The sequence below is a fragment of the Poromitra crassiceps genome (assembly GCF_964638095.1).
Source record: "Poromitra crassiceps genome assembly, chromosome: 3".
In the NCBI taxonomy this organism is placed as follows: Eukaryota; Metazoa; Chordata; class Actinopteri; order Beryciformes; family Melamphaidae; genus Poromitra; species Poromitra crassiceps.
The window spans coordinates 93,428,964-93,501,052 of NC_139625.1; the positions used below are offsets into that span (position 1 = coordinate 93,428,964).

A 72,089-nucleotide genomic window follows, 5' to 3' on the forward strand; every position below is an offset into this window, starting at 1 on the left:
CCGTGCGGTGCTGGGACTGTGTTGTTGTTTGAATCAAACGAGTTGATCTGATTCAACCTGTCAGATCAGATTCCTCACATCCTCCCACTGACATGAGACTGTCAACAGGATTTATTACAGCCATGTGATCTGTTGGAAATGAAAAGGTAAAGGAAGGTAAAGTGAGGTCAGGTGAGGTAAATTAAATTGAGGTAAGGCAAGTCAAGTTTATTTGTACATTTCATACACAGAGGCGATCAAAGTGCTGTACATATGGATAAAAGGAAGACAGCAGAGTGTTACAAGGTAACAGTATGAGATCCAAAAGGTCACAATGCAAAATTATGAACATATTTTTTGTGAGTGAGATCATTCACTGTTGTGACTGGACTCTGTAAGTGTGTTTTATAGCCTACCGATTTCCAACCATTTGTCAAGAGTAAATAAATAAATCCAAATTAACAGGGCACCTGTTATATAATAATTTGGTACCCATTACGACAGGCAGGAAGAGCCGCCCTGTGTTCTGATGGTCTTTGTGAACCACAGTGTTTTCCTTCCGCCATTTTACCCTTTTGACCGGTGTGTCAGGTCAGGTGACAATACCATTATTTGGTTTTAGTTGTTTGTTTGTTTGTTTGTTTTGTAGCTTTCTGGGTTGCTATCTAATAATAGTAGTAGCTAGATACTCGCGTCATGTTTTCTGAACAGAATACAAGGATTGAGCGGGAGCGCAGCTGCACTTTGGTTCCCGGCGGATGTCGTGGTGTGTTCCGCCCATGGAACCGCGCAGACTAGCAAGGGTCACTTTCATCAGTGGATTTCAATCAGATTCACATCAGATTTGTTGTAATGTGACCTCTGTGAACAGACATGTGACCCGTATCAGACTTCAGGAGACTTTTACACTGAATGATATTTTTCATCATTTTCTAACATTTTATAGACCAAACAACTAATCGATTAACCGAGAAAATAATCGACAGAAGAGTCGATTATGAAAATAATGGTTAGTTGCAGCCCTAATGGAAAGAAATGGCTGAACAGAGCCACAGAGGAATGTGGCAGCAGTGTCAGAGAAAAGATAAGAGCAAAGTTCAAAGAAGCTAAAGTCTCAAACCAACGTTGTGGTCGGATCACCTGCCTGTTTTACAAAGAGCTGACGCTGTTTTGGGTGATAAACCCAGTTGTCAGCCGCATGCGGGTCACTTCACACTGGAATCTCATATTGGCCACTTTTAAAAAGATCATGTGAACAGCCACACAAAAATCAGATCTGAGCAAAAAATCTGATTTGAGCACTAAAGAGGACATGACACATTTGATCATAATAACTATATTGCATTTCACCTCAGACAAGACAGGACACTGCTTTCAAGTCTGACATTTATCTAGATTTGCTAGAAAGATGAACAACATTTCAGCTTTTCACCAACTAAGTGTACAGTGCAGTACAGTACAGTATAATACAGTGCAGTACAGTGCAATACAGTGCAGTACAGTACAGTATAATACAGTACAGTACAGTGCAGTGCAGTACAGTACAGTGCAGTACAGTGCAGTACAGTACAGTATAATACAGTGCAGTACAGTACAGTACAGTGCAGTATAGTGCAGTACAGTGCAGTACAGTACAGTACAGTACAGTACAGTGCAGTACAGTTCAGTGCAGTGCAGGACAGTACAGTACAGTACAGTGCAGTACAGTACAGTACAGTGCAGTACAGTATAGTGCAGTGCAGTACAGTACAGTACAATACAGTACAGTTCAGTACAGTGCAGTACAGTACAATACAGTACAGTTCAGTACAGTGCAGTACAGTACAGTACAATACAGTGCAGTACAGTGCAGTGCAGTACAATAAAGTGCAGTTCAGTACAATGCAGTACAATACAGTACAGGTCAGTACAGTGCAGTACAGTACAGTACAATACAGTGCAGTAGAGTACAGTACAGTACAATACAGTACAGTACAGTACAATACAGTGCAGTACAGTACAATACAGTGCAGTACAGTGCAGTGCAGTACAATACAGTGCAGTTCAGTACAGTGCAGTACAGTACAGTGCAGTACAATACAGTGCAGTTCAGTACAGTGCAGTACAATACAGTACAGTACAGTACAATACAGTGCAGTACAGTGCAGTGCAGTACAGTATAGTACAGTACAGTGCAGTACAGTACAGTGCAGTACAGTACAGTACAGTACAGTGCAGTACAGTTCAGTACAGTGGAGTACAGTACAGTACAGTGCAGTACAGTACAGTGCAATACAGTACAGTGCAGTTCAGTACAGTACAGTGCAGTATAGTGCAGTACAGTACAGTACAGTACAGTGCAGTGCAGTACAGTACAGTACAGTGCAGTACAGTACAGTACAGTACAGTATAGTGCAGTGCAGTACAGTACAGTACAATACAGTACAGTTCAGTACAGTGCAGTACAGTACAGTACAATACAGTACAGTTCAGTACAGTGCAGTACAGTACAGTACAATACAGTGCAGTACAGTGCAGTGCAGTACAATAAAGTGCAGTTCAGTACAATGCAGTACAATACAGTACAGGTCAGTACAGTGCAGTACAGTACAGTACAATACAGTGCAGTAGAGTACACTACAGTACAGTACAGTACAGTACAGTACAATACAGTGCAGTACAGTACAATACAGTGCAGTACAGTGCAGTGCAGTACAATACAGTGCAGTTCAGTACAGTGCAGTACAGTACAGTGCAGTACAATACAGTGCAGTTCAGTACAGTGCAGTACAGTGCAGTACAATACAGTACAGTACAGTACAGTACAATACAGTGCAGTACAGTGCAGTGCAGTACAATACAGTGCAGTTCAGTACAGTGCAGTACAGTACAGTGCAGTACAGTACAGTGTGGTGCAGTGCAGTACAGTATAGTACAGTACAGTACAGTACAATACAGCACAGTACAGTGCAGTACAGTGCAGTACAGTACAGTGCAGTACAGTCCAATACAGTACAGTACAGTGCAGTGCAGTGCAGTACAGTGCAGTACTGTACAGTACAGTGCAGTGCAGTACAGTCCAGTCCAGTGCAGTACAGTTCAGTACAGTACAGTACAGTACAGTACAGTACAGTACAATACAGTACAGTGCAGTGCAGTACAGTATAGTACAGTACAGTACAGTGCAGTGCTGTACAGTACAGTGCAGCACAGTACAGTGCAGTACAGTGCAGTACAGTATAGTACAGTACAGTGCAGTACAGTACAGTGCAGTACAGTACAGTGCAGTACAGTGCAGTACAGTTCAGTACAGTGCAGTACAGTACAGTACAGTACAGTGCAATACAGTACAGTGCAGTTCAGTACAGAACAGTGCAGTACAATACAGTACAGTACAATACAGTGCAGTACAGTACAGTGCAGTACAGTACAGTACAGTGCAGTACAATACAGCACAGTACAGTACAGTACAGTACAGTGCAGTACAGTACAGTGCCGTGCAGCATAGTACAGTACAATACAGTGCAGTGGAGTGCAGTACCATACAGTACAGTACAGTACAGTACAGTACAGTAGTGGAGTACAGGCTAGTTATTATTATTTTTATTTTTTACAGGCTAGTTAAGTGTTGGTAGTAGCCTAAGTATTTTGAATCCTAACAGGCTCACAGCATAATACTGTTGTGTTTCTGACTTGTGGTTGTTTTTATGAATCAAAATGTTATTAACTTCAAATATAATCAAATGAATTGTGTGTCATTTAAGGTAGAGCCTGGATGATATGGATGGATATTTTGTTACCGATTTTAGAGGAGGGGGAAATCACTGTTGTTTAATAAAGAATACAAGGCTCTCAGACAAAAAGAACGAGACCAATAATAAGATAAGGCAATTTAGATAACAGTTCATTTTACTGCTCATATATTATTTTACATACAAAAAACATTAATTTGAAAAGTAAAGAACTACAGTTGCAATGCAGGCAGTGGAGTATAAAGTAGGCTAGAATATGTCCCTCTGACATGCAGTACAGTACAGTAGCCAGTACAGTAGCCTACAGTACAGTAGCCTACAGTACAGTAGCCAGTACAGTAGCCTACAGTACAGTACAGTAGTCTACAGTACAGTAGTCTACAGTACAGTAGTCTACAGTACACTAGCCTACAGTACAGTAGCCTACAGTACAGTACAGTAGCCTACATTACAGTACAGTAGCCTACACTACAGTAGCCTACAGTACAGCAGCCTACTTGAGTAAATGTAACGTTACATCACATTCCACCACTGCTACCCAGCTGCATGTCTCTCCTCTATTCTCTACTCAGCTATCATCATATTTCAATAGATTGAACTCCAATGAGAAACGTGTTTCCTTCTTCTTGATGATCAAAACATGGTGTTTACCAGTATTTCCCTGTTAATGTGACGTTAATGTCAACAATTACAAACAGTAACAGCTGGTTCAATGCTGCCAGTCAACAGTCAGTAACAGCGGTGGTGTTGCACTGCATGTGTTGTTTGAGGTGTTGGTTGAGCTTCACTGACACATTGGGAAGTACTAAAGTCTGAAATATACTAACGCGTCCTCCTCGACTTGGGGCCTTGCTGGCTGCAGCTGGTCCTATATACTCGAACGTCAGCTTGACGAGGGGGCGCAACAAAATGAGTAGATTGTGTGATTTCACTGGGATTCCAATGACTAGAAGTTAGCCCAAGGAGAGAATGTAGTCTGTATTGTAATGTGTCTGTATTGTAATGTTTCTGTTGTAATATATTGTATTTGTGATTTAATTGTTGTATTGATGATGGAGTATTTCTATCTTGTAATTTATTGATTATTTTGATTTTTATTGTTTGGACCCCAATATTTTAATATTGTGTCAATAAAGTAACTAACTAACTAACTAGTGCATATACTTGGTAATAGCTTTCACTCTCTCCTGTTAGGGGGCACGGTGGCGCAGTGGTATAGCGCTGTTGCCTCACAGCTAGAAGGTCCTGGGTTCGATTCCCACCTGGGATGCTGTGGATGCTGAGGGTGTGTCCCCCCCATGTCCTGACAGTGCCTACACTGCCCAGGTGGGCTATCTCGTCAAAAGGGCCTTTCTGTGTGGAGTTTGCCTTTTCTCCCCGTGCTCCCATACAAGATTGGTATGGACCCCTATTAAAAACATGCAGAAGATTGTCATCTGACCAGTGACCATGTTTGAAGTTGGTCCCCGGGGGCTGTACACAAGAAAGCTGCCCACTGCTGCTTACAACATGAGGGAGTGAATGTGAGTGAGATGAGAGAGTGCAGCTGGGCTGTTGGGCACGCTCTGCTGGACAAAGTATGTCATTACACTAGTTCTAAATCACACCAGCAACTTGTGTGCTCTGTGTATATATTTTTTCATATCAGCAAACATTAATGCCGATACCGATATGATGTTTAACACCAAATGAGGCCAATATCAGTACGGATATATCGATATCGGGCTTTAAATTAAAGGTCGTTCAACTTTATTCTTGGAAAAAGGAAAAAAAGACGTATCATGGTCCATCCTTTTTTCATCATTATCTCGCCTCACAAAAAGTGTACCAGGCAGCACCTTTTCTATGCAGGGTTTATGCAATCAGGAAAAGTCAGGAAAAATCATGGAAATTTAAAATACAATTTTAACCTCTTCTAAAGCCACCTATTTCTGAAGAAAATGGTGAAAACGACATACCCAAACTAAAATGCTTACTGTGGCTGAACCGCTAGGGTTACAGACAACTGCCTGACCTTTTCTGAAAGGTAAGACTTTGAAGTTTCTGTTCCACGTGTCAGAATGACTCTATGTGTTACTGACCCTGAGTAACATCAGCTCAAACACAGTGGTTGATTCTCGCCTAGAATAAAAAACACTTTTAGAGTGTAAACAGTTACCTGTGGTTGTTGTATTTATGGCTAGAAACCCAATGGAGACATAGCCACAGGCCTTACCACATCCCAACTCAAAGAAGATGAAAAAATACCAAAACATGAATATTTGGCAGTGGTTTTTGTAGGGAGATACCTAGGCGGATTTCCAAAAAGCCATTATAAAAAGCCATTTGAAAAAGCCAAATAATCTGAAATGTTGTCTTTGTCTTTGTACAAAGACAGCTATAACTTCTGCTGTGTTGATCTGATCTGAAAAAGGAAGACATGGTTCGATGCGCAAGATTCAGCCGGTTAATTTGGTATGTAGCATGAACAACATTGTTCAGAATTACAGTAACTACCTAATTAATCACATAAATGACAGATGAACAGCAAAAAATCAGAAACGTAACACGGTGCCATGCAGAGGCCCTGGAAAAGTGATGGGGGAAAAAATACAATCTTGATACAATCATATCAAGTGGTGGACCAGACGTTTGTTTAGTCTTATAGGCTACTTTGAAGCTGCAACACTCAATTTGTGTTTCAAAATAAAGTACCAGTAGTTTAAAAAAAAGAATTGTGTAGGTAAATAGGTCATTAAAAATGATCAATAATTATTGATATCGGCTGATATGAAATATTGTATATCGATAAATGTTTTGGCTATATCGCCCAGCCCGATTAATTACCTAATTAAAAAATGTGTCTTGGTTAGGTCACCCGCAGGGGTGCTCTTTACGCTTCCTGAGAGATTCAGTGTGATGGAATGTAAAATGACATCGCTGTGGCCTAACAATTCTGCTCACTCACTCAGACACTTTGCATTCTTATTATAGGATTATTATAGGATGGTGGACACACATGAAGGGAGGGAGGGAGAGGGAGAGAGAGAGAGAGAGAGAGAGAGGGAGGGAGGGAGAGAGAGAGAGAGAGAGAAAGAGAGAATGAGCAGAGCGTTTTTGTGCCCTCTCTCCTGCTTCGCTACCCCTGACCAGCCAATGAGAGTGATTTCGCTACCCCTGACCAGCCAATGAGAGTGATTTCGCTACCCCTAACCAGCCAATGAGAGTGATTTCGCTACCCCTGACCGGCCAATGAGAGTGATTTCACTACCTCTGACTAGCCAATCAGAGATTTATCTTACCAAAGCCGCCAACAAGCTGCCGTCAAAGTACAAACCAGTAGGCGGCAATACTGCAACACTGAAGTCACGCGTGGTGAAAGCAGCGGAGAGGATCATTGGGGCCCCCCTCCCCTCTCTCCAGGACATCTATGACACCCGCCTGGTCCGCAAGGCACTCAGCGCTGTGCGCGACCCCACCCACCCCTCACACTGCTTCTTCAGCCTCCTGCCGTCTGGGAGGAGGATGAGAAGCCTTCGGGCAGACAGGACTAGCAGGCTGGGGAACAGCTTCATCCACCAGGCCGTCAGGAAGCTGAATTCCCTTCCAGCCCTCCCCTCCCTTTCTGTGCCTCATACCCCCACAGTCTCTGGACAATGACCAGGATATCTGATCACTCATGCACTTTCAAAATGACTTTTAGAATGACTTTTAAATTGACTTTTTTAAATAGGTCATAGAATCAACTCAATTTGCACTGCGGCAGTTTTGCACTATTTACTTGTCTACATTTTATACTTATAGGTATTAGGCATGATGATTAAGTCGTTGCTTTTTTTATCGTGTATAGGTGGGCTTTATGCTTTTTATATGTATTCTAATGTATTTCTTTGCACCGTGGATATGACATGAGCAATGCAATTTCAATCCTTGCATGTCATGTATATACAGTGGAATTGACAATAAAATTGACCTTGACCTTGGCTGTTTACTAGTTTCTACTACTACAAGATTTGTACTGTACTGTCTATGCCAGTGCATGTCAAAAGTCCAGCCCGGGGGCCAATTGCGGCCCACGGAGCGATTTTAAGTGGCCCTCAGCTTGTCTCTCAAAATCTACTATATGTGGCCCTCCACACAGTATTGGTTAATCAAGCAAGTTCAATTTGAATTTTTTACTTTCACCTAACAATGAGAGCACTATCATACAGTTTGTAGACAAGCACTAAGTAGGAACAACACAGCCAGAACTAATGTTTTCAGATGGTAAACACAATTCTTAGAGTACAATTCTATTGTTTGTGATTTTTTATATATTTTTTATAACCTACCCCATATGATGCAAGAAGCAGCTGGCCCCCTGTTATTTTCACATGATCTAATCTGGCCCCCATTCAAAAAAGTTTGGACACCCCTGGTATGCTATTTTCACTGCTGTTATATTCATTAAAGACAGTTGATTTAACAAAAACACAGATAAAACATCACGTGCTTCTTAGCAGACATTCCAAGATTCAGGGAAAACCTCAATAGAATATTCACATTAAAAAAAAAGATGTTGGGTAACAGCTGTACAGCCCAGAATAGTTGACTTCACACCAGAAACATGCAAGTTGGAAAACCCAACAAAGGGGAGAGGCACCTTGTATTAAACTTGAATTTTGGGGGTTGTGTTCTTTATCTCACGCTTTGCTATCTTTGCTTTCATAAAGACACTGTTATGCTGTACAAGAAGTACCACAGATTGAATGGAATAACAATTGCCACCATTTTCCGTCACTCCATCCGTGCCGGTACCCCATCTAGCCACAGCCCAGGTAAGCCTGCCCCCGCGGTTGCTACATGACCCACGTGATCCTGGGCAGAGTTTGCCCTTGTTTTCTCTTCCTATGGCCACTCCTGGGCTCTGTAGTTTTCAGTACAATAGTGTAGATTATCAAATATTTATCCATGACAATCCTCTTACTTTGTGTCTGAGGGTCCAGGTCCAGTACTGAAGTCTTCGCCTATGCCTTTAGACCAGTCACTCTTCATAGACAGACAGCTGGGTACTGGAGACTCTGCTCTCTGCCTGTGGTACTGACCTCTGGAAACAGAAATGTTTTATACATATTCATAGACAGACAACAATGCAGATAACATTGTATATTGTCACTTTTTCTGTCCATCTGTCCATCTGGAGTCCCCCCCCCCCCCCCCCCCCCACTCATATTTATTTTCCACATATCCTGTCATAGTGGCAACTCAAGGCTTTCTGCCTAGATTGTGCATTGGTTAGTCTGATCAAGACCACACTGACTGCACCAAATCAAATCTGGCCTGAGACTGGTTCCTCTGATACTGGATGTGATGTTATGAAAGAGCATAAGAGTATGAAGGGCTGGAGCAATTCTATATCTCATGACTTCATACCTCTTCTAAAGAGTCATGATAACAACAAATTCATCTGTTTCCAATTGTTACCTTTGCTCAGTAGAGTGCTGCTGTCCATCTTTGAATGCAGGATGTAGACTGCTCACTCTTCATGGACGCACGGCTGGGTTCAGAGGGGTCTGCTGCCTCCTGCTGGATCCTGATAGAAACTGGATTGACAAAAGGACAGTTTTAGCCTGAAGAGAAAGACGGGCCGGTTGTTCAAAAGGTTTCATCCGGATAAAACTGATCCGCATTTGGAAATCCTATTTTTTGCTATATATATATATATATATATATATAAAGATATATATTCCTGGATAGCAAAAACAAACAAACAGATGAAACCTTTTGAACAACCGGGCCCAAGATCACGTAATTGTGAAACTGTTGCACTATAAGTTATAAATCACAAAGACTACATACACTTTACATTACATTACATACACTGTTGCCTAAGTGACGTCACTTTCTCTACCGGCAAAGCTGAAGACCGGCGACATGCCACAAGCTTCCACGAGCTATGTAGTTTTTATGTGAAACTAACCCCTACGTTTCAGTTTGACAACAAACTTTATTCTCCGTTCACTGCCATTCATATTTTTTTCAGTGTTGGTACAGGGAGAAAGCAGGAAGTGACGTTTCACTTTGGCTCTCTATAGATAGATTCCTAGGCTCTGCTAATTCCTATCGCCCGCCCTGCTGCTCGACCGCTGTGTGGGCTTACTTGCTTTATGACATCACTGATGATGTCCCAACTTCGCATCACTGATGACATCACAATTGCTGTTATGACATCACTGATGATGTCACCATGACTATAACATCCTCAGTAGAACAAAAATTTAAACAAAGAGAACAAACATTGCCCACAGGCTCCCTTCATAGTGACGTCATAAGAGCACGGTCTGCGCTGGAGGAGACAACTTCCCAGTGTGCAGTCTGCGCACGCATTCATACACTGATTTCACTCACTGAAATCTCTTTTATATGGTTATATTATAGTTTATAGCTTTATTGGCACTTTTCTACACCTCCACAATCGAGTTCATCCTCACCTTCTCCATCAGCGTCTGGCTGCTGCTGCTGCCTGCAAGGACATCTCCAGAATGCAGCACATCATCATCCACTGTGCTGAAGAGGAGCCTACACACTGCCAGGATGCTAAAGCGCTCTCACAAAATGATGGCTGACCCCACCCATCCAGAACGTAAACCTTTCAGGGTCCTCCCCCATGGCAGAAGACTGATGTGTGGCAGTACCGGAAAGTCTCGTCACAGGGACAGCTTCTACCCAACTGCCATCCGCCTCTTCAATGAGACCTGAAAGCCCCCACAAATCAGGACTTTTGTCACTCACTCCTCCTGAGCACAACCGGCTGGGGTCCCCCCATGGACATTATCCCACTGACACCATCCTATTGCCACTACTGCTACAATACATATGAAATCATTGGTATGGGAGAATTATTCATCATGTGATTTTTTTTTTTTTACATTCATCATCAGTGAGTTAGTTCGTCATCTTACCTCTTAGCTGTGGTCCAGCTGTCATGTTCTCCAGACAGACAGAGTGGTTTAGAGGGAGGGAGCCCCTCCTCTCTCTCCTCAGACTGACTCACACCTTTTACATAAACACACCCAACATGCTGTGAGCTGGACTGATTCATTACAACAAGGTTTCCATTACAGGATCAACCACTTCATTCCTGACTGTCAAATTATCAAATATAAACTGAGTGATAGGAAGGTAATGAACGTGTGTCAGTGTTGTCCGTTTATATTATGCTCCCCGCTCAACTAAATCCATTACAAAGGTTCCTACCTGAATATTTCAATATTTAGCTTCTTTGACCTTTCGAGTGCAAATTAACACTTAGTGTGATGAAGGACTTGCCATTCCCTGTTGGGATCTATGAAGAGAATCGTATCCTTTAAGTGTTTTGACTGTTTTCTATCTCAGTTTTATATTGCTTGAATATATGTGTTTTAGTTCTCTCCAGTGCCTTTACTGCTAAGTCCCGCCTCCTGCAGATTTCTATTGGGCGAGTGGGAGAATGGTCTCTAGACCATAGATATATATAAAGGCTAGATGGCTTAAGGCGGAGTCAGCAGCGTCGTTGAACGGCCGTCATCTTGCTACAGTGCCTTTCTGGTACGTTCTATGGTAGCTGGTGACCTGCACAGACAAAAATACTCATAACTCGCTGAAATCTTGACGGATTTACAAACGGTTTGGTTTATTACAAGCATATTCCGTTCCCGAGATAGACCAAAAAAAAAAAACTAAAACTAAAAACACTATTTTTTTGATGAGCTCCAAATTACACCAAAATTAAACCGAAGCATCTATGCCATGAGAGGGATTCAGGCACAAAGTTTCATGCAGTTTCATCCATTTCCCTAGGAGTTATGATCATTGATGTTGCCATACTAACCCAACAACAGATGCTCATAACTCCTAGTAGCTCCCTGTAGCAAGATGGCCGCCATGCGACGACGTCGCTCTCCATTGGCCGGCAGCGCGGGTAAGCTATCTAGCCTTTATATATATCTATGCTCTAGACGGTCAGACTGTCAATCAATCCTCCGCGCAGTCTTCAGTTGCTACGGAGAGCTTCATGCAGACACAAGTCTGTCAGATGCGACCTGTTTAATTAGTGAGCTGCTGCGATCTGTTTAGTTGATTTATAGCCGGTTGCTGGGCAGTTTGGACAGTGGAGGAGTGGTGGACCAGAGTGTGTGCGTCCATTGAGAGGCAAGTTTCTGTTCTGTTGCATGTTTAGAAGTTGTTTGGTGACGGTGGGATTTGCAGTGCATGTGGAATGTGGCTGTTGGGCATGTGAGGTGTAGGCCGCGATGGCGCCACTAGGGGGGCCGTTCTGCACATTTATCCACCAGATATACCGGTATATTCATTTGCCATTCTTAATGTTGTTTCCATGATGTTTATTGTACAGTAGTAATGTTAAAGGATGCAATATATTCTATATATTTAGTAATGTTATTTATATGTGGAAATTATGTACTTAATGATACATATTGGATTATAGGCTGCAGTTCTGTGTAGTGTTGTCACGGTACCAATAATTCAGTAGTCGGTACCGGTACTAGTGAATTTCCACGGTACTCGGTACCAATTTCGGTACCACGGTAAAAAAAACAGACTGATATTTCTTGAACATATTCTCCTTTATTAAAGTATGCAACCATTTCCAATTAACAAATGGCATGTAGCCTTCAACTTTAAAACAAAACAATGTGCTTCTGCTTACTTCTTCTTACATTCAACTCTGTATGGCAGTGAGTACAGACAGTGGCATGTAGCCCTCAAGTATTTAATTTTATTATTATATTAAATATTATAATTTAATTTATTTCACAGAATTGCTGGAATCCTTTTTTTTCAACGGTGTATATTGGTATTTGATCGATGCATAGGAATTCTGCCAATGTCCTATCACACTTTCTTGCTTCATGTGAGTTCTTGTCATATTTCCTCTGCTTTTCAAAAACATCAGGAATTGTCTGATGGGTGGTCTTTTGGGCTCCGCGACTTGTGCCTTCCTCTTCATCTTCATCTCTCGCATACTGTTAAATGGAAAGTAACGTCAGTGAGATTTACTAAAATAAAGAGATGATAAAGACAACTGCACATACACACATGTAGAGTGCAAGCAATTTTATGTAGCTAGTTTTAATTCACGGACATGTTTCACCCGAAAGAAGCTTGTATTTATTTTGATGCCATGTAACTATGGCTAAGTTCGGCTATTAGCCGTGTCCCATAATGATTCCATTACAAACATTGCATTGCACACGCACTACACTATGCTAGCTAACACTGTACCAGGTATTAGCCGGGTCCCATAATGATTCCATTACGAAACACGTTAACGTTATTACGTTAACGTTAGCCAAACGTTTTTTTGGTTACACAATGCATTGCCAGCTATCTCAAAAACTAATGTGACAGGATAAGGTCTGTTTGATATGTTGTTAAACGTGTTATTTTACACCGTTTGAAAGAATTAACCCACCTTGGATTGAACAGGTCTGGGTGCTTGGCGAGATTGGATGTGTTACCCTGTTTGGTTTGGAACTCCCTTTCACACTTTTTGCAGATGGGGCTTTGGGGACTGATATTTCCAAATGCGACTCTTTGCATTCTTCTTCTCAACAAGTTGAGTTGTTGTTGGAATAGGAGCAGCCGCTCCTGCTGCAGCTGCAGCCGTGTAGCCATTCTCTTCGCCGCCTGTGCGCACTGCTCGTGTCAACAAGCTGTGAATGACTGTTTGCGATTACGTGTGGACGTTCGGGGACACCGTAGTCGCGGAAGTGCGCAGGGCTGTATGCGCAGTATGTATGTGTGTTGCTCAGGCAGACAGGCTAACGTTAGCTGGCGGCTGGGTCCATGAAGCCAAGCCATGGTGGCAAACTAAATAGTAAATTCGGTACCCTCGGTACCATGAAAAACAGGTACCGTTCAGTACCGTAGCAATGTAGTACCATCCAAGTACCGAAGTACCGAGTACCGTGACAACACTAGTTCTGTGTGCATTGTAATTACGCCAACTCCACATATTAATATTCACTATGTCCTTTATTTTCTGTGATTACAGAAGCACACATACACCATCCCTGTTGTGTAATAAACCCACTGGAAATATCAGCCCGGCCTCCCTGCATTCTTACCGATGCACCACAGTGGTCACACTATTCCTAACCAGCTAGAATAAATACAGTCCTACTAATCCATCGTAACTTAGTAAGAAATATATCCATGACGCCACTGGACAGGTTGTAAAGTTAAACGTCATCAAAACTATTTACTTAGAGAATAAATCAAGCTATTTGCAAGGGTCAAATGTGTGTTAAAAAAAAGTGGTAGCTATTGGCCGTTAGGCGTAGTATGAGAGCTAATTCTCGCTGTGGGAAAAGTTGAGTGGTGTGGTTATTTGACCTCACTGGGCTACCGTACTTGTATGACGCATCTTTCACGGCAGCATAGAGAGCCGCAGTAACGAGTCCGGAAATCATCGATGCTAACAGCCCTGGTTCTTCACAGTTTTCGCCTATGGGAGTTTTGAATGGGTTTTTGGCGCGATGCTTCTAATAATCTCTCTGGGCAACGCAAGCTTAATCAAACGCGAACCAGAGACCTTATTTGAAGCATCGCGCCAAAAACCCATTCAAAAATCCCATAGACAGAAACAGTGAAGAACCAGGAAGTTCGGGACTTCCGCATTCAGCCTACAAAAATACGTCATCCCTGCGGCTCTCTATTCCATCATTCCCTAGGCTCTGATAGGGCTCTGATCATTCCATGCAGCATTCAAGCCCCGGGATTGGCCAGGCGCCCATGCTCACGTGAGCCAATAGAGACGCTGCATGAAAACCTAGTGTGGAAAACCTATAGTCCGTGTTATTACGAAACCCACCGCGGTTCTGGCAAAACCACGCCCTGTGCCCGGCCCGGCTACACAGCAGACAAGTGGCGGGATTTGCCAAGAGCGAGTCTTTTTTTCTTCTTTTGACAGCTCGGATCTCCCACACCACAAACACTGCACGGCACGCAGCCCAGCGATTTCATGAACCAACTGAATTGCTCTTGATAGCGGACATTGAAATTAATTATGGTCACATACCTTCCTTAGCAGGGCCGATGTCAGCCGTGGGCAGAGGTGGGCATTGCCCACCCAGACATGAGTCTTGCCCACCCAATTAAAAGTTAGGAAAATATGTTTATTTTCACCCCCAGCCAATGGAAAAATTGCACAGAAAATACCAGTAGCGATTCTAGTGTCTGATTGGGTGGGCACTGAGCTTCAGCCCGCCTCCAGGCGCCTCACCTCTTTGTCTTGCCTTTGAACCTGGGCGGTCGCAAATCCTCCCCTCTCCTGCCTGCACCTTTTTCCCTCTGCCTGCAACACCACGCTAGCCGGAGCAAACTTGCATTTGTCTATTCAAAATGACAAACATGGATTTATTGGATTTATTCTGGTCTCTCAACGCAAATCAACTCAACTTTGAGGAATGCGAGGTCCGGGGAACCCCCACCCTCTGCCCAGACGGACCTTTCTCCGCGGGGTACGGGAAGACAGCAGCGATTGACCCAAGGCTGTGACGTCATGAAAATTGAGATGGGCGGTCAGTGAATTTGAACTGTGAAATATGGATTATACCTGGATTATAGCACGGAAATTTCCACTGATCTGCATAAGGAATGAACTAATGTTGGGATCCAGAGACATGAGACCTGTTCTGTTTGGTCTGCGTGACCTGATAGGAATGCAGGCAACCAAAACATTTTCATCCTAATCTGGACTTGGAGCTGCCAAGGACGCAGCAGAAATTCCTCCCCTGATATTTTCGAATGCAACTGCGCTCATCCACCCTCCACCCTCCCCCCGACACCTGGTAGACTAAGACTCTGTTTTCGCTCACCATCCGGGAAGACGACTCCCCCTATCAGGCTCACTAGCACACACAAGGACAATTGGACATTCCTGACCACATATTTACAGACTCTCAAACACACACACGCACACACTGTTACGGCCACCTTTGAAAAGGCTCGCTTGGAGACCAATAACATATAAAGAAGGAATCAAAGAACAAGTTTTCAAAAAAGAGAGTCTTTATTTTTCTTCAACTCAAAATTTTAGCTCTATAACAAAACCAAAATAACAAAGGGGTCAGGTGGGACAGCCAAACAAAGCAAAAGAGCGGGCACACACTGGCCGACACACGGCCGGCGGACCAGGCACCACCCTAAACTACATAAAGAAAAGAAGTCGCACACTCAAAATCTCCTCTGCTGTGTTTTAATGGTTACACCAACATGTTTCGGCGAAAGTGCCTTCGTCAGGGTGCAGTACAACATAAGGAGGTGTGACCCTTTTTATAGGGCACACCTTCTCCAATCAGTTGCAGGTGAGACAATTACAAAAAGGGTTAAAACATATATAAATACAATAAGGTGCAGTTTTTCATTTCCAACAATCCAATGATCTGTTTTAGGAAAAAGCATTTTACAATTACAATATACAATCATTAATATTTTTTTTAAATGTGATGCCAAACAAGGCATCTATTTAGGCAACAAAGTTGGCCTAATTGTCTCAATTTACACAGCAATTCAATAATAATTCAAAGAAACGGCCTCAAGTCATAATCGATATTTAAACCATTAGGAGAACGTGTATTTAGTTCATACATCCAGTATGCTTCTCTTCGTAACAGGTCCCTGTATAGCGGAGTGATGAGATAGAGTGATTAGCTTCCATGAAATGGACTGCAATGGGAGAGGTTTCATCTTTGCGTCTAATAGCACTGCGATGTTCTGCAATTCTTTGCTTAAGTTGGCGTTTTGTTTGACCAACATACCCCTTGCCACAGGAGCAAACAAGTAAATATATCACTCCCTTTGTAGTACATGAAATAACTCCTCTAACAGGTATCTTCTTACCTGAATGGGTGTCGAAAGAATTGGTTTTTGTTTGTGCTATTGCACTGTGCGCATGCACCACATTTATAATTACCATTAGGAATAGGAGTTAACACATTGAATGCCAGCCATGTTTTCATTCCTGTAGGTAAGTTGTGCCAGGGGTGTTTTTGACGATTCTGGCTCATTTTAGAACAGCCGAGGATTCTTTTCTGTTACGAATTCATGAACACCAATCATCTAAAAATAACTAATAGAATGTGTGCTTTCTCTGTCTAAAAGAGTTAGTTTGCAGAGTTAGTAGTTATGTAGATATTAGCCATTGAGTACAGCATGGTTTCAGCGTCTGGAAATTTATTCAGAGATAAATGGCTTTTTGTGAAACAGTCACTTTAACCATTCATTTTTGGCATCAGTAAGACCGTCAGACATTCTAAACAATAGTTTTGAACAGTAATTTCCTCCATAACAACAGGAAACACCCCTCTCATTCAAACTCCTCCCTCCGTGTGTCTTCTCCTCCTTCCTCCTGGCTGTACAGCGGGCGTGTCAGAAGCGCTTTTGCTGCTGCCTGCCTGTGTGCCTGCCTGCCTGCTTGCCTGCGTGCGGACGCTCCTTGTGCGAGTCAAGATGGGCCGGGGAATGCGTGGGCGATGGGCAGATGTTGATTCTGGCCTTTCTGAGGTGTTTCAAAGTGTGTTTCACCTATGATCTATTTTGCAAATCGCTCTCCGCTCTCTGTGTGCTGCTGCCGGTGCGCGGCCGCTCTCAGGCAAGACAAGTCTTGAATGGATTACTGTAAAATCGCCACGGCATTTCCTTGAACGGCTTGGTCCCGCGGCAGTTTTTTCTTTGATTTCGGTCGTCTGGGGGAGCACTGTCAACACTTAGTGGGTCGGTAAAATAGATTATACACATTATCTTGCTCCAATAGTGATCTCGAAGATGTAAAAGTTGTTGATTGATGTCCCACCGTCAAAAAAAAAAAATGTTTATGTAAGACGAGTAAACTCGGCTCTGGCACTTAAGCGTTGGATTATGTAAGACGAATTATTTCGGCTATGGCACTTAAGGTGTTAAGAGAGTTTGTGAGGACATAGGAGTAGGAGGAAGATCTGAAGCAGTACACATATCACTTAAATTGCGGCCCCTTTTAAAAACCACCAGAGGGGGCTCTTTATATAAGTGTTCAATATGTTTATCAGAATTCAAGATATGCCAGTGTTTCAAGATCACTCCTTTAAATTGTTTCGCACACTTAGTGTATTTAGTGCTGAAAACAATTACTTCTGACTTCTTTTTTGGACTAGGTTTTAGAAAATCTCTTCTGTTTTTTTGAGAGATTTTTAATTTAGCCTCTTCAAGAGTTTTCTTTTTATAGCCTCTTGTTTCAAATTTAGCCAGCATTTTGGAAGAATTATGCTCAAAGTCAGTGTCTTTAGTGCAGATACGTTTTACGCGACATAATTGGCTGTATGGCAGGCTCTTTTTCAAGGGAAGAGGATGGTGGCTGTCAGCCCTAAGTAATGTATTGCGGTCTGTTGGCTTGGTGTAAAGATCTGTGTACAACTTGTTATCTTCCTTTATGATCCATAGATCAAGAAAATTTATTTTATTAACATCAAACTGCATAGTAAACTTAAGGTGAGGAGATAATTCATTTAGCAGGATGTGAAATTCATTCAGCTGTTCAGCCCCTCCTCCCCAAATGACCAACACATCATCAATGTAACGTTTCCACAGCAAAACATTTGAAAAAAGGGGATGAGCACTCAGGCCTGGTGCTTCTTCAAATTCTCCCACATACAAGTTAGCAAAATTAGGAGCCATGGGAGAACCCATAGCAGTACCTTTAATTTGTAGAAGAAAATCATCCTCAAATCTAAAATAATTATGAAAAAGTACCAGCTCAGCCAGTTTCAAGATACATTTATTAGAAGGCTTTATGTTAGAATCTCTAGTCTTGGTCAAGGCATGTTCAAGTGCATCTAGTCCCCCACTGTGTGGAATATTGGAGTATAGACTTTCCACATCAAAAGTGACCAACATAGCATGTTCTGGTACATGATCAATAGCTTCAATTAAAGAAACCATATGACTTGTATCTTTTACATAAGAAGGTAATGTTTCCACTGCTGCTTTAATTTGATGATCAACAAATTTTGATATATTACACGTAACAGAGTCAATAGCCGCCACTATAGGTCGACCAGGTGGTGGAGTTATCTGTTTGTGTAATTTTGGGAGGGTGTAAAAAGTAGGAATGACAGGACATTTTATAGACATGAACTCAAACTCATTTTTCTTAATTTCCCCAGAATCATAGAGTGTTCTCAGTTCCGATGTCACGATTTCTTGGAACTGTGGGGTAGGGTCACTGTTGAGTTTGTGATAAAAAGTTTCATTAGAAAGCTGTCGGTGGCATTCCAAAACATAATTCACTTTATCTAGTAGTACTACTCCCCCACCTTTATCAGCCTTTTTAATAATTATAGTCGAGTCAGTTTTCAAATCATTCAAAGCATCTTTTTCTTCTTTAGTTAAGTTGTCAAATGTCTTTTTCTTGTCATGTTTTAATAAAAGATCAATGTCCGTTTGTACAAGACGGCAAAAAGTATCTATAGAGGCGCTTCGATTATCCGGGGGAACAAAATAGCTCTTGCCTCTGAACACAGAAGGTCGTTGGCTGGCTTGATCAGTGTCTCTGTCAGAGCTTGGCTCATTCTCCGACAGGGTGATGACATCATCAGGAGACCTGTCCTGTAATGTGACCATAGTATTAGGTTTATCAAAAAATTCCCGTAATCTCACATTCCTAAAGAATTTATATAGATCCACTTGTGCTTCAAATTTATCTACATGGGTTGTGGGGACAAACGATAAACCTTTGTTTAAGACATGTACATGAGCTGCAGAGAGTGTCTTACTTGAGAGATTAAAAACATTCATTTCTTCTGCGGGCCCTTCCCCGTTTTGGATCTCAGCTCGTAGGTGTCGCGGGGATTTTCTCTTCCCTCGGCGGATGCGTTGTTTCTTTGATATCCGCGCTGTCTGCGTTGTCCCGGTCCACGTCCCTCGTGGTATAAAAAACCACTGCCAGCTGATGAAGCGCTATCAGTAGAAAGTTGATCCATATCTCGGCGTCTTCTAGAGGGCCGTCTTGCTCGGTGTGGTCCTCTGTGTTCTGGGTCACACCAGAAATAGACCCGGTTCTTGTCCTTGTCCTCCCGATCTCGTTTAAATTTCTTGATCTTCAACTCTCTTATCTCATTTTTAATTTTTTCTTGTAATTCAACATTGGCTTTAATGAGTTCATCATATTTACTCTGGTCATTTAATTCACTGTGTAGTGATACTTTACATTTGTCCATTGTAGTTTCAATCTCAGTAATGTCTTTTTTCAATTGCTCAATTATAAGAGTCATAGGGCCCTATTCTCCCACAGGCCTTCGGCGCTAAAACGGGCCTTAAACGCAACAAAACGTGCCTTGCGCCTGTTTCGGGAAAATATCAATAGGCTTTAGGCTGCCAAATGCGCTTTAGGCCGAATGGGCGTGGCGGAGTCCCTGAATGCGCCAAAGTGGGCGTGTCGGCGCTAAATACCTGCGTACTCCTATCTTCCAGCCATCTTCCGACCTGGCCTACTTTTAGCGCTTTGCGCTTTTGAAAAACAGGCCTATTCAGTCCTCTGTCACCCTTCTCTGTGTCACTCTCTCCCTCTCTCCTACTGACAGGAGCAGGCATTGGTGTGCGTTTACCAGTTTATTGTGAAATAAATCCTTCCGCGTTGAGTTACTGTCACAAGCCTGTGTGACAACGCTTCCAGCCTGGGTAAAACAACTCCGTCCGTACCGCTTTGAGGCTGCAGGCAGTCTGACAGGCACAATACGACTGTCTCTCTCTGACTGCCTGTGAATGCCCCAGCATGCAATTGGGTACTAAATTTCGCTACTAAATAGCAACCAAATGAGGCGAAATAGATATAAAAGGTCGATCTAAAATAATGTGTAATGGTAACACAGCCTGCAATTGTAGAACATTTCAATATTGGACCAAATAAATCATCGAAATTAAAACACCACCCTAAGTTAAACATATATGTCCTCCTGGGCCTATATATATATCCTTTGTCGATTTAACGTCATTTAGATAAGTGTCAGCGGAACGCGCTTCAGAACGCGCATGTGCTATACTGTGATGTCCGGCCCAACTTCACATTTAGTTTTACAATAAAAACACATTTATGCAATGACTTTACATAATGTAGGGTATATTTATGTGCATCATTCTACCTGCAGCAGGGGAGAGAAAACGATATCGTTCTGAACAAACTTTCACCAATATAAAATTAATCTCATCATATAGGGATAGGCTATATTTTTGTAGCTGATGCCTTTAGAACATTATTTTCACTTTGATCTTGCTATAGTGTAGCGTATTTACATGCTTGCAGTATTGAAACTGCAGTTAGATTGGTTTGAGAAGCATAATAATATGGAATAATAGCCTATATATGGAGATAGACAGACCGGATGAAGGGAGGGGGGGGCGGCGGAGCCCTTGGCTTTGTCTGGTTTTACCGGATTTGTCCAGGAATTGGAGCTTAAAAGGCAAGCGTGTGTCTCTTCCCTGCAATTCTCCAATGAGCGGACAATGCATAATTTTACGCTTAAAAGGCGTGGTTATAATGGTTGAGGCTGAGTTTAGCGCCGATACCAAGATATCAAGTGCGCCTTTCCACGCCCACTGCTTTGCGCTGCGGCTGGCGCTCGGCCTAGAAACTGCGCCGCTGCAACGATAGAGCCCATAAGGTCCAATGAACACTTATTTAAAATGGAGCACCAACGTTCACAGAATTCACCTGTTCTTTGGCCCAGTGAGGGTTCTTTTTGCCATCGGAGTCCTCTTGGAATTATTCCTTGTCTGATGTAATCACTGAGGGTAACCACCCTAAACTACAAAACATAACCAACTAGACTGTATAAACAAAGCCACGAAAACGTAACTACCATACCCACCTTTCCCAAAGTAAAGAAAGGATAAATCAAAGAAAGTAAATCAAAGTATCAAAACAAACCAGGCACATGCTGCTGCCACCAGCATGTTGAGGTGTTGAGCTGAGAGAGAGGGGGAATGACTGAAGCTGCCACTATTTATCAATGAGCTCTATGATTAGCAGATGAGGATCAGCTGAGTCCAGGCATAAGCAATGCCACTGGAATGGAGAGGAGGATCAGCTGAGCCAGGCATGAGCAGCAGAGTGGGATCAGCTTAGCAACCAGGCCTTAGCAACCAGGGCAGAACAACTAAGTGGAGCAGAGAGAACAATGTTAGTATTGAAACATACAATAGGGGGGGAGCGCATCACACCCCCACCCTAAGTTACTGAATCATGGTTTCTGAAAAGCCACCACAGAAAACATAATTCAGACCTAAACAAATTATTGGCGCGACAATGCATCAGCCAAAACAAACGTGACAAATTTGGATACTTTTCCTGTTCAGCAATCAGCTGATCACGAGACTGAGACAGCCGTCCAGCCTCCACGAGGTGAGTTTCACTAACATGCTGGTTATAAACAGACACAACAGGCACAAAAGCATCATCCTGCTCCGTCATAAAACTGTCACCCAAATCAATTTCTTCATCATTTTTGGCTTGATCTCTAGTGAAAAAAGAGTCCCGCACACTGTTAAGTTGCAATCAAATTTGTTTTACTGTGACGTTTCGGTCACCGACCTTTTTCAAACAAACATTTAACAGAGGTGAGAAAAACATCTTAAATAGGGGCTGGCAGTTTCGTTGTAGCCAATCCAAGTTCCCCACGGAGACTGGCGTTCAGCTCTGACAAGACGAGTCAATTACCTAAAAGGTACAACACTGATCGAGTGATCTGTACAAATAAACATTTTACAAATACACTTCAGTGTGTGAATAAACAAGGTGAAGCTTCACAGGGAAATAGACAGAAAGACAATGATAATAAATAGACAAAAAGGCATAATAGTACAGTGGTTAGTTTAGGCCAGACTGTCTTCAATTAAATCCTGGGAAACAGGGACCCCGCAGTGAAAAATTAAAGGGGGAACCTGCACGCAGATAGCCTATACACAGAGTGAGCTTCACAGTAACCAAGCGAAAAAAAATGAATAATAACAAGAGATAAATAGATGATAAATTTAGGGGAGAACACAGAGACTTCTCTAAATAATCCATAGTATTTCATACACGTGTGGAAGTGGACACAGTCGGCAGGGATTATGATGAAAAAACCTGACTGTTCTGTGCCCAGCACACACATGTAAGGTTTAGGCTCCTTGGCTCCTTGAGGAGGAATGGAAAATATTTAAAATATATAGTAGAAAAATAGAAAATACAATGTAAACAGGGATCACAGGAACATGTTGAATAGCAGTTCATCATTCAGTCCTTTTGGTGCCAATGTTTGTAATGTGTGGATCCAGAAAGATTCTCTTTGTTTTAGCAGTTTGTCATGGTCACCGCCTCGAGGTGGCAAGGTGACCTGCTCCACACCACAGAAGCGCAACGTAGAAATGTCATGGTGAGTGTCATTGAAATGCACCGAGATGGGATAATCCCGGTCATTTCTCCGTATTGTGCTTTTGTGCTCACTTATTCTTTGTTTCAGTTTTCTAGTTGTTTTCCCAATGTAGCTCAGTCCACACGGGCAAGTGATCATGTAGATCACATGTGTGGAAGCACATGTGATAACACTCTTGATGGGATACGTCCTACCTGTGTGGGGATGGGAGAAAGAGTAGGTTTTTACAGTGTTGTTGCATTGTGCACAGCTGCCACAACGGTAGTTGCCATTGGGGAGGGGGTGCAACAATGTCTGTGTAAAACCACTGGGTCCTCTCATTGGACTGGAATCTGCACGGACCACAAGATCCCTGATGTTTTTCCCTTTCCTGTTTACAAGGAGCGGCGAGTACTTAAAAATAGAAGAGAGTTCAGGGTCGGACTTCAATATGTGCCAGTGTTTTTTAAAAATGGATCTGAAAGCAGCAGAGTGGACCGAGTATTGGATGACACATGTGACAGAGAATTTCATCTGTTTTTTTACACTTTTTTTTAAAAGGTCAGAGCGTGTCTTTTTTATGGCCAAATCATATGCATGATCGATCCACAGGGGTGGATATCCCCGCTGGAGGAATCTCCTTCTCATTTCCACAGCTTTCTCATTAAAATCCTCAGTGGAATGGCAAATCCTTCTTAGTCGAAAAAACTGACTAATGGGGGGAGCCCCTTCTTTAAGGGTGTGGGGTGAAAACTTGAAGCCAACAATAAGGTGTTTTTATCTGTCTCTTTTCTATATAATGTTGTTAAGAGGGAGCCATTATTGTTCAAAACCCACATGTCCAGGAAACTCACTTTTATGTTACTATAGTTAGATGTAAACTGTAGGTTACAATCAAAACTATTGAGTAGAGTGACAAAATCTGCCAGTTCATTATGACCTCCATTGTATATGCAGAAGATGTCATCAATATATCTGTACCACTTGATGATTTTTGATAGGTGTGTGTTTTTGTCTGGATTAAACAAAAAAACAACAACAAATAAATTGGCATAATTAGGTGCACAAATGGTTCCCATGCTCGTACCAGAGACCTGCAAATAAAAATCATTGTCAAAACTAAAAAAGTTGTATTTCATAACAAAATTAGCAAGGTCAATGATGAGTTGATTGGGGGGGTTCTTTGTGCTGTCACGATCCTGTAAATAAAAACCCAATGCCTCCAAACCAGCTTCATGTGGTATATTGGTATACAGGCTTGTGACATCGAGGGTTAGCAGGAGGACATCTGGAGGTAAATTGTTAAGGCAGGAAATTTTGTCAATAAAATCAGTGGAATCCTTGATGTAAGCAGGCAGAGCCTGAACAAACGGCTTAATAAAGAAGTCCACATATTTTGACAGTGGAGACCAAAGAGAGTCTGTTTGTGCCACAATGGGACGGCCTGGGGGGTTGGTGAGTGATTTATGTACTTTGGGCAAAGTATACATTACCGGCCGTATAGGATGTTTACAATATAAAAAGTCACATTCTGATGCGGAGATCCAGCCATTAATTTTCGCGTCTTCAAGGTAGATGAGGATTTCTTTTTGAAAGGAGAGAGTAGGATCATGATTTAGCTTTTTATAGAATTTGGCATTTGACAACTGGGAAATTATCTCCTCTTTATATTTTGCAGCATCCTGGATACAGATCCCACCACCCTTATCCGCCGGTTTTATGACAATAGTTTTATCGTTCATCAGTTCATATAGGGCAGTTCTTTCATTATAGGTTAGGTTGGGTGAGCTGGTATGTGGTCCTGCCACTCTCTCCATGATATCCTGCTCCACAACTCTACAAAAGGTGTTTATGGACGCATTGTTAGTGTTCGGGCAAAAAGTACTTTTGGCCTTGAAAGCGGGGACATAAGTGTCAGAAGTGGAGTCTTTATTCTTAGAAAAAAGGTGGCGCAACTTTATCTTTCTAAAACACTTGAAAAGGTCCACTTTAAGGCCAAAAACATTAAGCCCATTATTTGGCACAAAAGAGAGCCCTTTTGACAGGAGGGATAGCTGGTCATCTGAAAATTCCTTGGAGGAAATGTTGATTACCGTGTCCTGCTGCGTGTCCACGGCCGGTGTTGGATGTTTGGCTGTGCGTTTGCCCCGCCTGCATTTATTCTTCCTTTTTTCTTCCCGCGGCCCCGGCCACCATTGTCTAAAAAAGACGAAGAAGGTGGGTTGTATGATGGAATCCCGGAGTCACTGTCGAACGTGAAGTCACTCTCCATGGAGGAATCGTTGTATCTGGCACGGTATCTCTGTTGATGGCGCGTAGATCTCCTGGGTGCGGCGGCGGCCGTGCGTAATTGCGTTGCGGGCGCCGCAGCACCAGCTGTATCAGGGGAAGGTTCTTTTTGATCCCAATTATAAACCTCCTTTCTTTGATAATCTTCAGTGTCTCTTTTATATTTCTGTATTTTGATATTGAACAGCTTCTCCTTATACTGTCGGACTGTGTCTTTTATGGAGGATTCAATTGCAGGAAAATCCATTCCAACCTTTTGTCTGAGGTTCTCTTCTTGTTTTTCAATATCAGCTTTTACTGTGCATGCTTCAGTAGAGACTTGATTTATGATCAGTAGCATTAAATCAAGGGAGCATTTATTTAAAATTTCGCTCCAACGTTTGGAGAATTGCTCATCAGATTTACCTAGAGTAGGTGCCTTCTGAATGCGTAGGCCCCTGGGGATTTTCTTGTTTCTCCAATATTCGCTCAGGGTGGAGCCGTGCATATTGAGACGTGTCTCCTTCAGATACAGTCTTTCCAACTTGATTTTTAAGTCATCTGAATATCCCACATCCTCCAGTCCAACAGCGGGAAAGAGTATTTTACCCGCTTCTTCAGTGGAGAATTCAAAAGTGGTGGCACAGTTTTGTGTCAAAGCATTGATCTCTTGAAAAGGATTCATATTTAGGCTTAGAAATTGTCTTGTAGTTGCAAGTGAAAAAGTGCTGGAGTGAAATGCCAAAGAGAACTCTGTGGCTTACAATTGAAGAGAAACGCCGCACATCTTTCAGGCCAGATCTCTAGTCATAGCACGAGTGACAGTGCTTGATGCACTTGTGGGATACTTCTGAGCTAGCTCGTCTGGGCATTGTATCATTGGAACTGGCATCACATCAGGAGTAACCAACACTTTCCCCCCAGCTAGATCATTAACCAGAATCATAGACACTCCTTTTATGGGAAATTGAGGACATGCCCACATCTACCTGCCCCGAAACCAGCTCAGACTCAAGATTAACAGTATGCAAGGGAACTTCTAAACTCTCCATACCAAAGCTCAGCACAGGAACATCAGAACCTACAAAAGTGCTAGCTGAAAAAGGCAACACATCCTCCAGAATGAAGGATTGAGAAGCAGCAGTGTCACGCAGAATTTTAACAGGGACTTTTTCATCCATTTTCCCCATAGACACAAAACCCTCCATGACAAAAGGAGCAAAAACCAAATCATCTCCTTCCAACACAGGATCTTCTGGTGCCCGCTGTATATTCACCAAAGCCACTGGCTTTGCATTTCTTCGTTTTAGCACGGCACAGTGTGCCACAATATGTCCCATCTTTTTACAGTAGAAACACATTGGACTATCCTGGTCTCCCCCATCATTATTAGGTTTAATATCGCCGTCTTTTGAAACACTGCCACCCTCTTTTTGAGCATTGCTACCCTCTAGTGGCGCAAAAAGTTGTGGAGCAGAAAAAGTATTACTCTCCCTGACATCCCCACCACAGTCCACTGGTCTGCCACTAAAACCAGAGGAGCGCTCCCCAAAAACAGCCTTATGAGTGAGCACGAATTCATCCGCCAATACAGCGGCCTTTGACACGTCGGAGACTTTCTGTTCATTAAGATACGTTGTTATCCTATCGGGAAGACAGTTTTTTAAATCTTCCATAAGCATCAAGGATTTTAACTGCGCAAAATCTTGTGCCCCTTGTGATGTGCACCAACGCTCAAACAGAGCCTCCTTATCACGAGCAAAGTCAACGTATGTTTGATTGTCATGCTTCCTGAAACGTCTGAACTTTTGACGATACGCCTCAGGTGCTCGGAGCACAGCAGTCTTACCCATGTCAGTCAAGACTGCTGTCTATAGACAATGAGGAATACGCGTCACGTGCTTTACCAACTAGGACGCACTGTAAAAGCATCGTCCACTGGTCTCTAGGCCACTTCAATGATGTAGCCACACGCTCAAACAACGTGAAGTACTTGTCAACGTCTTTCTCACTAAATGGCGGAACCAGCCGTATATTTCGGCTCACATCAAAAACAGGCTCCCCAGAAATGCGTTGGGAAGCACCACTGCCTCCAAGCTCGACTTCACGCAGGTGAATCTGCGCCCTTTTGGTGTCCTCCTCAAGAGTAAGACGCTTGGTCTCCTCCTCAAGAATAAGACGCTTCATCTCTAATTCAAATTGAAGCTCCTTCTCCCTCAAAGCTAGCCACTGAGATTCAACCTCCAGCTGCTTCAACTGAATCATCTCAGATATTTTCTGACCAGAATCTACAGGAGACGTTGGTGTGCCAGGAGTATGAGGTAAAACCCCCTTTTCCACCAAACCTGCCCACACCTTAGCCTTAATCTCCTGCTTTTTTTCCTGCTTAGAAATAGGCACTTCATAGTGTTCAGCAATTAACACCAAGCTGTCTTTAGTACAGCGATGAAACTTATCCACGCTAGGCGCCTCAACAAACTCATTCTTCGCTTCCATTCTCAAAAAGTCAACACAAAAGCACAAAAGTGCTACTTAACAGGGGACCATTAATTCACCTCTCAGGCTACTGCAAACAAAAGGTTAGTAACTACAAAAGCAGAATACTGCAAACAAAAAGTTACCTAACCACCAAAGCAGTACAAAAGAAATGGTTACCCCCACCCAAAATTTCCACTAGAAGCCTAAAAAAACATACAGCACCTACAAAAGTTTTCAAAAAAGAGAGTCTTTATTTTTCTTCAACTCAAAATTTTAGCTCTATAACAAAACCAAAATAACAAAGGGGTCAGGTGGGACAGCCAAACAAAGCAAAAGAGCGGGCACACACTGGCCGACACACGGCCGGCGGACCAGGCACCACCCTAAACTACAAAACATAACCAACTAGACTGTATAAACAAAGCCACGAAAACGTAACTACCATACCCACCTTTCCCAAAGTAAAGAAAGGATAAATCAAAGAAAGTAAATCAAAGTATCAAAACAAACCAGGCACATGCTGCTGCCACCAGCATGTTGAGGTGTTGAGCTGAGAGAGAGAGGGGGAATGACTGAAGCTGCCACTATTTATCAATGAGCTCTATGATTAGCAGATGAGGATCAGCTGAGTCCAGGCATAAGCAATGCCACTGGAATGGAGAGGAGGACCAGCTGAGCCAGGCATGAGCAGCAGAGTGGGATCAGCTTAGCAACCAGGCCTTAGCAACCAGGGCAGAACAACTAAGTGGAGCAGAGAGAACAATGTTAGTATTGAAACATACAATAGGGGGGGAGCGCATCACACACACACACACACACACCCCCCCCCATGCCGCCTTGTTCCAGCCTGGCTCTTGCAATCTTTCCTCCACGCTTCATCCTCACCCCCCCTCCTTCCCTCGGTCACATCTGAATGGGGCCATAGATATATGGAGGCTGCTATGAGCGATAATGCATAGCCCCCAGTCCTGTGTGAGCGAGCTTCTCCCCCCCCTCCCACTGCTAAACCCCCGTTCCCCGCAAACCCACTCCTACCCCCCCCCTAGTATTTCTTGTTTCTCTGTGTATGTTAAGTCCTTACAACAAATGTTTATGTATTGTATAATAGTCAAGTGTGCCATTATTCCTATTCAAATCTAGTAATAATGTTAAAAATAGTCTTAATTTGAGTATAGAAGGTGATATCCATTTGTGTGTTGTTTTTTTGTCCCTCTGTTGTTTGTAGAGGACCGCAATGGAAATAAGCCAATGGCTTTATTGTGTTTTTATCCTCGGTGATTGTCTGTGATTTCCCTGTATTTGTTGACATTCACCCAATAAATCAATCAATCAATCAATCAATCCAAAGTCCTCTCGACTCATGTATTGAGAAACACAGACAGACTCGACTGTCGCCCTCCGCTGCCCAGACTCAACTGTGGAGAAATGATGTGTCTGTCAGCAGCCCCCTTACCCAAATACACGCCCCCAGCAGTAGAGAACCAATCGGCGATTATTATTCTTCCACACACCATGGTGACTTTTCTAGGAAGTTAGAAATAATCTTTCTCTCAGTTTGTGAATGCTGTGCTGCTCGCGAAAGCGCATAGCTTGACGTACATTACATTACATTAATTTACTTCATCCAAAGCGACTTACAACACTCTTGCAGCTGCTGTGCGTTCATGATGTATCGGTTTGTTATACCAAAGCCCTGTGCTGCTTCTGTCTCTAGTGATGCTGCTGCCAGCACATCAGCAGAGGCTCCGGATAAAGTTAGAGCTCCTACCGTCCAAGCACTGCTCCGACTTTGAATAGGACTACAACAAGTCTTGAAGGCTAAATGGCAAGTATAGTTTGTTGTCTCACTGGATAAGTCTTTCATTTGATTTGAGAAATAAGCTCATCCAATGAAAATAAATGTTATGGAGTTGATTATTTTAAACTGGATGAAGGATTTTTATTTATTTTTAGGGTAAGTCAATCTGCTTTCAGAGTTGTTTTCTTTGTCACTTTTCATTTTGAGTTTGAATAAGACTAAAAGTCTTGGAAATATAGGCAATAGTTTTGTAAATAGTTAGTTTGTAGCCTACATATAGTTCGTTTGCGAATAGTTTTGATAATTATAGTCTTGTAAACATTGGCCACCTGAGTGAAAGTTCCTACTTACAGTTTGGTGACCCAAAACAGAATGGTGACACCTACTGGAACAATTTAGTGTCCCCAATTACACTTAACTCTGGAAATGGCTTCTACACCCTGCTTCAAATCATTCTTTATAAATTAAAATATAATGCAACTTAATCCCCATCCCCGAACCCACAACCTCTCTGGCAACCTACCGCCAAAGTTGCCCCCTACCAGCCCACCCTAATGTAGCAGGCTAAAATCGGGCCTGCGTGCAGCTCTGACCATAGGCAGCGGAACGCATCTGAACACACACACACACACACACACACACACACACACACACTGTGAACCACCATCATTGATTATTATTATTATCATCATATAAAGATTTTGGTCGTTTGAAGCCAGATTCATATAGGAATATCTCATTTTAAATTAACATTAGGATTAGACGGTTGTGGTGTCAGTATTCAGTCTTAACAATCATATATTTGCTCCTTTTCTCACTCACTCCTATGTCACCACCTGCTCTCCCTGCAGGGTTTGAGATTAAACTTTTTTTTTTTATCACCAGCCAATATGGCTGCTAGATTTTAAAGTTACGGGCCAATTAATTTCAACTAGCCAAAATGTTTTTCTTGAAATAAACCAGAATATGAGTGCCACTGGGTTAATATAAGCATACGTATCAGTACAAATAAGTTATAGCATAATTAATCTATAAATTACAGCAGGGCTATTCAACTAAATTGTTCAGGGGGCCACATTGTCAGAAACCTAAGGGACCGGGGGCCGGACCGTTCCCCGAGCCAGTACACTTGCCACAATGCGCCACCACATTTTCGCAGCCGCGCTGGAACTATTATTAAGTAGGGGGTGCTGTAAGGAATGGAATCTCGGCAGCGTCGAAGAAAGTTTTATGTTTTTTGGACTTTTATCCATATTTAGAAGAATATTTACTTTTAAATTAACATTAGGATTATACTGTTGTGATGTCATTATTCAGTTACTTCTCCTTTTCTATTATTAGTATTAGTATTAAATACTGAGTATCTCATGAAAAACTATTAATATTGCATCTTTTGTGTTTAGCTCCGTCTCACAGCATTGTAACATTGTAGTGCAGCAAGAAAGGAAAACTACTGTAAACATTTGAACCATATTTCTTGTTTAGAACCTATAGCTAGCAACATCGCCATCTCCTGAAAAACATTAATATTGCACCTTTGTTGTGGCTACATCACAGCATCTACTGAAAAACATTTGTGGATCTGACTTGTTTAGTTCACTTTAGATTCACATCACATCTGAAAAACAACCAGTCGAGTGTAATAAGTAAATGAGGTTTAACACATTGACTGCCAGCCGTTTTTTCAATGCTGTAGGTAGGTTCTGCCAGGGGGGTTTTTGAGGATTCTGGCTCATTTTACAAGAGCCGAGGATTCTTTTCTGTTAGGACTTCGTGAACACCAATCATCTAAAAAGAACTAATAGAATGTGTGCTTTCTCTGCCTAAAAGAGTTAGTTTGTAGAGTTAGTAGTTATGTAGATATTAGCCGTTGAATACAGCATGGTTTCAGCGTCTGAGAAGGAAAGCTGAGAAAAACGCAGTTTTGTGAAATTCAATCAAACAGGCAGAACAGTCACTTTAACCATTTATTTTTGGCATCAGTGAGACATCAGACATCTGAACAATAGTTGTTTTCAATAATGGAGGAATAATACAATAATAAAATAAATAAATGTCAAAATAAATACAAAACAAGAGCAGACCACAGGTCACCCAGCTTTTTTTTTTTTTACATGTTTTTTTTTTTTTAATAGGTTTTTTCGGTTCGTGATCAAACCGGTTTGGGCTCGTACACCGAATCCAGAACTGCTCCAAAATGTAATGGGTACTTCCTTGGCCCATGTTACACCCATCCACAAAGTTACATGAAAATCGGCAGGTGCTTTTTATGTATTCCTGCTAGCTAGCAAACAATCAAACAAAGAGCATCAAAAACAGGCAGTTTTTTTTTTTTTTTACGACCCATGCCTACTTGTGCCACCGAGCACGGTTCTTCTCTGAGTGGTACACCTCATAGCAGCCAGCCCTGTGTAATGGGACATTACACATGACACAACGGTAGCGTGTCTCGCTTCTAACACCAATCTCTGAACAAACTCTACACCTCCTCGCTGGGAGCTCTTTTTTGCATGTGGCTGGATACTTGGCCATTACATGGCCCGCTAGATTGACATCCAGCCTGCCTTGAGGGTCCAGGTATGGTGCAGGTTGGTCACTGCCCTCCCCCCCACCCACCACCCCAGCCCCCACCTCCTCCCCGCCACCCCCCACCTCCTCCCCCACCTCCTCCTCCTCCACCCCAGCCCCCACCTCCTCCTCCACCACAGGTCTGGTCCATGCACCGACAACACTCAGGATGAAAGACATCAAAGTTTTACACTTTCTCTGTGGGTGTTTAGCTTTGTACAGAACAAAGGCGTTATAAAAAGACATCTGAAACATGTACATGACAAACTTGAATGGCCACCTGGATGTCTTCCTGGCAAAGGGATAGTAGGCAATGTTCTGGTCCAATCTGTCTACCCCATTCATGTACTTGTTGTAGTCCACAACGCACTTGGGTTTTGCGTGTGGGACCCTCTCTCTGCTGCCTTTCTGCCTGACCTGCACTGTCTCCATCATGTCGTCATGCACAGTGGAAACCATTTTGACGATTCTTTTGTCTCGCCAGGCCAGAACCATGGTGCCACCATTGTGGCGCATGACGGTTTCCCCCAGCTTCACGGTGTGGTTGGTAACCTTTGTAGCAGGTGGCTCGCCCCTGTTCTTCCTCAGAGTGCCACAGACATGGGTCTGACACTCCAGCAGCTGTGCACACATAGAAACAGAGTTATAGTAGTTGTCCATGTATAGGTGGTACCCCTGCCCTGCCAAGTCCCCGAGGAGGAACTCCACCGTCTCGCCTAGGGTGGACCGCTCACCACAGTACGGCTTCATGCTGTAGCAGTAACCTGTCTGGGAGTCACAGAGGATGTAGGACTTTATCCCATACTTTATGGGTTTCTGTGGGTTATACACTTTGAAGGCCAACCGCCCATGCCACAGGAGCATCCCCTCATCAATACTGATGTTTTCACTTGGTGTGAACATGGCTCTGAACTTTTCTAACAGGTCGTTCAAAACTGGCCGGACCTTGAACAACTTGTCTGCACCATCAACATCAAAATTGTTACTGAAATGGAGGAATCGTGTTAGCAGTTGAAAGCGGTTGCGAGACATGGTTTTGTTGAAGTGGGGGGTAGCATACAGTTCATTTGTGGTCCAGTACATGGACAGTTCAGGCTTCTTGACGATCCCAGTGAGGAAATATAGTCCCAAGAAGCTCTTGAGTTCTGCCACTGTGGTGTCCTTCCACCTCCCAAGCCTTGAATGTGGCAGAGCCTCACTGACCTGACTGATGCACTGGTGTGCATACAAGTTAGTTTGGACTACAATTTCCTGGAGCAGCTCATCATTTAGGAAGAGCTGGAAGAACTCCACTGGTTGAGCAGCACCACCACTATGAGGACCCGGAACTGCTGTGAAGGGGATGTGGGTTGGCTCCCAGTCAACGTCACACCACTCAGGACCTGCAGGCTGAGGACGTTTCCCACTTCCAGCTCCATCTGCAAATTATAGAAATACATAATTACCATAAAATAGTGTTTTTTATATGTGTGGTACTGAATTCTGGCTGGAACCTGTGATGTGAAAATAAACCTGATCCTGAAGTGTGATCTTACCCATTTTCCTGGCACCAGAGGCTGTGGCACGAGATGCTGTAGGCCTACCGCTACAGCCGGCTACGGGCTCATCTTCAGAGTCTGAAATTCAGTAAAATGAATTGACTGACTGCTGGCTTTTGTACAGTCATAGTAATTACATTTACACAAGTTACACAAGTCATCTCAAACATCGTCTTACCACTGCTCTGTGGAGCTTCGCTCCTCGATGGCTCCCATTCTTCCTCAGAATCCGCGTCTGGAGAAGACGTGAGCTCACTCGACTCAGACTCAGTCAGCCCAGCAGCAGCAGCCGCTACGTGCATGGGCTCACCCCGTTCTTCATCCGAGACCTCAGAATCGGTCTCCGGCACAAGCTCGTTTCGGACGGAAAAGAAATCCAGCAGTGATCTCTGATCCGCCGATCGCTTGCGTGCAGCCGCCGAAGACCGCTTGCGTTTGGCCGGCATGGCACAAACACGCCACCCGCTCCCAACTAAACTGAAAACTGAAAATACTAACTAAACTAAACTGAAATAAAACAACTACTGCTACGACTAGATCAAACTGAACTGAAATAAGGCTAATCTACCGGCTACCAACTCGATCAAACTGAACTAGAATAAACGCTAAATACTAAAATGAACTGACGCTAAGGCTAAGCTAACTACAATGAACTGTAACTACGCGCTAACTATCTATCTAAACAAAGTCTACTATAAAGACTATACTAAACACTACTACTGTACTAACAACTAGCAAACTAAATCAACTACGCTAACCAACTCGCTCTAAATCTGACTCTAAATTGCTAAATTGCTGAAATTCTCTATCTATAAATCGCTATGTAATTCTGTCTCGCTCTGTATCTAAAACTTACCTACTTCAACCCACGCTGATCAAAGGAGCCCGCCTTCCTTATATAGAAATCTTTGTTAGAGTACTTCCGGGGCAGCGGGAGAGGTCGGATCCACATTCACCTATTGCCCAAGGGCCTCACCTAGTGGAAACCACTGAAAAAACAGTTTGACGTATTAATACGTCAATGGCAGTGAACCGTTGGATTTTTTTTTACGTATTAATACGTCATTGGCAGTGAACGTGTTAATTGTAAAAAAAATAAAAAATAAAATCTAATTTTTTTTTCTTTTTTTCGGAGAACTGAAATGTACCCGGGCCCGTGTGGCCCGGGCGGTTCCGCGGCCTATGGCTCTGACTGGCGAGGGGAAAAAAACATTTTCAAAGGGGTCCTCTTTTTCACAGCCGTGTGTGTGTGTGTGTGTGTGTGTGTGTGTGTGTGATTAGTTTATTAATGTGAGCCCATGTGGCACATGGCCACACCTGTGAATAATTGTTGCTTTAGAGATGGGCATTTACTGCTTTAGTATTGCGCTGCATGGAGAATAGCAGAGCACTTGGCCACGCCTCCAAATTGCGCTGCGGCGAACGTTAAAGGCAAGCGCTATTATTAGCAAGCGCTAATTAGCGCGTTTGGGAAGATAGGGGCCAGAGAGTTTGAATTTGGTCTCCTGTCTTCATGTACATGTAGTGTTTATGTCATCGGGGGCTCTCAAAGTGATTGTCCTCTGTCTGTCTAGTCTTCCCTAGAGACCACCATGCTGGCAAACTATTTCATAGATGTGACTCTGCTCGACTACGAGTTGGTGCATCACCTGCCCTCTGAGATAGCTGCTGCCTCCCTCTGCTTTTCCCAGCAGCTGCTTGAAAACCTGCCATGGGTGAGTTCACTGAAGTCTATGAGACTATTTCACTTCCCATCAATTTCACCCATTTTGTGTCTAAAGGCAAGAAGTAAAACAGGTGCAAGCAAGACATCGTTTATTGCCACGGCACAGACCAAATGGATTGGAAGTTGGAAACCCTCATTAGTGTTTTACTTGCACCTGTTTTACTTCCTGCCGTGTAGACACAAAAGGAGTCAAAAGTAGCAAGTAAACATGCGTTCAGTTGAGTGAGTTGATCTCTCCTATTTTGTGTTGCAGTCCCCTACACAGAGCCACTACTCTACGTACGACCAGTCCCACCTCAAGCCAATCATGGAGCGCATTGCCCACAATGTGCTGACTGTGAATGCGGGGGAGACAGAGTTCCTGGTGAGTTGTTTGCCAACAGTGCGGTCTCAATAAGATGAAATGGGTTTTTAACATGACCTCTAATGCCTTGTTGTATTTCCCTGCAGGCTGTCAGACACAAATATAAGAGCAACCAGCTGATGCAGGCGATCATCTACAGCTTAAACTGGGACAACATCTGGCCAGGACAGTTCAGCTGAGCGGAGCAGCAAAGCCGTCCATTGTTGTGTTGGGTTGAAAACTGGCAACCGGCAAATAGCCTGGCCCTCTACAGTATACTCTGGGAATTACAGCTTCACATCTATGCTGTCTGCTGAGGCAGCAACAACTGATGCAGTTGCTTGGTGTTGATCTCATGTTGCTCGTAGAAGCCAAGAAGGAAAGCCATGCCTGGGATGTATCGCTCAACTCCCCATGACGGAGGAAAGCCATGCCTGGGATGTATCGCTCAACTCCCCATGATGGAGGAAAGCCATACCTGGGATGTATCGCTCAACTCCCCATGATGGATGAAAGCCATACCTGGGATGTATCGCTCAACTCCCCATGATGGAGGAAAGCCATACCTGGGATGTATCGCTCAACTCACACTCTAAGAACAAATTAGTTATTATTATACCCAACTATGTGGTTATGCAATTTTTGACCCTTTATGAGTTATTATACATGGAATTTGTCATATTTGTGCAACCCATGCGCTGAATCAAAATATTGGACAGCCCTCATGACGATTTTGACGTCACAGACAAGACCTCCCCTCCCTCATCTACCCACTGTGTTGATTATTTCAGTGTGGTTTACCCACTACCTAGCGTTGCCAGTTTGGGCGTGAGTTTTGGCTGTTTTTGAACAGTGTATGAGGCTCTGTGGGCTGGAAACCAAACGCTGCATCTGGCAACACTGCCCAGGGCACACAGAGAGAGAACTTGCTGCTCACCCAGAGTCCAGACTGGCTGACTTGGCTGCGTGTCTTCGTGATCCTCGAGGAAGCAGGATAATATCAAATAAAAGGTTTGTGTACACTTTTAGACCTACATTGCTAATTCCCATACGGGCGAACTATCATTGTCTGTGTAACGTTAGCTAATATTACCTAATATCATGTAGCCTGTTTTTCCCCCCCTTTTTATCAAGGCTAGTTAGCGTTAGCTGGTTTGGTTATCGTAGCCATCTATTTACATTTCAGCTAAAGGCTCGTGCGGGCTTAACGTTAGATTTAAAGACAAATTAAAGTTTCTTATAGCATATGCAACTAACGTTAGACGTATTGGCTGTTTTGCGAGGGAACGGCTGAGATAACTAGTGTAAGCGTTATTTATTTTCCCTCGTTTTGTTTGGTTAAGGTAGCTAGCTATTTACATTTCAGCTAAAGGCTCGTGCGGGCTTAACGTTAGATTTAAAGACAAATTAAAGTATCTTATATCATATGCAACTAACGTTAGACGTGTTGGCTGTTTTGCGAGGGAACGGCTAAGATAACTAGTGTTAGCGTTATTTATTTTCCCTCGTTTTGTTTGGTTAACGTAGCTAGCTATTTACATTTCAGCTAAAGGCTCGTGCGGGCTTAACGTTAGATTTAAAGACAAATTAAAGTATCTTATATCATATGCAACTAACGTTAGACGTGTTGGCTGTTTTGCGAGGGAACGGCTAAGATAACTAGTGTTAGCGTTATTTATTTTCCCTCGTTTTGTTTGGTTAACGTAGCTAGCTATTTACATTTCAGCTAAAGGCTCGTGCGGGCTTAACGTTAGTTTTAAAGACAAATTAAAGTCTCTTATATCATATGCAACTAACGTTAGACGTGTTGGCTGTTTTGCGAGGGAACGGCTAAGATAACTAGCCTACCAGTAGTAGCCTAACATGCCATTGTTTCTCTGTTAGCTAACGCTAGTTAGGCTGGCTATGTCAATGCCTACTGTCTGCTTATGGCTAGCCAATATTTGTTTGGCATAGCTGTAAGCTAACGTTAGTTAGCCTGGGTGGCAGGGCATACACTTTGTAATTTATAATATGGGAAAACGGTTTGCGGGCCGGTGTTTATTATGTTGGTGCACACAGTACATGGCGGACTGTTTAGCTGTTGCTGGAAAACGTTAGCTCAGCCAGTCAAGCTTGTTGTGACCAAACATCACCGCATTCAAAGTACTTTATCCATATAAAAACCCATGCTTTACCCAAAATAAAGCGTCCAGGTTTTGTTTTGGTCGGTGGCTCCAAAAAACAAGATATTTGTCTGTTATAGGTATCAGCTTAAAAATCCCTCGTATCAGCATCATAACAGGCATTCAAATAGCTATTTTATTGGTGTACTGTAGCTCCCTTTGTTTGTTTCAGGTTGGGCCAATGGACGTTTTTGTCAGGGGCACATTGGCGGAGTGGCAACTCCAACACCTGATAGATAGTTTTAAAGGTAAGGTTTCTATTTTATTTTTTATAAATATTCTTATGGAAAATTGTTATTTCTTTAGCCCAAGCTCGGCCTCGCCTGCCCTATTGGCACACCTGTGTGTGTGTTGCTCTCACTAAATGTTATTGCATCAGTGATGTCACAATGCCTCCATGTGTATGTGTTTGTGTGCCTCATTATATCACTGATTACATCATCAGTAAGGCTGCAACTAACGATTATTTTGATAATCTGTCTATTATTTCTTCGGTTAATCGATTTAATCGGATCAAAATAAATGCGCTGATTTTATAAAAAAAACAAATGTCCCAAATTGACTATTAGTGCACAAAAGTGCTGCTTTAATGGACAAGAGCTGTCTAAACAATTAGCCCATGAAAAATAATTTTATCAATAATTAGTTGTTGCAGCCCTAATCATCAGTGTGTGTGCCCCCCTATGACATCACTGATCAGTCTTGTCACAATGCCTCCTTGTGTGTGTGTGTGACATCACTAATCAGTCTTGTCACAATGCCTCCTTGTGTGTGTGTGTGCGCCCTTATGTACGGCAACCATTTTAGGGCATCCTCGTCCATCAGAGTATAGGCTATCGTTCCTCAGTCTAAGCGTTGTCAGTTGTCAACGCTTAGACTGAGGAACGATAGCCTATTCATAGCTTTCAAGGGGCGTTACGTGCTGCCGGGAACGCCCACCTGGCGGTCAAAAAAAAACTTGTTCATTCCACTGCCAGCCAAGTCGACTAGTTTCTCACGCTGTGTTTGTTCAGCCGTTTGTACACACGTCTTTGCGGCCAACATTTCATCAAAGGTAAGCTCAAGTAACGTTAACGGGGTATTTTAATCATTATTGTAACGTTACTTGAGCTTACCTTTGAGGAAATGTTGGCCGCAAAGACGTGTGTACAAACGGCTGAACAAACAGCATGAGAAACTAGTCGACGCGGCGGGCAGCGAATGAACAAGTTTGTTTTTTGACCGCCAGGTGGGCGTTCCCAGCAGCACGTAACGCCCCTTGAAAGCTATGAATACTCTGACGGGCGAGGATGCCCTAAAATGGTTGCCGTACTTATGACATCATCACTGATGACATCACATCAGTGTTTCCCATTCATAATACATTTATGGCGCACCGCCACAACAGATGTTGACGTAGTTCCCCCTCCAAACTCCACATTGGTCGGTCTCTCTCTCTCTCAAACTACCCGAGTGATGATTGAGCGCTATAAGGGCCAATCAGAGGCAGAGTAGGACGGGTCAGATGTCGTTTTCAAGACACGTGATCGATTAAATGCATCGTGATTCATTGTGTGGGAGGCTCATAAAGTCCGCTGTCCGGCAGCCAGGAAATACACATCACAGCTTCTCGTCGCATCTGCTTCAAAAACACCTCGCTGCATTGGCAGCGGTCGTCAGACTGACAAAACAGCAGTCTGTGAAGCACTGGGGAGCAGGGCTGCGTGTGTGACCAGGTTAAAGACAGCTAATATCAGCCAGGCACTGTTCACTCAAACTGTGACAAATCCGAAATCATTATCATTGGCCCAAATTCCCTCACCCGCTCCACCCAGGATTTCTCTGTCAACATTGACGGCTCCACTGTCACCCCCTCCACCCACGTCCGCAACCTTGGAATCATTCTCGACCCCACCCTCTCCTTCATCCCGCATGTCAACCAGATCACCAAATCCGCCTTCTTTCACCTCAGGAACATTGCCCGTCTACGCCCCTCACTATCCTTCTCTGCTGCCGAAACACTGACTCACGCTTTCATCACATCCCGACTGGACTACTGCAACAGCATTCTATACGGCACACCCACCAAAACCCTCAAAAAACTCCAATACGTCCAAAACTCCGCTGCCCGCATGCTCACCTCCACCCGCCGCTCCGACCACATCACCCCCATCCTCCACGATCTCCACTGGCTCCCCATCACGTACAGGATTCAATTCAAATTATTACTCATCACCTTCAAAGCCCTCAACAACCTGGCCCCCTCCTATCTCTCTGATCTCCTTCACCTCCATAAGCCTACCCGTCGCCTCAGGTCCGCAGATGCTAACCTTCTCCAAACCACCAGAACGAAGCTCCGGACCTGGGGCGACAGGGCCTTCGCTGCAGCTGCCCCCACCCTCTGGAACGCCCTCCCCAGCCATATCCGTCAAGCAGACACTCTGTCATCATTTAAACACGCCCTCAAAACCCACCTTTTCACCCTTGCTTTCAACCCATGAACTCCTCCCTCTCTCACCTTTTATTTATTTTCTTTATTTATTTTCTTCTCTTTTCTTAAGTTATGGTATTATATTGTTTTGTATTGTGAAGCGTCTTTGAGCATTTGGAAAAGCGCTATATAAATCCGATGTATTATTATTATTATTATTATTACACATCAAACAATCTGGGAACCCAGTCTATTTTTCTGGCTTCCCAGATTGCACATCAAATGGCATAAAAACAAATCTGTCTTCTGCTTGACTGCCTCCAACTCTGTGCATTGCGCTGAAAGTATGCCATATCACACTCACTGTAAAGAGTGCAGCCCACTGCACTTCACGTTCTCTGTTTCATAAGTGAACGGAGTGGAGCCAAAGTCACTCCCTCTCCAGGCATACGAACCAAGGGATTTCATCTGCCATTCATTTTCCCATCGACAGTTCGTAAAATGCTTGTAAGGATTGTTTTACTTGGTCAAACCAAGTGATTCAGCTATATTTAGAATCAGAGACCATATAACATTTCACTCTGGTCAAAAATAAAAATGCTAAATTTTATTTATTTTTTATTTTTGGTCCAAATGAACCATAAACTCTGTTCTACCTATCATGCATTCCATGTATGGCTTTACACAAAATATGGAGAAACATACATTTGCCACATTCAATTTAATGATCCAAATTATGTGTCTATTCTGTATACAACAACCCAATCTAAGGGAACATCACTGTTGTACATATTATGTATAATAGATAAATAATCCAAATTAGGAGGAAAAATTTGTTAAAAATGGTTGTTGCCTCAGTCTCTCTCGTGAGCCTCAGACCGATGAAATCATCATTGATGCAGTGTTTCCGCTACCATTCTACAGAAAAAAAAGTAGTTTTTTTGTTTGTTTTTTAGGATCTCAATAAACCTTTATGGCATATTATTACAATACAACAATACTGGTGTTGACAATAATAGAAGATGCCAAATCATTTAAAACAATAAGCATATTGCTTTTAGGAGCATCGTGCCAGCGTGGGCCGCTGTTCGAAAACGTGTCAACCTGTGTCGTTGCCTGGGAAACGCACATCCCATAATACAACTGTTCGCATCCCATAATAGTATGATGATACTTGGGATGCCATTGCGAACATAGATCCGAACAGGTTAGCTATAAATTTAGCGTGTGCATTGCAGATGTCACAATGCCTCTGACCTCACTGATGATGTCACAATTTATGACATCACTGATGATGTCATCACTGGGACTTTGTGTTTGTGAGTGAATTTATTAGAGCCCGACCGATATATCGGTTCGCCAATGTTATCGGCCGATCACCGATATATCGTTTTGGCCGATGTTGCCGTTTAAAAAAAAAAGTTATAGACAGCATGTTGTGTATATTTGATCTTTTTTCTTAACTATTTGTTCTATTGTGTTTTTGTATTTCTAGTTATTTATAATTATTAAATTCCCAGTTAAGTTTACTGTTTCATTGCATTGATGTCATTTTGGACAATAAAGTTTATATTAATAAGCTGTAAAATATCCTGCCTACATTACATATCTCAATTCATGTCAACTCATATCTTTGTCAAGTGTTTGATATTTGAGGGATCATTGCAAAAAAATCATGTAATATAATGTAAGAATGTAAGAATATCAGCCGATGGGGGTACGGTGGTGCAGTGGTAAGCGCTGTCGTCTCACAGCTCGAAGGTCTTGGGTTCGATTCCCACCTGGGACGCTGTGAACGCTGAAAGAATGCGTGCCCGTCCACATGTTCTCGAGTGCCCACCGCCCGGGTGGGGTCGTCAAAAAAGCCTTTCTCTGTGGAGTTTTGATGTTTTCCCCGTGCCTCCTTCATATAGGAACCCTTTCACCAAAACATGCAATATTCTGGTTGCTGATGTGGTGCCTCCTCTGGTCGTTAAGGGCGCCTGTTCGGAGGGAGGGGAACTGGTTGGAATAGCGTGATCCTCCCACGTGCTATGTCCTAGCGGCTGGCTAACTGCCCATGTCTCGGAGGAAGCGTGGAGCAGCAACCTAGATAAACAAATTAAAAATTAGCACTAATGGGGGATACAAATTATATAAAAAATCTGGGGGGGAAAAGAATATCGGCCGATATATCGATATCGGAATTTTTTTACCCCCCAATATCGGTATCAGCATCGGCCTAACAAATCCAGTATCGGTCGGGCTCTAGAATTTACGACATCACTGATGATGTCATCAGTGGGACAGATAGAGAAACAGACTCCCTTTTATATATAATAATAATGATAATGATCCACTCCCGCAACCCCTAGCCACTACCTATAGTTCCGCTCCTACACTAGCCCTGCCCCATTCCCTAGCCACTCCCCCACCTCTACCCGTAGCCACTCCCCCTAGCCCCACCCATACCCCTAGCCAATCCCCCTAACCCCCCTACCACTAGCCACTCCTCCAACCCCGCCCCTACCCATAGCCCCCAACCTCTAGCTGCCGCTAGCAAGTGTTAATTTCAGACCCTGGTCATTGGGATTTTACTGTTGTAAAAATTATGTCTTTGCATTTTGTCTTTTTGTCTTTCAGATGAGGGAATCGATGAGGAGAGTTTTCTTCTTTTAGATGAGGCGACCATCAACCAAGTGATCCCAAAAGCTGGCCCAAGGCTCAAGTTCCTCAAAAAATTTAGAGAACTTGTAAGTAGTTAAGATCACTGCAGACGTGAGAGGATTCATTTTTTAAACTCCTTCCCCCTCACACACACAATTATTCTTGCTGATCATTTGTTAAAATTTCTTAGGGCAGATGGCGTATGTTTGCTTTAAATGCAAAAGGCAAATTCCAGGGGAGGCTAAGAATCTCTTTAAACATTTACGCGCAATACACCATGTAAACCATTCGTCAACATATTTCCAATGTAGTGAAAGTGGTTGTGGTAGAACATTTTCTTACATCAGGTCTTACAGAAGACACCTAGTAAAGGAGCATGACAACCAAGTTGAACAGACTCTTGATGGGCCCCTTGAAGGTCCGGCCCCGCCTGTTGACGTACAGAATGCTGAAGAGGAGCCAGTACAGGAAGATGAGGAAGCTGAGGATGAATGGGATGAACTACAGCAAGAGGGCATTACCAACCGGGTAGCCCTTTTTTTAGCTCATCTCAGATCTAAATCTTCCCAGACATTCTCTAACATAAACTTTGTGGTTCAACAGACCTCTAGTTTAATTGGCGATATTGTGAGCAGACTGCAATCAAAGACTATGTCTTTATTTCGTCAGTTTGGTCTTGGTCAAAGCCCACAGGTAGAAGAGCTCGAGCTGGAGTTCTTGGAAGCAGCTGAGCCTTTCAAAGGACTGGATACCGATTATAAACAGCTGCAGTATTTTGCTAAATCTGGAAACTTCATTCAGCCAGTTGAGGAGTTTTTGCCTGGGGTTTCCTATGTTCAGCAAAGGGACTCTGCCACCGGCACTGTCCGGCAAGTCGCAGTTCCTGATTCATATCAGCGTATTCCGCTACATCGCCTTCTAGCCAAGATACTTGAAATTCCTGGGATTTTACAGTCCATGCGAGAATGGCAGCAGAGAGAGGGTGATGCACTTCAGGATGTCTTTGATGGGGAGTTTTGTAAAACACACCCACTGTTCTTGAAAGAGGTTTCGATCCCAGTTCTGATCTACCAGGATGACGTGGAGGCTGTCAATCCGCTTGGGTCGAAGACCGGGATTCACAAGTTAGGATTTATATATTTCATCTTGAAGAGCTTGCCACCAGACCTGCTATCAAGTTTGCAGTCGCACTTCCTTTTAGCAGTGTACAAATCCGATGACGCGAAGACCTATGGCCTTGATGCAGTGCTGCGCCCTATCGTGGAAGAGATCAGGTGTCTTGAGAGGGATGGCATCACTGTTAATACCCCCAACTTTCAAGGTGTTGTCAAGTTCACAGTGGTCCAGGTAGTGGGAGACAATTTGGGCTTGAATGCCATTCTTGGCTACACTGAAAGCTTCACTGGAAATTATGTGTGTCGGATGTGCAGAGCACATAGAGATGTCCTGAGGTTTCTGACACTGGAAGATCCTGCACTATTACGTGATGTCCATAGTCATGAGGCAGATTTGCGTACAGCCAACCCCTCCCAGACAGGCCTGAAGAGAGACAGTGTCCTGAATGACTTGTCTTTTTATCATGTGACGGACAATGTAGCCCCTGACATCATGCATGATATCCTGGAAGGGGTGGGGCCATATGAAGTCAAACTTGCTCAACTACAGAATCACAAGCTTCGACTACGGATTTTGTGATAAGGGCAACAAACCGTCTGTGATAAGTAAGAATGATCTCAGAAACATTGATGGGTCCATGCGACAGTCAGCAGCTCAAATGTGGTGCCTACTTAGGTTGCTGCCGACAATGATAGGTGACCTGATCCCCATGGAAAACAAGGAATGGAAACTTCTCCTACTCTTACTCTTGTGCATGGAGTTCATCTTCTCTCCTTCTCTTACTGTTGCAGCAACACTGTACTTGAGGAAAATCATTGAAGAGCATCACTCCCTCTTCCTGGAGCTCTACCCTCACCTACATTTGCGGCCAAAACACCACTTCATGCTCCATTACCCAAGAGCGATTCGAAAACTCGGACCCTTGATGCAGTTCTGGGCAATGAGATTTGAGGCTAAACATGGATTTTTCAAAAGGGTCAGCCACGTAACATGCAACTTCCGAAACATTTGCAAAACCATGGCATTTCGCCATCAGATAATGCAGTGCTACAATTTGCTGTGTGGAACTGTGTTGAGCCACAATGCAGAAGTTGGTCCAGGGCACACTACCTTTCTGGCCAACTTTGAGGGAGTTAAAGACATCCAAAGTGGTCTAACAGGTATTCCCCTTTTCAGCGAATTGTATGTGCCGGCTTGGGTTACCTTTAAGGGCACTGCATATCGAGCAGGCATGACTGTATTCCTGTCCTACAACCCAGATGGAGAGCCCCAGTTTGCTCTCATCAAATCCATTTTAGTTCTGGAGCAAACAGCACACACACCAACAATAAAGCTTGTTGTACAGAAGTGGGAAACAAAATGGTTTGAGAGGCATTTGTTTGCATACAGTGTGATTCCCACTCAAGGTTTGACAGCTGTTGATGTGAGAGAGCTGCTTGATCATCATCCGCTGCATGCAGTCAAGTCATACAGAGAGCATGATGACAGTTTCTACATTTCTCTGCGCTATAGACCTTTTTAGACAATCAGCTGACTGTCACCAAATGGGTGTATGACACTTGTAAATAGTATTTTGACATACAGTAGGTTTATATTGATGAAAGGTTCTAGCTTGACAAGACACACTTTTTCCCTAATTTCTTTAGTAGTTAGCCATTAATGCTCCATAAAAAGTCTCTTTGCCTCCAACGCACGAGGATGATCACTATTTGTTCGATAAATGACTACCGGGATGGGATGAACTACCGGACTACAGGGATGCGATAAATTATACTGTAAGTACTTAATTTTGGTTTAATCTCTTAATGTGTCTATATGCTCAATATATAGTGTTAGCCACAGCCACAGTTTTGTTAAGTTGAGTAGTTACGTTTCTGTTTTGTCTTTTTTAATTTGCCACAGATCTGCATGGGGTCCAGGGATTGCAAACTAGTTACCTTTAGGTGACAGTCACCTTTTTCATAAAAAAAAATAGGACACTTGGGTGAAGGGTTTCTAAGTGGTTTTATATCTGAGAGGCCAAATGGATAAACCGTGTGTACACACGAAAAGTGCGCTGCACCACTTTCCACACAGGTTTCCCAATTTATAAATCTTTGGGCTGTGAGAATGTGCGTCCTGGTACACATCTCTCACACCATGCAGTCTGCAGTATGCAGTCTTCTGAGTCCACTAGTGTGGTGTTGCAAAAAAGGATAATTTAACTGTGAATTTGGGTGACATTTATTTAGAGCTTTTTGTGGTATACACATATTTCTAAATATAGTTTGTGTCACCTTGTTCACTATTCATGAGTTTACATTCCTGATGGTGAATGGTCCCTGTCACAGGTCAGCCTGCAATTCTAGGTAACTGCCTCTGTCATTAACTTGGCTTTTCTGCATAGATTGGACCTGGTGTGCCACCCACTCCCCCACCTACAAGCCCTGATGTCCCACCAGCTCCCACACCTCCACTCCCCACGGAGGAACAAATGGCGCCAGTGGACCGGATGATGCCACAAACTATACATATAATTCCCCAATTTGTAAGTTCCACTTTTTAAGACTTGAGGTTCACTTTTTTTTTTCAACACTAAAGAATAACAAACGTATCTGCAATGCTGTCTCTTCTTGTCATTTTCTCAGGATATCCGCCAGATTCTCACAGTCTCACCTGACGGCAAGCTGATTCTTGAGAGCCTTGATGAGGATAGTATCATCACAATTAAGCAGAGACGTTGCCTCGTCCGAATCTTGGTGTCACACCTCATGGAGAAGTTTGGAGACGGGTATTTAAAAACAGATTGTTTTTTGCTTGAATTTGATGTTGGAAAGGTGTATGAACTCTGTAGGAAAATACAAAAATTCTCCTTTAAAGAGTACATGAAACATTTGATCATATGACTAGTTAATTTGCATTTCACTTCAGACAATACAGGACACTACTTTCAAGTCTGACATTTACATAGATTTGCTAGAAAGATGAACAACATTTCGCCGGGCGTTGCTTGATGTCACTAGGTTGACTGTACAGTACAGTAGAGTGCAGTAGTGGAGTACCGGCTATTTAAGTGTTGGTATTAAATATTTTGATTGCTGTTGTATATCAAAACGTTCAAAATCCTTTTTTTTTTCTTCAAAATCCTTATACTGTACTGTAAAGGTAGTGTAGTGACATCATCAAGCAGCGCCATAATTGGTGAAAAGCTGAAATGTTCATTTTTCTAGCAAATCTCATACATTTCAGACTTAAAAGCAGTGTCCTGTCTTGTCTGAGGTGAAATGCAAATGAACTAGTCATATGATCAAATGTTTCATGTCCTCTTTAAAGACAGGCCACCAACTTAAACCTACACGCATCAACACACGTTCAGTAGTGTTTAGTTTATTTGGATCCCCACTAGCTGCAGAAAATGCTACAGCTATTCTTACTGGGGTCTGACACAAACTTGTGCAGTGTATACTGTTTTTGTACTACTTTAAATCTAGTTTGACTGTTTACTTGCGTGATGTATGGGCTGTCCCAAATGATTATTTTCTTCTCGATTAATCGAATGACTATTTTTTCGATTAGTCGATTAACTTTAGATCAGTGTTTCTCAACTGGTGCGTCGGGACCCAAAAGTGCATGAGAAAAAAAGTTCTTCTACTCATTGAGGACGATGGCGCCCGCGGACAACATTACTGTCTTTCAGAGGCTGTAGCGGGCTCATTTTTAAATCCAGAGTGAAGATACTGGTACCATATGAAGCTAGAAGACCTAAGGCATCCATTGGTACCAACATGCCATGCTAGCTTGTCGTTTTACTGACTGAGGAAAAATGTGGGTCGTGAGGCTAGACCAGTTGAGAACCACTGCTTTAGATGATCGTGGGCGATGTTTTGTAGCTGCAGCTTGTCCATTCGCTTGGGAATACACAATCCATGCTTTAACGGGCGCAGCCATCTTCTCTACCTAACGTTAGCCGGCTGGCTTCCGCTAGCAACAACAATAACAATATGACTTCCGGTCAGATTTCCCCCGAAAAGCCATACCACACAAGACTAACGCACACAGAAGCCATTAAAAACTTTTATTTTGAAATCTGATATTGGAACTGAGCTATCTAGTGTATTAATGATCTTTTCTTCACTTAATACCTACGCACGTTATGCAAATCGCCGTATTTACGTAGTCGATGACTTCGACTAACCGCCGAGTCAGGGACAGCCCTAGATGTATGTCATTGTGTTTTTCTATGTTTACAGTCCTACCTCTGAGACCAAAAAGGCCATGGCTTCAGCTTTGATTCAAGGATTTCCCTGCTTGAAAGACTCATCAGGCAGTGGCAGCGTGAGTAGTTTTTGATAAACCTCATAATGATGTTAAATAGAAAAACATTTGTTTTTTGAAGAACACGTGAATGTGTTTGATAAATGCAATTATTAGTGACCTTTATAGTCATTTTAAAGTGCTGGGGCTTATCAGATATTTTGTGTAAAGTAGAAAATGGAAAAGACAAAAAGAGGCTTGTTGTTCCATGGTGTCGAGGAGCTTAACCTATTGATACCCAAGCGCGCGCTCTGGAACGGCATTCTAAACCTAAATCATGTTTGAAACCACCCCCTCTATCCCTGAGGTTTGTGAACAATTTGACGGAACGGTCGGCGTTCCCTAAAACCTTTGTTTCAGCGTTCGTACAAAGTCTTGAAAGTTTGGAAAATGCTTGATTTTAACAGTCATGTTTTCAAGGTTAGGAATATGCTTGAATTTGAATATCCTCCTTGAAAAGTGCTTGATTTTCAACATAACCTGGTGTTTCATCTACACATTACAATCACTCATGTAAAACAAAAATCTTTGAATACCTGAAATGAGATTCTGACATGGGCCTTTTCATTAGAAATGATTATATTTGCCAGAGCTCTCAAATGCTTTTTATTTCATGTTTCTAGCTACTATAGAGGCTGAGAAATGTAGGTTTTAGTGAACGTTGACAATTACTGCAGCCCCAGTAATGTTTAGCGATCCCCGTTTTGCAGTCATCTTGAACTGTCACTCAGAGCCTTTGCTAGCATGCCAACAGTCACATCATCTGGGTCTGAATAGTCTTTTCCATTGATGTCTTCGTCCTCAAGTAACTCATACTCCATTCTGCTCGTCAGCTATTTTACTGTCTGAAACGTGGCAGAACTGCCAACATTCACTAAAACCTTGAGGCTTAGCAGATTTCCCTGCTTGAAAGACTCATCAGGCAGTGGCAGCGTGAGTAGTTTTTGATAAACCTCATAATGATGTTAAATAGAAAAACATTTGTTTTTTGAAGAACACGTGAATGTGTTTGATAAATGCAATTATTAGTGACCTTTATAGTCATTTTAAAGTGCTGGGGCTTATCAGATATTTTGTGTAAAGTAGAAAATGGAAAAGACAAAAAGAGGCTTGTTGTTCCATGGTGTCGAGGAGCTTAACCTATTGATACCCAAGCGCGCGCTCTGGAACGGCATTCTAAACCTAATGCATGTTTGAAACCACCCCCTCTATCCCTGAGGTTTGTGAACAATTTGACGGAACGGTCGGCGTTCCCTAAAACCTTTGTTTCAGCGTTCGTACAAAGTCTTGAAAGTTTGGAAAATGCTTGATTTTAACAGTCATGTTTTCAAGGTTAGGAATATGCTTGAATTTGAATATCCTCCTTGAAAAGTGCTTGATTTTCAACATAACCTGGTGTTTCATCTACACATTACAATCACTCATGTAAAACAAAAATCTTTGAATACCTGAAATGAGATTCTGACATGGGCCTTTTCATTAGAAATGATTATATTTGCCAGAGCTCTCAAATGCTTTTTATTTCATGTTTCTAGCTACTATAGAGGCTGAGAAATGTAGGTTTTAGTGAACGTTGACAATTACTGCAGCCCCAGTAATGTTTAGCGATCCCCGTTTTGCAGTCATCTTGAACTGTCACTCAGAGCCTTTGCTAGCATGCCAACAGTCACATCATCTGGGTCTGAATAGTCTTTTCCATTGATGTCTTCGTCCTCAAGTAACTCATACTTCATTCTGCTCGTCAGCTATTTTACTGTCTGAAACGTGGCAGAACTGCCAACATTCACTAAAACCTTGAGGCTTAGCAGATTGAAACACGAGATAAATAAATCTGAATTGAAGTCATTATTTTCATCCTCAGTCTAAATAGCTGTCGTGCTCGGGACGAATGGCACTTGCTTCACTAGCCTCGTCAGCCATGTCTGAAGTTCAACTTTGAAAACTACACTGTCCAGGCTAAAAGAAAATCCTATGAAACCCACAATATATTTCGCCTTCCCCACGTATATTTCAGTGAATCACGATGCATTTCATTGGTCACTTCTTAAAATCAACGATTCTACTACAGGTCGCATCCGGTGTGGGTGTAAGATCTGCTCGCCTACCAGATCAGATCGCGCACGCATTGTGATTGGCTGTACGTCGGGCACGTGGGATTAACGTGTGTAAATTGTCATAAAGAATTTATTTTACTGGACAAATGTGAAACTGTCAGTTACAGACACACAAGTCCCAGCCCCAGAGTAGCAAACCTTCTCGACAACCGCATCCCAGCTGGGGAGTGAGAGCCGACCGCCAGCCGGGAAATGAGCCGCGGCGTCCATGAGTGTCCGAGTTGACTTTTTGTCATTCTTTCATATTTGTGCAGATATTAACATTTCTGGTGGACTGAAAATTGTGAGTGCCTCCTTTGACTTCCATGCTGTTTGATGCTGTTGTCATGCACCAAGCAGTGGGAGCTGTAATTGGTCTACTTTTCTGGGGACAGACAGATAGACGTACAGACAAACCCTGTTCTAGATGGCTTAGCCACACCCTGTGGCCACGCTGTCGAAATCAGAATGTGCCTCATCTCTATTCACCAAAGATTTTCATTTCTTGCCAGGAAATATGGTACACCCAAGGCCGGAACCACCGTCCAGCCACTGGATTCCTTGAAGAGAGGCTTCGGAACACTAGAAAGAGGCTGAGATCCGTGAGCAGGTCACAGAGCACGCCGCAGAGCACGCCACAGAGACCACCGCAGCGCCAAGGATACGCTCGTGAAAGGGCATACATACCAGGTAATGGTTGAACTGAAAAATAAGTTGGTGAAGCAAAATATCAATATAATGTAGTTATTGCCAATATTCTTATGTGTACTTTTTATAGAATCTACCATATCCGAAGAGCGAGCCGAACAGCTAAAAGAATGGCTGAGACTCAATTCTCAGCCCCGCACCCAGGTGGAGACGTACATGCAGGATACAGTCGTGTACAGGGCCAAGTGGATAAGGGGAAACAACTCTAATATACACGAGATCCTCGAACAGTTCCCACATCTAACCACTCCAGGCATGGTATGTTTATTGGAATATAATTTTACATATAATGAGCATGCATTATTTATAACATCTTTTGTTAGTATGGCAACTGCCATATGGAATTTGTGTTTTAAAACTTGTTTTCCATTCTTTAGATTGCACAGGACTTTCTGGCTTTGCATGGAGAGGCTGCACCAAAACTTTTTGAAACCTGGCTGCCTGTATATGCACAGAAGATCCTGCACCTGGCGAGACGGGAAGGGAAACTCACATTTCCTTTAGACGGATTAACACTGGGTAATTGTTGTTGTCCAGCAGAGTTTGCAAATGTCAATATTAGCATAGGTTTTATTATATTTGGCTACTAAATGACCAAATCACAGATATGCCAACATATACAATTGTTTTCCTACAGATGCCAAGGGGGAACTTGCCCTGAGACAGCTACCCACAATGCTTCCACCAACTGTTTACAGAGTTGGCCGAAAAGTGTACCGGCACACCATTGAGGACTCCAAGTTGGCCTTCATTGACCATAAGCCTGTAAGTCCTTCTGCATATTTAAAGGGAAATGTTATTCATTTTAAGAATGTGCATGTCATTCCCGGGCTCCAGAATAATTCAGTAAATAGATGTATTTCTGAACATGAACTGGTAATCACAAAATTTGATCCATAATATTAACCATAATAAAAACGGGCATTGTGAAATTCACACCTGGTGAGATGAATAGTCCAAAAGTCAATCAGGTGATATTTAATAATTTTCTTTGCATTTACATGTTTGTTTTATCTCAGATCTTAGTCATCTTGCCTTTTTAAATGGATAGTTCTGATTTTTTGATGTTGGGTTGTATGAGGTACTTGCATACAGTCAGTGTACTAATGCAGCCTGTGCGGTCCCAGTTGGAAGACAGGCCACGTCAGGCAAGTAAGAGCTGTCTGCTGAGTGTGAACAGGGTCATGAGCAAAGAGGTCAAACAAAACAAAACAAACAAAATGCTTCCATACTGCTCAGTTAGCGTAATCCAAGTCTCCAAAGCCCTGAGATGCCAAGTTGACTTGAAAAGACATCATTTACACGCAGTTTTAGCTGAAATTGGCATTGTAGAGGGCTATAGTAGCTGCTCTCCTTATCACTTGAGCACCTGGGTTACAGAGCTCAAAACAAGGTGTAAAATGATGTATTTTCAAGTCAACTTGGCATCTCAGGGCTTGCAGAGACTTGGAGGTGAGCAGTATGGAAGCATTTTTTTGTTTTGTTATTATCATTATTATTATTAATAATAAAAAAAAAGGTTTTTGCCATGACCCTGTTCACTCAGCAGATAGCTCTCCATTTCTACAAACTTGTACCTCATACAACAACATGTTAAGAAATCCAAACTATCCCTTTAAGTAGGACCAATGACACCCGATGTAAAAAATAATTGATCTATTGACATTTTCCAAATTGTGGGGAGATGGCGATGCTTCCTCACAAATATGAGTTGGCTGTTCAAATTGTGCGATCATGTCGAGCCAGACACTTCCAGATGTGGTGAGGCAGATCTGGTCACATTGCACTGTGTGTATTACACCTTGCTCCTTCGAGCTATAATGTAAAAGCTGTGCATGAATTGACAGTCACAAAACAGTGTAATCAGATTCAGAACAGGGGCTGTATGTTTTTTAAACATGTGACTGCTCTTTTATACTGGTGTTCCAAATATGTTGGCCATTTAAGTCTGTTTATAGTGCTGAATGGCACAGTATTGTTGTTTTTGTCAGCAGCATGCACATTTTAGCCTTATGAAATAGGGAAAGCAAAATGTTGCCTGATTTTAACAGACAATTCTTTAACAGGATTTTACTTGGCTGCTTCCTTTTTAGCTGTGACCAGCAGCTCTAGAAGTCAGTCAGTTGCTCGGTCCACAAAAAGTTCACCACCCTTTAGCGGGTACAGTTTTCACCCTAGAGGCTGGAATTTGGCATGGAGGTCAAGTGTGTGTGAAGGGCACATGGGGGGTGGGCAATTTTCGAAAAGCAGGATAGGATGGCAGGGGCACAGGGCTGAAATGTGTCATGGAGGTAAAGTGTGTGAAGGTGTGTTGTGTTCATGCCAATTGGCTAAAAGGGGGGTGGGGGATGGGGGTTTCAAAATGCAGGGTGGCCTGCACCTGCCATCCTGCATCTATCTATCATCATCAGTATATAAATGGGAGCTGGGGCTCTTCTGTCTGTCCCACTAATGACATCATCAGTGATGTCATAAACCACCAATGACATCAGTCCCACTGATGACATCATTAGTGATGTCAAACCACTGATGTCATCAGTGATGTCATAAATTGTGACATCAGTGATGTCGGAGGCATTGTGCCACACACACTGATAGAGATGCCTAGTTTTGGAAAATTGCATATGTGGTCACAGCTATTGCGAATGTGTGCTTGTTTATTCAGTATCGATATTGTTATTACACCTCAACTTGGTATTCTATCCTGCTTACTCTTTGCTTTGCAACATAATCTTTTACTTTGTTTGATTTGTCTTTCTGTCTTGCTTTCTTTCTTTATTTCTTAGGCTGGAACAAACATGGTGGAGTACCTCCATCAGGCTAAGTCGTCGAGACCGTACCCCTACGTCCTGTCACTGGGAAATGACAACCACCGCTCCTCTCAGGCGTTCGTCATTCTCGAGGGACAGGCTTTGGAGCAAAGCACACTGCTTCAGGCGGTTGATGTGTGCTTCAAGGTATTTTATATCTTTGACATCGAGTACCCAAAGCAGTGTGCGCACACATGGGAATTCCTCCAGACAGTGGTCTATGAAATGGGAGGAAGGGAGTCTACACAGGTCAAATTTCTCCGTTCCTCAATACTTGCTTGCAAGTAGAGGCTAGTAGTCCTTTTTCTTCTGCTGCCCATTGGCTCAGAGTAGTTCTATGTATCTCTGGTTAAAGCAAACTGTTCTTGACTTTTACATGGGCATTGTTCGTGTTTTAGTATTTTTCATGATGCAAAATGTAGTTCATATTTACACCATATGCTCAAACAGGGAGTCTACTGCAAGTTAGGTGTTGAGGCAAAGGGCTAAAATGGTGGATTCTTCCAGCATAATTTGGAAAAATATTTACAGGCTGATTGACTTTTTTTTTTGGCACATATGAAGCATGAATAAATTCTCATATTGATCTCTAAACCTTTAATTGCACTTTTTTACAATTTACAATTTACACAGTGGCACTTTAAACTCTGCACAAATATGTTCTATTTAGTTTGTGTTCATCAGAGACCAGGGGAGTCTCTCCTTGTCATGTAGCTACTAGCTAGCTGTTACTGTCGCAACTGTTTTGTAGAGATCTGGATGTTGTTGAGAGTTGAAACGGATAGGATTCATTATTAGAAAGGGGGAAAACGTTTTATTGTTCAGTGTGTGCTCCCAATGACAGAGTAAGGTGTCTTCATTATTGATGTCAAAGCCAGTGGTTGTTGGCTTGTTTGTGTGGTTTTTGTGTGGCAGCCATCTTTTATATATCAGGGCTTGACATTAACTTTTTTAGGCATTGGTCTTGTCATTAAAAATGTAAATTAACTTATCAAATGGACAATTCACTCAGTTCTACTGATACATTTGTCATCATCTTTCACAAAGCAGAATAAAAATGGATAATATGGGTCCCCACATAATATACTTGGGTGGCCGTAAATATACCTGGGCGGCCCACCAAAGTAAAGTTTGTTTGAGACTTAACTTGTCCGATGGGGCAAGTAATGTCAAGCCCTGAATAATGAATGTGGCTGAGGGACTGTTTGTATTTTAAAAGAACCCTTTCTTGTTTTATTTTATTTTTTATTTTCTGTCGCCTGCTTGCCAGTGGCTATGGGCAAAGTATTAAGTGTTAATGAAACTGTTAATGTTAATGTGAAATGAGTTATGTTTCTAAAATAAATATTTTTCTCAGATTCCAACATTGTTTAAAAGTGTTTATTGCATAATGTATTTTTATTTTACCCAGCATTGCAGTTAACACGTTCAGTGCCAGCGACGCCATATGGCGTCATTAGAAATTTACCGTACAGTGCCAGCGACGCCAAATGGCGTCATAACTCCAAATTGTTTTTTTGACGGGGGGGTGTCGATCTAAGCTTCTTACGTCGCCTCTAACAATATTGTAGCTATTGGAGGTCGATAACCTATTTTACAAACCCATTAGGTGGCGACAGCACTCTCCTGATCAGAGAAAAAGGAGCCAAACACACAGAAATAGTCACTGGGCAAAATGAGGAAATCGCATCGCATCCGTCCGTATGCATCGACGTGCCTCCATAAACGAGCACAACGCCAGCTGTGCCCCCAGCAGCAGCATCCGCTGTCACAACTGAGCACTTCCATGTACGCTGCAACAGCACATTCACATAATCAGCATTATTATTCCGAACTGGAAGCATGCCAGCCCGTGACAAACACACGCGGAACCAAAAAGCTGAATGTCGCGCACCATTCACTGTGTGTGCGCAGCAAACTCAGCAGAGACTGAGAGCCACCAGACACATAAGACACACCCAGGAGGCGTGTGCAGTTGAGGGGGGGGGGGGGGGGGGGGAGCACGGAGAGCAGCAGAGCAGCATACACTTCACCCAGACAGACCCAGACATCAGAAAATTCGCTTCAGAGTCAGAGATGTGCTTGAAATGTTTAATTTCACAAAAGGCTCATTATCTCAGCTCGTAGAAAAAAAGGTATGTTTTTCGTTCAACCAAGCTATCTTCTCCGGCTCATAACTAAAGAACGGAAAATGGGATCAATAAACTTTTTTTTGCAGGTGATAGAAGAGAGTCTCATCGTTATTTGTGCGTGTTCAGTGTTTACATAGTAATTATTAAAAAAATTATATGACTGTTTTAAAATGCATTGCGGCCTATGTGGCACAGCAAGCAACCTTTTGCCCAAGGGCCGTGGCACTGAAAGTGTTAAGATAAACCAGCATTTGGATAGAATATTCAACCAATTTATGTTGTAAATTTAATCCAGCATTGTAGTATATTTAATCCAGCATTTGGGTAGAACATTTAACCAATGTCTGTGGTAGAATTAATCTGACATTGTAGTTAATTTGATCCAGCATTTGGGTAGAACATTTAACCAATGTCTGTGGTAGAATTAATCTGACATTGTAGTTAATTTGATCCAGCATTTGGGTAGAGTATTTAACCAATTAATGTGGTAAAATTAACCCTGCATTGTAGTTCATTTGATCCAGCAGTTGGGTAAAATATTTAAGCGATTCATCCGGTAGAATTAACCCAGCATTGTAATTAATTTGATCCAGCATTGTGTAGAGTTTTTAACCCATTTTGCTGGGTTAAATGAGCAACCCATTTTGAAGGGTCACATTAACTAGCGCTGGGTTGGTCCAATATTGATCCTTCAGTTGGGTAAAAAAATACCCAGATTGGGTTGTTTTTAACCCATCATTTTTAAGAGTGTGAGCTTCAGCCCGCCTCCAGAGTCCTCTCGACTCATGTATTGAGAAACACAGAGCTCTGAGACAGACTCGACTGTCGCCCTCCGCTGCCCAGACTCAACTGTGGAGAAATGATGTGTCTGTCAGCAGACACGCCCCCCAGCAGTAGAGAACCAATCGGCGATTATTATTCTTCCACACACACCATGGTGACTTTTCTAGGAAGTTAGAAATTATCTTTCTCTCAGTTCGTGAATGCTGTGCTGCTAGCGAAAGCTCATAGCTTGACGTACATTACATTAATTTACTTCATCCAAAGCGACTTACAACACTCTTTCAGCTGCTGTGTGTTCATGATGTATCGGTTTGTTATACCAAAGCCCCGTGCTGCTTCTGTCTCTAGTGATGCTGCTGCCAGCACATCAGCAGAGGCTCCGGATAACGTTAAGAGCTCCTGTACCGTCCACAAGCACTGCTCCGACTTTGAATAGGACTACAAGTCTTGTAAATATAATAGTTTTGAAGGCTAAATGGCAAGTATAGTTTGTTGTCTCACTGGATAAGTCTTTAATTTGATTTGAGAAATAAGCTCATCCAATGAAAATAAATGTTATGGAGTTGATTGAGGATTTATTTTTATTTTTAGGGTAAGTCAATCTGCTTTCAAAGTTGTTTTCTTTGTCACTTTTCATTTTGAGTTTGAATAAGACTAAAAGTCTTGGAAATATAGGCAATAGTTTTGTAAATAGTTAGTTTGTAGCCTACATATAGTTAGTTTGGGAATAGTTTTGATAATTCTAGTCTTGTAAACATTGGCCACCTGAGTGAAAGTTCCTACTTACAGTTTGGTGACCCAAAACAGAATGGTGACACCTACTGGAACAATTTAGTGTCCCCAATTACACTTAACTCTGGAAATGGCTTCTACACCCTGCTTCAAATCATTCTTTATAAATTAGAATATAATGCAACTTAATTCCCATCCCCGAACCGACAACCTCTCTGGCCACCTACCGCCAAAGTTGCCCCTCTACCAGCCCACCCTAATGTAGCAGGCTAAAATCGGGCCTGCATGCAGCTCTGACCATAGGCACCGGAACGCATCTGAACACACACACACACACACACACACACACACACACACGTCTGTGAACCACCATCATTGATTATTATTATTATCATCATATAAAGATTTTGGTCGTTTGAAGCCAGATTCATATAGGAATATCTCATTTTAAATTAACATTAGGATTAGACGGTTGTGATGTCAGTATTCAGTCTTAACAATCATATATTTGCTCCTTTTCTCACTCACTCCTATGTCACCACCTGCTCTCCCTGCAGGGTTTGAGATTAAACTTTGTTTTTATCACCAGCCAATATGGCTGCTAAATTTTAAAGTTACGAGCCAATTAATTTCAACTAGCCAAAATGTTTTTCTTGAAATAAACCAGAATATGAGTGCCACTGGGTTAATATATGCATACGTATCAGTACAAATAAGTTATAGCATAATGAATCTATAAATTACAGCAGGGCTATTCAACTAAATTGTTCAGGGGGCCACATTGTCAGAAACCTAAGGGACCGGGGGCCGGACCGTTCCCCGAGCCAGTACACTTGACACAATGCGCCACCACATTTTCGCAGCCGCGCTGGAACTATTATTAAGTAGGGGGTGCTGTAAGGAATGGAATCTCGGCAGCGTCGAAGAAAATTTTATGTTTTTTGGACTTTTATCCATATTTAGAGGAATATTTACTTTTAAATTAACATTAGGATTATACTGATGTCATTATTCAGTTACTTCTCCTTTTCTATTATTAGTATTAGTATTAAATACTGAGTATCTCATGAAAAACTATTAATATTGCATCTTTTGTGTTTAGCTCCGTCTCACAGCATTGTAACATTGTAGTGCAGCAAGAAAGTGTGTGTGTGTGTGTGTGTGTGTGTGTGTGTGTGTGTGTGTGTGTGATTAGTTTATTAATGTGAGCCCATGTGGCACATGGCCACACCTGTGAATAATTGTTGCTTTAGAGATGGGCATTTCCTGCTTTAGCGCGGAGCGCACAGTCATTTTGCGCTGCATGGAGAATAGCAGAGCACTTGGCCATGCCTCCAAATTGCGCTGCGGCGAGCGTTAAAGGCCGCGCAAGCGCTAATTAGCTAATTGAATTTGGTCTCCTGTCTTCATGTACATGTAGTGTTTATGTCATCGGGGGCTCTCAAAGTGATTGTCCTCTGTCTGTCTAGACTTCCCTAGAGACCACCATGCTGGCAAACTATTTCAGTGACTCTGCTCGACTACGAGTTGGTGCATCACCTGCCCTCTGAGATAGCTGCTGCCTCCCTCTGCTTCTCCCAGCAGCTGCTTGAAAACCTGCCATGGGTGAGTTCACTGAAGTCTATGAGACTATTTCACTTCCCATCAATTTCACCCATTTTGTGTCTAAAGGCAAGAAGTAAAACAGGTGCAAGCAAGACATCGTTTATTGCCACGGCACAGGAACACCCAAATGGATTGGAAGTTGGAAACCCTCATTAGTGTTTTACTTGCACCTGTTTTACTTCCTGCCGTGTAGACACAAAAGGAGTCAAAGGTAGCAAGTAAACATGCGTTCAGTTGAGTGAGTTGATCTCTCCTCTTTTGTGTTGCAGTCCCCTACACAGAGGCACTACTCTACGTACGACCAGTCCCACCTCAAGCCAATCATGGAGTGCATTGCCCACAATGTGCTGACTGTGAATGTGGGGGAGACAGAGTTCCTGGTGAGTTTTTTGCCAACAGTGCGCTCTCAATAAGATTAAATGGGTTTTTAACATGACCTCTAATGCCTTGTTGTATTTCCATGCAGGCTGTCAGACACAAATATAAGAGCAACCAGCTGATGCAGGCGATCATCTACAGCTTAAACTGGGACAACATCTGGCCAGGACAGTTCAGCTGAGCGGAGCAGCAAAGCCGTCCATTGTTGTGTTGGGTTGAAAACTGCCAACCGGCAAATAGCCTGGCCCTCTACAGTATACTCTGGGAATTACAGCTTCACATCTATGCTGTCTGCTGAGGCAGAACGCTTCCCTGGAAAACTCCACAACTGCCGCATGGAGTTGTGGAACCCCCCACACACCGGCATGGAGGTGAGCAGAGAATGACCCAACCTGCATCCTTGAGTGAAGCTCTGAACTTGAATCCACCCAGAGCCAAACTGTACAAATCAATGTGATGGACATTTCACTCAGGTTTGCTACCTTTCCAGAGAGACCTATCGATTGGCGCAGCGTGGCTGTCCATCAATTTAGGTAGACTTGCATAATCAAACTTCTTGATTTAACCACGCTGATTCCCCTTGAATGGTGATTGGCTTAGAAAGACAAGGAGGATCTAGTCGTGAGCCTTAGATCACAAATAGCCTGGCTCCCTTGATGCTGCCATTTTTGTTTTGATCACTTTTCCTGAAGACTGTTTAAATCTTGAAACAGAGTATCGGTGATTGTCTCTATCCAAGGGCTTCATTGTCAAGCTTGTAACCCTGGTTCATTGTGTGTAGAGCAACCACATTGTCACTTTCTGTTTTAGTAATAATAACATGCACTAAACCTTGTTCTTTGTCATACATGGACCACATGTCTGCGATCCAATTCATCAGCAACACAGGAATTTCCTATTGTTTTGTTATGTTTTTCCTATGGGAAAGGTACATGCCAAAATGCCAATAAGATTATGAATGAATTGAGTCCATTTGAGTGAATAGCTGTTGTGTGCTTCAATACTGTTCCAATCGATTGGTCCTCTACCACCTAGAGATGCTGCGATCGAGATTTTTCAATTCCGATCCGATTTCGATATTTTAGCTCAAAACCGATCCGATTCCGATCAAATTTCGATACCCGATTCGATACCGATTTCGATCCGATACCGATACAGCACATATTTAAGTCTCTCTATGCTGTCTGATAGCTAGCAGGCAACAAACATTTTTAGGGTTAGGTATGTATGTGTGTGCTTTGGTAATATAGTATGTAAACGATTTAGTTCATCTAATTCATTTGATGTAAAACTAAAACATAACAATCAAATTAGGGCTGGGCGAGATGGATGATTTAATATTCCATAGCTCTGACCTAAGCAAATCTGACATCACTATTGTGATATAATATTTTTTTTAGTAAAGTGTATCACTCAATAGTCAATACAAAAAATAATGGCTTTTATAGAACCGAAAGCCTAGCTGCTTAGTCTGCAGATAAAACATAAACAATTACATTTAGACTCTTATTGGCATGACGGCAACATATAAGCGGTCTGAATTTTGCATGGGGCCAGTTCTGAGGCATGGAAAGCCTCACTATACGCCATCATATCTGTGTCGTTTCACTTTTGACTGAAAAATTATGCCTGTAGTCTAGATTAAAGAAAATACATGTATGTGATGTTGACAATTATGTAGGCTATGTGCGCATTCGTTTTCCTTATAGATCATGAGTGCTCCGCAGCTAGCTACGTTAGCTTGCATGTAACGTTTAGCGTTAGTTGATTTTGGAGACACAAACCCTGGACGTTTCATTTTGAGTAGGCTAATGCATGAGGTTCTCTATGGTTTACGCCAGCTCTGGGAGTATGAAATGCTTTAAATGCGGGGGTTTTGGTCACAACAAGCTTGTGGAGCGCTGCCCTGCAACTAGTTAGCCTAACCAGCTAGCTAACGTTAGCCATCATCACAACAGCTAGCGTTAACGTTAACGCCAAAACAAATCCGCTGCCTCATCCCCACGTTTGGTTTAGCGTAACGCCAGCTCAGACTTTCCCCTAATCTCAGAAACCTTGCGGGACATGTATTGCAAATTGCAATAGTGGTTGTTTTGTTATAATTTGAAACTGTCAAACTGGTGCGGACGCGTGATTTTGAATCGCACATAGGTTAAGGACGGGTGTGTCTGACGTTTTGGCCCTGGCCATCCTAGGCTCAACGCGGCCTATGTGCTGCTGCTGCTGCTGCTGCTGCATGCTGGATAGAAATCCTGGAGCGGAGTCATGGAATGGAGTGCTTATATCGGAGCCTTGGATCGGTCATTTTCGCTGGAATCCGATCCGATCCGATCCATGTTTTTTGGCTGATATCGCGCCGATATCCGATCACATGATCGGATCGCAGCATCTCTACCACCTATTCCTTTGTGCTAATAGCAGAGTTTGCCCTATGAAGCTGCTATCAGGACTGTCAGGGCTGCCAAGTTTCAGGAGTGAGACACAAAAAAAAATTGGCCCTTTTTAGGGTAGATTTAGAGGGATATCTCAATTTAAATTAACATTAGGATTACTGTTGTGATGTAATTATTCAGTCTTCACCCCCATGCCAGCTGCTCTCCCTGCACTGTCAGCCTCCTCGTGCTCGCTCTCTGTCTTTACTCTCTTCTACTCCCTCATCTCCTGTCTCTCCTGCAGTCTCATTCTCTGTCTCTTCCACTATTTCATCCTCTGTGTCTTCTGGAGTCTCATTTTCCTCCGCTCTGTCATTTTCTGTCAGATCCTCCACTGTTTCCTCTGACCTGGCAAGTTTGGCAGGGGGTGGTTGACCCTTCACTGCCCAGAATGACAGCAGATCTCTCTGCTGCTTCTTCTTCCCTGACATCTTTCAAACAGACACAAATCCAAGTGTGCAGTTAATGTCAATCCCCTTAGCTCATAGTAAGTATCAATTAGCTCACACATGCAAATACGTGATGATTTTAATGAACACTGCTTGTCACGTTGTTTGTTGTTAAACCCACAGCAGCAATGTGCCACGCTGTTCACTTACCCCGCTAGCCGGGCGCTAATGTGCTCAGTGACAGTATGAGCGAGAAGCGAACGTCACGCATTTCCCATCAAACACTCTGCCATTTTCACCGGTATAAATAATGCCAGCTCCTACCTGAGTCTTCACGTGAAGTGAAGACGCTATCCAATACGCAACATCCTCTACGGCTCTGGTTAGATGTAGGCAGGGGGGACTGATGATTGGTTAAAGTTAGGGTACGAATATCGGTCAGCCAATCAGAGGCAGAATAGGGCGGGCTCACCCTGTGACAGACTCGAACTACGGCAAGCCGCAAGCAGCGAGTTATGGAAATATAAGAAGTGAGAGGGAAACATTTATGAGCGTGTGAAATAGCAAGTGTGGCGTATGCGCGTGTGAAGAGGTTAAATTGCGTGACTCTCACTCTCAATGGGTGAGACTTGGCAGCTCTGACTGTGCTGATATGATGTGTATGAGTCCACAGTCAGTGAGAGCACGATGGAAGGAGAGTTAAAGAGCTCATGTTTCAGGCAATATCAGCCACTGTCTCCGTTTCATCACGAGAGTTTCATCCATCCAGTAAGATACCATCGAGTGTAATTCACTCCCACTCGAAGGATGGCATCTGATCAGTACCGCACGTTGGACCCTCAGCCATGAGGCCAACCGCACACTTTGTCAGTTATCTGTCCTGTGTCTGTGTCACAAGTGTGTCCAGTCAGTTATCTGTCTTGTGTCTGTGTCACAAGTGTGTCCAGTCAGTTATCTGTCCTGTGTCTGTGTCACAAGTGTGTCCAGTCAGTTATCTGTCCTGTGTCTGTGTCACAAGTGTGTCCAGTCAGTTACCTGACTGTGATTTTGTGTGAGCTTCCCACTGGTGCCATTCTCCTCCTACAGATAGCAGCAGCAGCGGCGGCGGCTTCAGGAGAGGCACCACGCATCTCGAGCAGCGCTGGGGAGAGTGACCAACCTCACCGAGGACTGGACGGCGTTGTGGGGACCATTGGCTGTGGAGAGACCGGGCTGTGCAAGACTTTTTACCCCCCCTTTTTAGCTGCATTATATCGAGACGTTTTAACTGGACTGTGCCTTTTATAGTTTTAGACAAGGCCTTGATTTTACATTTATTCTTCTGTCTTATTTGCTGAATGATTTTTAATTAAATTATTCATTGGTAAACTTTGTCTCCTTTTTGGGTAAAAGACTGCTGCTCATCCCTGTGGTACTTCAAACACAAACCAGGAGTCCTAGGCTCCTTTATCCCTCTGGGTGGCGTTGTCACGACAACAGACCTTTAACTTAGAACCACTCGGTCCACATGTGCATGCGTGCGTGTGTGTGTGTGTGCGTGTGTGTGTGTGTGTGTGCGTGCGAGAGAGTATAAGACAGGTCATTTTAAGAATGGCTTTTATCTGTTTTTGCAAACACACTCTGCTGCTTTGTCTTCATGAATCAAACTAAACACACACACACTTCCTCACACCTGGTTTCAACATCTGCACTCCACCGTGGTCCACACTGTGGGTAAATAAAGTCAGACAGCATCATCTCTTTGATAATGAACACATAACCTTCATAAGCTTCCATAGGAGTGATTTTCCATCTCCTCCATTCAACATGAAACTATATTCCTCAGCTTCTCAGCAGCTCCGTTCACACTGACTTTATGAATGAGGCTCTATGTTCATATGTTGGTACAGACTGGAGTCACATGACCAGACTGAGTCTATACACTAACAGACTCAATGTTCATATGTTGGTACAGACTGGAGTCACATGACCAGACTGAGTCTATACACTAACAGGAGTCATTCCACTCCTGTACATCATGTCTATAACCATAGCAACCTTTACTGCAGACCAATATGGCGGCTCCCATCTCCTATGTTTTCAGTTTATTGGATATCAGTAACCAGAACACAAACAAGCAATAATAATGAGCCTTCACATAGGTCTGTGCTCTCTGACTGGCTGAAGATTATTGATTAATTATTAGCGTCTGTATTTATTGATATTCTGATTGTGAATCCATTAACCCTGAATATGATTTAGTGTGTGATAAACACTGTAAATGATTTATCAGGCTAAATGTTTCAGGGGAAATTGAAATGATGTCACTCATATCAAACTCCAGACTCAGGACCTTTCAGCCTCACATGTGACTGATGATAAATGATGTCACATATAAATGTGTTTAAAATGTGTTTGTTGCTGTCAGACACACTGCTTTATTTTAATTTTATCCTCAATTAAAGGTGAATGGGGCAAATAACTGAATAATAATAAATATAGAAAGTTGTTCATGCTTCTTTTGTTGATCAGACCTCAAACGAACACAGATTATTAACTAGATGGTGAATCAGAAAACAGATTAAATATGGGGAGTGATACACTTGAGTTATCTGTATTCTGTCTCCACTCAGTAACTCAGTGATGCTGTGATGCTGTGTCAGTTCTGTGTGTGTGTGTGTGGGGGGGGGGGGGTTCCATGTTGCAGTGTCCAACTGATTTACAATACTGCCTGTAAAACACTTCAGTGAAGGATGCTCTCTCTCTCTCCCTCACTCTCTCCCCCCCTCTCAAATTCAAATTCAAATTAGCTTTATTGGCATGACAAGTTACAAGCTGGTATTGCCAAAGCATGCAGAAAGTTGGTACAAATAACAATATACAAATATCAGTATGCAAATAATCATTATGTACAATACAAGTATAATACAAACAGTAAATAGCAATGATAATAATGTCCATGTTAAGCACGCGCACACACACACACACACACACACACACACACACTATTACATTAATGAATACAAACATTATACTATTATTATTATGCATGCGGGCACGTGTGTGTGTGTGATGGTGTACAGAGTGAAGCATCATGTCAGCAGCTGTGTTTGGTCACAGTGTGTTTCTCTCTCACTCCTCTATCTGACACAGAGACAATGAGGCACCATGCCCAAACCCAAACGCAGGGTAGAGTGCTTCAGTGAAGGTAGAGGTGAAGGTGTGGAGGTGGATCAGTGTGTCAGAGGAAACTGTGTAGAAGGACAGAGAGCCAGCAGGCCAGTCAAGATACACTGCGACTCTGTCAGAGCCAGAGGAGGAGCGGGGAGGTATGTCTGTTCCACTGTTATTGTGACAGGTAGTGTAATGACCATCATCAGAGCACCTCAGACACCAGGACTTTTCATTACCTCCAAGCTGACAGTCAGCACCCTTTCCTTTCCTGCTGATTCCTCTGTAAGCCACTCCTATAGCAACCACTCCTCCCCTCTCCACCTCCCAGTAACAGCGACCAGTGAGACCATCTCTACACAGCAGCTGAACCCTGTAGTCAAATCTCTCTGGGTGATCAGGATATGGCTGCTCCTCTTCCACCCTCGTCACCTTTCTGTTGTCTTCAGACAGGAGGAGGTTTGTGTCTGCTGTGTTTGGGTCCAGTGTGAGTTCACAGGCATCTGAAGGAGAGAACAAGACTCAATACAGCAGCAGCTTCTCATCTAACACACCTGTTGTGTTTATTATTGGTGGATTTATTCACAGATTGACTGTTCGTCTCTTCAGTTGCATGAGGACACATTCTGTCAGCCATCTTTTTTCAGAGTAGGATTTGAATGAATAGATGTCACACATGAGCTTTCTATGTAGGAGTTCATTTGCAAAAGCAGATATCTCCTTTTGTATTTATTACCCAAACTTATTATATATTCATGTCTATTCATATTATATCTATTTTCTTTTATGAATTACAATTAAACCATTTTCACCTCAATATTTTCACACAAACAAATCTGTGTGTGTGTGTGTGGGTGTGTGTGTGTGTGTGTGTGTGTGTGTGTGTGTGTGTGTGTGTGTCTGTGTGTGTGTGTGTGTGTGTGTGTGTGTGAGCATGTGCGTACGCACGTGATTGTGTGTTTATTTGTTTATTAAAAGGTCCCCCCATTAGCTGACGCCAACACAACAGTAGTCTCCTGGGGTGTGTGTGTGTGTGTGTGTGTGTGTGTGTGTGTGTGTGTGTGTGTGTGTGTGTGTGAGAGAGAGAGTATAAAACAAGTGTTCATTCGTTTTAAGAATGGCTTTTATCTGTTTTTGCAAACACACTCTGTTGCTTTGTCTTCAAGAATCAAACTAAATAGCCAAGATGACAGTAGTCTTCCTGGTGTGTGTGTGTGTGTGTGTGTGTGTGTGTGTGTGTGTGTGTGTGTGTGTGTGTGTGTGTGTGTGTGTGTGTGTGTGTGTGTGTGTGTGTGTGTGTGTGTGTGCGCGCATGTGTGTGTGTGTGTGCGCATGCGTACGCACGTGATCGTGTGTTCATTTGTTTATTAAAACAAACCATTAGCTGATGCCCAGACAACAGTAGTCTTGCTGGGGTGTGTGTGTGTGTGTGTGTGTTGTGCGTGCGTGCGTGTGCATGTGCATGTGTGTGTGCGTGCGTGTGCATGTGTGCATGTGTGTGTGTGAGTGTGTGTGTGTGTGTGAGAGAGAGTATAAGACAGGTGTTCATTCGTTTAAAGAATGGCTTTTATCTTTTTTTGCAAACACACTCTGCTGCTTTGTCTTCATGAATCAAACTAAACACACACTTACACTTCCTCACACCTGGTTTCAACCTCTGCACTCCACCGTGGTCCACACTGTGGAGAGAGAGGAGGTAAATAAAGTCAGACAGCATCATCTCTTTGATAATGAACACATAACCTTCATAAGCTTCCATAGGATTTTCCATCTCCTCCATTCAACATGAAACTATATTCCTCAGCTTCTCAGCAGCTCCGTTCACACTGACTTTATGAATGAGACTCAATGTTCATATGTTGGTACAGACTGGAGTCACATGACCAGACTGAGTCTATACACTAACAGACTCAATGTTCATATGTTGGTACAGACTCTTCTGTACTCGCCCTTGGACTGAACGGTCGCAAATCCCTCCTCTCCTGCTTTTCCCTCCTGACTTCCCTAGAGCCTGCCAACTGCTCCAAAGACTTCTCCTTTCCGCTGTCTCTTCAAAATCTGAGGAATTATGGAACTGATAAGCTGGTCTCTCAACGCAATTGATGAAATTATTTCAACGAAGAGTGGTGGTTCCGGGGAGCCGAAGTGCCCAGATGGTACGTTTCCTGCTGGGTACGTTATGGACGGATGGATGAAATGGCAGACTTTATGCCTTGCCATTTTGACCGTCGAGGACGTAGAAGATGTTTACCTATTCGGATTCACGATAGCTGGACATTTGCTGATAGGTTTTGGCATTGTAGTCGTCTATCGCAAAATCTGCATGATAATGGAGAAAAATGGAAGCCCAAAGATAGCCACTATCATGAATATGATAAACGAGTTGGCCCGTGTTATGAACACTCAGACTAATTCGATCACGGAACGCATATCAAAGGTGGATGCTATGTTTGCAGACGTGAACAGAAAGTTGGACGAGATTCTGGAGTGGATGAAGCAATAATACGGGACTGAAGTGTTAAAGTTGAAGAGATGAGCTCCGAGGAAAGATTTGGAATATACTTTTCACTCGGATAACCAAATTATCCATCATCGTTTTTATTTCGGACCCTCAATAGTAGGGTCATCTGTGGCACTTCCGTGACCGTGGAGAGCGAAGGTCCGTTTCTCAATGGATTTGTCATCTAGGAGGGTTAATAAACAAATTTAGCCGGGGTGTATTTTTAAAAAAGGCGGGGAAAATATTTGAGAGACCAAAATCCAAAATGTCTGCCGTGGAAATTAACTTTTTAATGGTTTGACCTACAATGATGCACAATACATGGTTTCAGAGCTTATTCTGGTCAAGGAATACATATTTGGTGTTTATATAATGATTTGACTTATTTTTGACCTTCAAATACAAGATGGCTGCCAATTTTGAGCTCTAAAAGGCAGTTTTTTCAAAATCGTCATAGAGCCTTCATATTAGGCTTGAATGACAGGTCTTCTCATGATGAGTTGAATAATATACAGTATAAGTACACAGAAGTAATCTCTGAGGTCATTAAAGTCAATGTTTGTGTGTAAACAACAGTTGCTGATTTGCGCTTTCCCATTAAATAGGGTAGGCTACTGAGAATATGGTGTCCAGTTCATCCCATCACATTTTCATAATGAACCAAAAACAATTTTGCACTATAGCCTAACATAAAATAGTATTCTGTATGCAAAGCTAGCAAGGTTAGTTGCTTGAGCTGAATTTAAAGGTCAACTCAAAACAAACAATGAAATTAACTTTGAAATTAAAACTGAATCCTAGGCTATTAAATTTCATCAGCACACAGTAAAGGAAACTTGTCTTTGAACTCAGCTGACTGTCTAGTCCTAATCCCTGTTGTGCAATGTCCCTTTTCAGTGAAGTGAAGAAAGAGTATGGACTTTTAATCTTGACCTTGTTGGTAGGCAACGGCCCTTTTTCAGTCAAGCATTTTCAGATTAGCCCAGTCAGTCTGTGAAGCAGTCAGTGTCAGCACTTGCGCGAGCTCGCTTTTTCTCTAACTAATGTTAACATTACACACTTTAAGACACTTTGTTTGAGGATATAAAAGGAGGTACGGTGGTGTAGTGGTAAGCACTATCGCCTCACAGCTCGAAGGTCGTGGGTTCGATTCCCACCTGGGACGATGTGAACGCTGAAGGAATGCGTGCCCGTCCGCATGTCCTCGAGTGCCCACCGCCCGGGTGGGGTCGTCAAAAGGGCCTTTCTGTGTGGAGTTTGCATGTTCTCCCCGTGCCTCCCGGGGGTTTCCTTCATATAGGAACCCCCTTCACCAAAAACATGCAATATCCTGGTTGCTAATGTGGTTCCTCCTCTGGTCGTTAAGGGCGCCTGTTCAGAGGGAGGGGAACTGGTTGGAATAGTGTGAACCTCCCACGTGCTATGTCCTACCGGTGAAGCTTCCCCTGTCAGGTGAAAAGAAGCGGCTGGCTAACTGCCCATGTCTCGGAGGAAGCATGGAGCCAGTTTCGGCTCTCCCCAGATCGGCAGACGGTGGAGTAGCAACCAGGATAAAGAAATTACGTTAGCACTAATGGGGGATAAAAATGGGATAAAAAATCGGGGGGGGAATATATAAAAAAGAAAAAGAAAACTTTGTTTGAGGTTATCAACGTTATTCACTAGTCTAAAGATAGTTCTACCATCAAGAACATATAAAACAAAAGCAAAAACAATTTTTATTTGCAGAAGTCATCATTGATATTTGGTGTTAGCTAACGTTAGGTAACGTTATTATTTTTAGCTAAAGTTAATGTTATCTGTCTCCACAATTCTGTCAACTGACATATGCATTTGCTTTTGAAAATAAACGGCGTATAACAGCAATATAATATAACAGTAATATAATAGCGAGTTGCTTTCCCTCCCAATGAAAGACAAAGCACACAATGTCCTATGAATGTGTCCTAAAATGTGACAAGCCTTGCAAGCCCACCGATACAATAAATCAAGGCAAATGGGACAGCTTACAATTAAAAGCCCAAGACTGGTCAGGATTTGATAAATTTGATGATGTTTACACCACCACCTCCTGGGAAGATGGGGCAACCAATCGGTACATGCATTCGTCATGTTATATTTCTATTTAATCTTCAGTTATGCTTAAGCAAGCCAGGCTGTTTATTTTCAAAAGCAAATGCATATGTCAGTTGACAGAAGTGTGGAGACAGATAACATTAACTTTAGCTAAAAATAATAACGTTACCTAACGTTAGCTAACACCAAATATCAATGATGACTTCTGCAAATAAAAATTGTTTTTGCTTTTGTTTTATATGTTCTTGATGGTAGAACTATCTTTAGACTAGTGAATAACGTTGATATCCTCAAACAAAGTCTCTTAAAGTGTGTAATGTTAACATTAGTTAGAGAAAAAGCGAGCTCACGCAAGTGCTGACACTGACTGCTTCACAGACTGACTGAGCTAATCTGAAAATGCTTGACTGAAAAAGGGCCGTTGCCTACCAACAAGGTCAAGATTAAAAGTCCATACTCTTAACAAAAACTAAAACTTCACTGAAAAGGGACATTGCACAACAGGGATTAGGACTAGACAGTCAGCTGAGTTCAAAGACAAGTTTCCTTTACTGTGTGCTGATGAAATTTAGTAGCCTAGGATTCAGTTTTAATTTCAAAGTTAATTTCATTGTTTGTTTTGAGTTGACCTTTAAATTCAGCTCAAGCAACTAACCTTGCTAGCTTTGCATACAGAATACTATTTTATGTTAGGCTATAGTGCAAAATTGTTTTTGGTTCATTATGAAAATGTGATGGGATGGACTGGACACCATATTCTCAGTAGCCTACCCTATTTAATGGGAAACCGCAAATCAGCAACTGTTGTTTACACACAAACATTGACTTTATTGACCTCAGAGATTACTTCTGTGTACTTATACTGTATATTATTCAACTCATCATGAGAAGACCTGTCATTCAAGCCTAATATGAAGGCTCTATGACGATTTTGAAAAAACTGACTCTAAATTGGCAGCCATCTTGGATTTGAAGGTCAAAAATAGGTCAAATCATTATATAAACACCAAATATGTATTCCTTGACCAGAATAAGCTCTGAAACCATGTATTGTGCATCATTGTAGGTCAAAGCATTAAAAAGTTCATTTCCACGGCAGACATTTTGGATTTTGGTCTCTCAAATATTTTCCCCGCCTTTTTTAAAAATACACCCCGGCTAAATTTGTTTATTAACCCTCCTAGATGACAAATCCATTGAGAAACGGACCTTCGCTCTCCATGGTCACGGAAGTGCCACAGATGACCCTACTACAAGCTGCCTGTTGGTGGAAGAAAATTTTCCCCGTGGAGGGCCTGTGGAAACGAGGAGTCTAAACACAGTTCACCCTTTACCCAAACACCTGCAAGATAGTGACTTTGGACGAGGCTGTATCCATAGCGACGCTATGTTTTCGCTTACTATCCGAGAAGGACCGGCCCCCGCTATCAGGCCTACTGCACACAAGGACAATTGGACATTCCTGACCACATTCCGCTCACTCATACAGACACGCACTCACCCACACAATCTACCCACTCACCCCCCCTCATCCCGTTCGGTCCAGCCTATTCAGCACTTGCAATCTACCCACTAGACGCTCACCCCCCCCCCCCCCGTCCCTTCTCTCGATCACAGCGTATTGGAGCCATGACACATGGATGCTGCTATGAGCCGATAACATAGCCTCCAGTCCAATGAGAACGAGCTTCTCCCCCCCCTCCCCACTGCTAAACCCGGTTCCCAGCAAACCTACTCCCTCCCCATCCTAAATTTTCTTGTATTCTACGTATGTTAATTCCTTACATGTAACAACAAATGTTTATGTATTGTATAATATTCAAGCGTGCCATTATTCCTATTCAATCTAGTAATAATGTA

At 42.7% G+C, this 72,089-nt stretch overlaps 2 protein-coding genes and 1 long non-coding RNA gene across 4 annotated transcripts in view; 2 read left to right on the top strand and 1 right to left on the bottom strand.

The window, feature by feature from the left end:
• Positions 1 to 36,723: 36,723 nt before the first annotated feature.
• LOC310773368 (uncharacterized protein) lies at positions 36,724 to 51,235 on the top strand (the record flags this gene model as incomplete). The annotated part of the gene is made up of 7 exons (XM_083633236.1): positions 36,724 to 36,822; positions 38,149 to 38,224; positions 43,009 to 43,118; positions 46,535 to 46,675; positions 46,776 to 46,918; positions 48,378 to 48,462; positions 51,047 to 51,235. The coding sequence occupies exons 2-7, from the start codon at positions 38,158 to 38,160 to the stop codon at positions 51,233 to 51,235; spliced, it is 735 nt and encodes a 244-aa protein (XP_083489362.1). The 5' UTR covers positions 36,724 to 36,822; positions 38,149 to 38,157.
• A 457-nt stretch (positions 51,236 to 51,692) lies between these two features.
• LOC310773801 lies at positions 51,693 to 54,529 on the top strand. The gene is made up of 3 exons (XR_014552560.1): positions 51,693 to 51,761; positions 51,880 to 52,007; positions 54,029 to 54,529. It is a non-coding gene; the product is annotated as an uncharacterized lncRNA (long non-coding RNA).
• Positions 54,530 to 65,306: 10,777 nt separating this feature from the next.
• LOC310773797 (protein NLRC3-like) overlaps positions 65,307 to 72,089 on the bottom strand; it is a 140,911-nt gene continuing 134,128 nt past the window's right edge. For both annotated transcript variants that reach the window (XM_083633751.1, XM_083633750.1), the window contains 2 exons: positions 67,286 to 67,332; positions 65,307 to 66,156 (listed from right to left, as the gene is read on the bottom strand). In XM_083633751.1, the coding sequence (XP_083489877.1) occupies positions 65,615 to 66,156; positions 67,286 to 67,332 (589 nt within the window). In that variant the 3' untranslated portion in view covers positions 65,307 to 65,614. The remainder of the gene's footprint in view (positions 66,157 to 67,285; positions 67,333 to 72,089) is intronic.